This window comes from Carcharodon carcharias, chromosome 7, assembly GCF_017639515.1.
Source record: "Carcharodon carcharias isolate sCarCar2 chromosome 7, sCarCar2.pri, whole genome shotgun sequence".
NCBI lineage: Eukaryota > Metazoa > Chordata > Chondrichthyes > Lamniformes > Lamnidae > Carcharodon > Carcharodon carcharias.
Window position 1 is genome coordinate 21014214 of NC_054473.1, and position 51044 is coordinate 21065257.

At 43.3% G+C, this 51044-nt stretch overlaps 1 protein-coding gene across 2 annotated transcripts; it reads left to right on the forward strand.

The window, feature by feature from the left end:
• Nucleotides 1-4891: 4891 nt before the first annotated feature.
• Nucleotides 4892-50153, forward strand: LOC121280225 (deoxyribonuclease gamma-like). Of its 2 annotated transcripts, none has more exons than XM_041191990.1 (9): nucleotides 4892-5139; nucleotides 13946-14014; nucleotides 20257-20345; nucleotides 25052-25135; nucleotides 38749-38861; nucleotides 40652-40764; nucleotides 45115-45272; nucleotides 49709-49805; nucleotides 49902-50153. In XM_041191990.1, the coding sequence occupies exons 3-9, from the start codon at nucleotides 20287-20289 to the stop codon at nucleotides 49986-49988; spliced, it is 711 nt and encodes a 236-aa protein (XP_041047924.1). In that variant the 5' UTR covers nucleotides 4892-5139; nucleotides 13946-14014; nucleotides 20257-20286; the 3' UTR covers nucleotides 49989-50153. The 2 variants fall into 2 exon arrangements, with proteins under 2 accessions (XP_041047924.1, XP_041047923.1); XM_041191989.1 differs by having other exon boundaries at nucleotides 4893-5139; nucleotides 13946-14055.
• The last annotated feature ends 891 nt before the right edge of the window (nucleotides 50154-51044 follow it).

Sequence of the window (51044 nt, forward strand, 5' to 3'; positions counted from 1 at the left end):
TCAATGGCCTCCTTGATCACCTGCTCCTGGTTCTGGTTTCTCCTTCCATTAATTCAGTGTGGAGTCTCTCAGGCAATCTTTTCAAGAAAAGAATTACACTATCCTTTCCCCAAAGAATAAATCTGAATACCCTGCGAGTTTAATATTTATGCAATATTTTATTTCTCGTGCTTGATGCAAGCTCACCAAGCCATTACAGATAAGGGATCAGGCATATTAATTTGGGATGTAACCTTACTTAACAGTCTTTATTAATTATCAGTGCTTAAGAAATAATTTACTGTAGAACTTAATTTACAGGTTGCTATTAATCCATTTAGTCGGGTGCTCAGAGGAACTTAATTATTAGTTGTTACCAATTTATTAAATTGGAAGTTGAGGGGAACATAATTTATTCATCACAATTAATTTATGGTATAGAAGCAAGAAAAGGGTCAGTGGGAGCAGTGATAGGATGAGCAGCAAGCAAAGCAATGTTACAGTCAAAATTAAAGGGCAACATTAATTCCTGAAGGCTTACTTCAAGCAATTAATTTATTTATTTATGGGCACTATTCACCTACTAATTGATTAAGAATCTCAAAATCAGGTTACCATCATGTGCAATATCCCCTCCAAGTTGCGCACTATGCTGACTTGGAACTATATTGCCATTTCTTCATTGGCATTGGTTCAAATTCCTGGAACTCCCTAGCACTCTGGGAATCCTTTCATCACAAGGACTGCAGGGGTTCAAGAAGGTGGCTCACCACCACTTTTTCAGGGGCAATTAGAGATAGGCAGTAAATGCTGGTCTCTCCAGTGATATCCTCACCCCACAATTGAATTTTAAAAACGATACGTGCCAGAAGAAATTTCACAGGGAGCAAGTTAATTAAAATAATTAGTTTCTCTTACATACTTGGTAATGAATGTGAGGTAGATCTGAGGGCCCTGACAGGAACGCAGTTAGCTGTATTTATGTTGGCTGATATTCATTAAAAGGTGTGAAGTGCCTCAGGGAAAAGTACATATTATGAGTCCTGATGTAAAAGGAGCTGTCTGCTGTGGAGCTAATCTGCAAATAAGATCCAATGAAACCCAAGGCACAGCAGCATAATGAACACAAACTACAGGTAGTCTACCTTCTCCTAAGGTATAGCTGCATACCAGAGGTAACACCCATAAATCGGGCCCAATGAGATATGACACACAACAGAAAGCAAAATATCAATGCAAGGGCCAAATGTCCTGAAGTAAGTCATTGCATCAGATCAGGCAAACACCATCAAGAAACATTTGACCTGGATGGTACTTTTGCTAATCTTGCTTGCAAGGGAGCCAGGTTCCAGAAATTGAACAAGTAGGCTTTAAAGCATTTTGTACAGGGCCAAAGCAATTTGAAGAGCCATTTGTTCATCAGATATGCTTCTTATCAGAAGAATTTGAGAGCCATCACTAGCTACCTCCTCAAAGTGTTTCAATTACCTGTCAGACAGAAGCAAGTGCATCAAAAGAGAGCACCTATTCCCTACAGCCTCTGTGCTTGTTTTAAATGAACATCGATTAGAGGAGCATTCACCACTGATGATAGTTCAACTGGTTTGTAATTTGTTAATTAATATCTGATTACTTTTTTGAAAATTGAAAATAAGACACCTTCCAGTTCTCGAGTATAGCGCCTGCATTTGAGGAGCTTCTGGACATCTTAAAATAACTTATTGCGTGGAAGTTTCTGTAGTGCAGCCCTATTTTGTAGGAATTGATACTGTGAAAATCCAAGTCTCAAAGTTCAACAGCATACTTCCACCTGCCTAATGGCTCAGTCACTTACCCTACTGGAAATCCCAGCACTCAGCACATTAGGGTATTGCTGGGTAGGACTTAGGCATGAATGGCAGGGGTGGGGGGTGTAGTGGGTGCCAGGGGAACATAGTTGAAGGGTGATGCACTGGTTTGAGAAAGGTGAAAACATGGCTTAAAGAAGAATAAGTAGCAAATTTGTAGCTGCAACAGAATAGAAATAGAATAATCTCTCAATCTGGGCAGGAGTAATTACTACAGTCAATCATATGAAAGGTCTTTCCTTTAACAGCATCCCGTTATTACACTGCCTGATGCACACGTACAAAATTTAATCAATCGGAGTGAGCCAGAGGAGCAGAATATTATTTCCTCACTTTATGTTACAGATGGAACAGTGACATTAGGACTGCAACAGACAAAAAGTGCAGCAGGCGGAGAATGACCCAACCCTGACTTTTAGGAGTCCCCACTGGTTATGCTGAGTTGTATCTACTGAGCAGATGGATGAATTGTTGCACTTCAAAATGCAGTCACGAAATTAGTACCACAGGATTTTTGTTGTTAGCAGATGGTATCTCCAGAACACCACAGAAAGTGTGTTCCTTTCCTTTGCAGACCACACAGTCAGTCAGATGACTTTGTGCAGTCACGCAGAAACCAGCTTGATGTTGAGAAAAGACCTTCTTCCTTTATTTTTTAATGTATTGCCATGAAGGACACTTGATGCGCCCCCATGAATCTCATCTTTGATGACCTCACAAAACTTAGACCTCAATCTCAGGTGGTATGAAAGGGAAGTTAAACAGATCCTCAAATTTAAAGCATTGCTTCATGGAAGTGTGAAAGTACACACAAATGGAGGACAAATATTTCCTGTGTTTGACAGCTAAGAGTAGGCTTAAGGGACTGAGCTTGTGCCAAAAACAACACTTTGATCAGATCACGACATTCCATAAGAGTTTTTTTTTTCAAGAAAACCAGAAACCAAAGATTTTAAAATCAGCCCCAAGAAGACACAATACCAATTGCCATGTCCTAATTTATATTGTTACCTGTTCAACTCATTACTGTCTGCTGTCTTCAAAGTGAGGAACAGTTTGGAAAAGCAGGAATGAATTTTCACTGCTTATAACAATTTGATCAAATTCAAGATTGATCAAATTTATGATGCTCTTGGTTGGAGCCAGATCCAAGATAATTTATGTTTTGATATAAAGATAATATGCTATATATGATACACAACATAATTATCTCTCTTCTTTGTACATCAGAAGCACAAATGAGGTCAAACTAGATAGGGGTGAATGCACAATTATGTTTTAATATAAACACTTCTTAAATCAAGTCTGAGCAAGCCCAGTCATTGAACTGAAATTATTAGCTGTTAATAGACTGGAATTACTCCACATCCCTTTCTAGCTATTAGACCACCTATTGGATGTAATCTCACACAGACTGGTTTTGGATTCAATTTCAATGGGAGCAGGACTAACACTTTTGCATCAACATGCACCTAAAGAAACCTTGCATTAATGTAAAAATTGTAAAATAACTGCAGCCTAAGAGAATACAAGAAAATGCAAAGGGTGCAGACTGAAAGCAAGTGTATTCGGCTTTTGACAATAATTAAGAGCAAGGCCTAGATGTTGTTGGATTAACAAGGTTAAAAGGAGCATGAAAAATAAGCAAAAATACAAGAAAATGATGAGTGGAATGAGATTCACAAAAGGTAACTGAGGAAACCTAAAAAGAAAAATAAGTAAAGGAAGAAAATCACTAAGGGTAGCAAAGGACAAAAACAAGCATTAGTAACAAAAGGGAAGTCAAAGAACTGCTGAGGTAGTTAAAAGATAAAGTGGGTTAAACTATTACAGATGATCAGGATCTGGAATCTACCCGATTCCAAGCTGTTCCAGTACAGTTACAACATTGGTATCTGCACAACAAGTGGAAAATATCCCAGTTATGTCTTATCAACAAAAAGCAGGATAAATCCAATCTGGCTAATTATCGCCCTATCAGTCTACTCTCAATTATCAGCAAAGTGATGGAAAGTCTTGTCCACAATGCTATCAAGCGACATTTACTCACAAATAACCTGCTCACTGATGCTCAGCTTGGTTCTACCAGGGCCACTCAGCTCCAGACCTTCATCCAAACATGGACAAAAGAGTTGAATTCTAGAGGTGATGTGAGCGTGACTACACTTGTTATCATGGCAGCATTTGACTGAGTGTGGTGTCAAGGATCCCTAGTAAAACTGAAGTCAATGGGAATGGGGGCCATAATTCTCCTTTGGTTGAAGTTATATCCAGCACAAAGGAAAATGGTTATGTTTTGTTGGAGACCAAGCATCTCAGCCCCATGGCATCACTGCAGGATTTTTTCAGGGCAGCGACCTAGGCCCAACAATCTTCAGCTACTTCATTAATGACCTTCCCTCCATCATAAGGTCAGAAATAGGGCAGTTCGTTGATGATTGCACAGTGTTCAGCTTCTTTTGCAACTCCTCAGATACTGATGCAGTCCGTGCCTAAATTCAGCAAGACATGGACAACATTCAGTCTTGGGCTGATAAGCCCACTTTATCTGTTCAACAATAAATGCTGGTCTTGCTGTTAACGCTATTACCTGAAACAGTTTGTCTTAGGAAAAATTAGGAAATTGAGCATTTACATTCAGTGCTACACCGCTGTGTCACATGAGGTGATTAGGCAGTTGTCCATAATTTTAATTTATTTACGATTCCTCTGAATTGGAATTACTTTTCAGATACCTTTTTCTTTCCAAAACTTCAAAGGCTGAGGGGTTAGCTTTCTTTTGTTGTTTTGCATGAAAGCAACTTTGTGCATTTAAGATTCTATAATTTTACATATAGCATGTTCAGAAACAAGGGGTGAGCTCTAACAGAAGAAGGGGACTGCATGTGAAGCTCTACTAAAGTTACATCTGAAATACCATTTCTTAGCTGGGATATTCATATCATTCCAGGAGGCATTAGTCTGTAGTTAATTTACATGATAGTGAGTGAGTGCGTGGGTGTCTCTATGCGTGAGTAAAGACAATAAAGACATACCGAAGGCTCTTTGAACAACGTGTGGCTGGGGTTTCTAGTCTTAGATCAAGAGGAAGTGGTTATTGCAGAAAATATACTGGGACGCATGCAAATTGCTCCGGCATACCCATACTGAATTCAAACACAGGCTGTAACCCCTGTAAGATAGGTTGCTTTTTTTCACTTCTAGCGGCACAGCTCATCTATCAGGTTCTGCCACATTTTAGCTGTTGCTCAAAATCTCCACAGGCTAAAATTGTTCATCCAAAGAAACACAGAGCAGATCCTGCTGGTGACAGGTAAGGAACTCTTTCATTTGTTCATTTGCTTAATGCATTAGTACTAGTAGGGAGGTTTAAGTTGAAAAATGGGACATTACTTATTTTTCTCCATGGCTAACTACTTTTGAGAATGTGAAGCTTTGTAAAATAATGATTTCTGAGAATGCAACCTTTTCAGGAGAATGTTGACTCTCAATCACTCTCATTGTTCTTGTTAAAGGAACAATTTTGTCTCGACATTATTATGAGAGGACAGCGTTGCTGCTCTTTGTAAATTAGATGAAAATTAGTCTGCAGTCTAGGCGAAATGTTGGTTATCAGCATTATAGAGAAACCTAACAATGCAATGCTATTACAGTGATCTCAGCTTGAAACGACTTCCCCTTTTTGACACATGGATCTTAGATTTTGAGGTCATTTTCTTCAAGACGGAGAGGAAATGTATGAACCTGTACAAGTGAACCTGATTTTCTCATAGCTAGATGGTGGAACTGGTGGGAAAAAAAAATAACCATTCAAAACTGGCTTACGTGATAATTTACAGAACTGGAGAAAGTTTTAATAAGGAGATGGCCAGCTTCTGCCTATGAGATGGTGATAATAAAGAGATGATTTTTCCTCTTGATGAAAGCTCAGGCAATTAGATTCTCCAAAGAATGGGAAACATACAAAACGTAGTCCAGAGTGTATTGCTTAGTTTGATGATCCATGTCCTTTTTCTGCTAAACACGCACCAGTTCAAATTGCAGTTTGCAAAATACTCCTGACTGTATTCCACGATGTGTGGATTTTTTTTGAAAACCTTTGTGCGAATTTAAGAACAAACCGTGCTAACACTAACTGCAGCAAAGCAAAGATGGCAGTATGTGGTGGGGACAGGAAGAGGGACACAAACATAAATGCCTCAACACTGAGGACTGTGCCCATATCCCATGAAAGAACAAAACAAAAATCAAAAAGAAATAGTCTGGTCATTATCACGTGTTGGAATTAGCTGCTAAGTTTCCTACATTACAACGTTGTAAGCTTGTATGTTGACTCACGAAGAGGTCCAGAGGCTTGTTTGAATGCCAATAACTGTTTATTAATAATATATAACTATATACTTATATACAAGATAGAGTTCTGACCAGGTGCTATCTTCATGCCGACTTCTACCAGACTCACCACTACACACCACTACACCCATGTGACTCTCTACATCATAATGTGAGTGATACTGTTTCCCCAGTCCCACCTTAACCTTTACAGTCCCAAACACCCTAAATTACACCTGCCCTCCAAGTCTTTACCCAAATGTATTTACAATTATATTGACATGCTAACCCTTCTCCCTCCAAGTCTCTGACTTTATAGATTCAGATGGTCTAGAGTCTTTATGACTCTACCAGGTCTCATTCTTTTCAAGTATGGAGGAGTGGTAATCTCAAATGCTTTGGGCTGATCTTGTTGGTCTGGAGTTGAAGTTCTAGTACTTGGTATTTCACATACTTGGGTGTCAACATCTGGTTCACTACGTCAGCTCCTTAGAGTTGCATTTTTCTTTGTTGACAATCTGCCTCCTTTGTCTGATATCATGGGCTTAACCTTCTCCTTCTAGGGGGAATGTTCTCTCTGTTCATTCATAGAGTGGATTCGGGTTTTCTTTCTCAATGGGGTCCACCATGTTCTTCTTGAAAGTTGAAGGTTTACCTTATTCATGTTTTTATGTTCCTCATCCTTGAGCTCAACCTGCAGTTTGGCTTCTAAAGTTGCTCTCTGTTTCTTCATGTGCACTTGTGCCTCCCTGAGTTTTATCTTGTTGAGTTGGTGGTTGCTTCTCTCCTGCTCCTGGATCAACTTCACGTTGAGCGTGTGAGCTTGAAGTTCCAGCTTTGTTGCTGTAGATTTCCTGGTTCTGTGGCAGCAACTGTTTGACTCGGAAGTTCGGGCTCAACCTTCCGCTGCTGCTCCATCTCTTCTGTGTCTTCTGTTTTAACTGTGTTGGTGCCCATCAGGAAGTTTGGCTGATTTGATTGAAGAAGAGTGTTTTCTGTCATTTGGAAAAGAGCTGGAATAACTGCCTCTGCAAAAGGTGAGGATAATTCCAAACTGACATCCCAGTTGAGATCATCAGCACTGGTGGTCCTCCTGGGAGTCTCCAATTCAGTGTAGTTGACTACAATTGTTATTTTGAGGAGGATGAGGGCAACACAGGCCTCTCTGCTCAGGAGATAAAAGGGCTGATTGCAGATGACATACAGAATTTCAATTATTTGCTTATTGCCATTATGGAACAGCTTTTGAATGATGCCCATGACTGGCAGTTGGATTCCTCCGGGACCTTACAGTGGTGGGTCTGTCATCCGTAGCCAGGGGTCTTTTAGCCATGGTTCCTGACAGGACCATCACACTGGCTCCTGTGTCTAACTTGAAATTCATGAGGTGACCATTTACAGATATGTCAGAGTTCCAAAATGTGAATCCGGGGGGGCTTGATTTCTATCAAGAAGCATTGTTGGACTTCATCGTGGTGTGGCTCATCTTTCTCATGGACTCATTTGAAATCCTCCACACATCTTGAGGTTTTGAGCTTGCACATCTTTCCAAAGTGTCCCAGGTGGTTGCAGTGAAAGCACTGCACAGTGATTGATGGACATTGCTCACACCTGAGAGGTCTTTTGGTGCCATAGCGCTGACATGGTGTGCCATCATTTTGTGTTTTGCTTGGGTATTGCTTTCCTTGCCCTAGAGATTCCTTGCCCTTTTGTTGCTTTATGAGGTTGGAGTTGCTCTATACCACGGTTTAACTTTGCCACACAAAATGGTGGTGGACTTTTGATTGTCTGATGATTTGGATGGCTTTTTCCAAAGTCAGATCTTCTTTAGATTGGTGTACATCTGAAAGAGTATCATCTGCCACTCCCACTATTCTTATGAGGCCTCTTAATGTGTTCTAGCTTAAGGTCACCATAGTCAAAGCCTTCAGCCAATCTATATTGCACTCTCTTGATAAATTTTTGCTCACCCCAATGTTTTGTTGCTTCTTAGGTTAAAATTGATGTCTAAGGATAGAATGACTTCTTCAAAGTTATTGGGAAAATTCATTTATTCTTTGAACGGTAATTATGTAATTGGCAATTGGACCTACTGAATATAATAGCATATTCACTTATTCAGCCTCTGTCCAATTTTGTGCCTGGTCTGGCCCTTCCATCTGCCTTAATTGTCTGGCACTGTTGATTTATCATCCATGACTGTTTTCAGACCAGGGGAGTACAGCTTTAATTTTTTTTAAATGGTGCTGCAGTAATTTTTTTTTCTTCCTGTGCTTGTGGGGATTTGGTGGGTTCCCATTGCAGTTGTGAAGCCATTTTAAATTTCAGCGATTCTGTAGAAAATATTTTGAACTAATTGTTTTTGGCCAGCTGGTTGTGAGATAGCAACTGTGAAGGAATGGCAATATAACTTCAAGTCTGGATGGTGTGTAGCTTTGAGGGGAACTTGCAGGTGCTGCTGTTCCCAAACGTCTGCTGCCCTTGTGCTTCTAGGTGGTAGTGATCGCGGATTTGGAAGCTGCTGTTGAAGGAGCCTTGCTGAGTTGCTGCAGTGCAAGATGTAGATGGAACACACTACAGCCATGGTGTGCCAATGGCGGAGGGACTGAATGTTGAAGTTGGTAGATGGGGTGCAAATCAAGGGGACTGTTTTGTCCTGAATGCTGTCAGGTTTCTTGCGTGTTTCTTGAGTCCAACAATGCACTCATCCAGGCAAGTGAAGAGTATTGCATCACACTCCTGACTTGTGCCTTGTAGATGGTGGACAGGCTTTGAGGAGTTAGGAGATGAGTCACTCTCTGCAGAATTCCTAGCCTCTGACCTGCTGTTGTAGCTATAGTATTTATGTGGCTGGTCCAGTTCAGTTTTTGTTCAATGGTAATCCCCAGGATGCTGATTGTGGAGGGTTCAGCAATGGTAATGCCATTGAATATCAGGAGGAAATGGTTGCTTTCTCTTTTGTTGGAGATGGTCATTGCTGACGCTTGTGCGATGCACATGTAACTTGCCACTTATTAGCCCCAGCTTGAATGTTGTCCAGGTCTTGCTGGATACGGACATGCACTGCTTCAGTATCTGAAGAGTTGTGAATGGTACCGAGATGCAATCATCTGCAAACATTGCCACTTCTGACCTTGTGATGGAGGGAAGGTCATTGATGAGGCAGCAGAAGATGGTTAGACAGTGAAGTCCTGGGACTAAGATGATTGACCTGCAACAACCACATCCATCTTCCTTTGTGTTAGGTATGATTCCAAACATTGGAGATACCCATTGACATCTCTTTTGCTAGAACCCATTGATGTCACACTTATTTAAAATACTGTTTTGATATCAAGGGCAGTCACACTCACCTAACCTCCTGAGTTCAGCTCTTTTGTCCATGTTTGGACCAAAGTTGTAATGATGTAGATTGGGGGATAAGTATCAGCCAGGATACCTGCCCTTGAAATAGTGCCATCGGGTCCACTTGAAAAGGCTCTGGTTAATGTCAAATCTGAAAGACCCTTATGTGGTACTGTTAATACCCTTATCAGTACCGCACTGAAGTGTCAGCCTTGAATTTGTGCTCAAGTTCTGGAACGGGACTTGAACCCACAACCTTCTAAGTCAAAAGCAAATGTCCTCCCCATTCACCCACAGCTGAACACTGTTAGAAGGATGAAGCAAAATTAGAGATTAGAAAATCCCACCCTCCCTCTCCCTCCTAGATGAAGATACAGAGAGTAATGTATCAAAGTTTACTGTTGATAACAGGCTAGGTGGAAAGGTGTGCTGTGGGGAGGATATAGAGAGGCTGCAAAGAGATATAGAAAGGTTAAATGAGTAGGCAACAAAATGGCAGATGGAGTATAATGTAGGGAAATGTGAAGTTATTCGCTTTGTTCGTAAGAATAGAAAAGCAGAATAACTTTTAAAAGGTGTGAAACTTGTAAGAGTTGCTGTTCAAAGAAGCTTGGGTGTGCTTGTACAAAGAATGCAGAAAGTTAGCATGCAGGTACAACAAGCAATTAGGAAGGCAAACGGTATTTTGGCCTTTATTGCAAGGGGATTGAAGTACAAGAATAAAGAAATCTTGCTACAGTTGTACAGGGTTTTGGTGAGACCGCATGTGGAGTACTGTGGGCAGTTTTGGTCTCCACATTTAAGAAAGGCTTTATTTGCATTGGAGGTGGTACAGCAAAGGTTCACTAGATTGGTCCCTGGGATGAGAGGATTGACCTATGATGAAAGGTAAGTAAACTGGGTTTATATTCTCTGGAGTTTGGAAGAAAGAGTGACAATCTCATTGAAACTTACAAAATTCTGAGGGGGCTTGATAGGATGGATATTGAGAGATTGTTTCCGCTGGATGGGGAGTCTAAAACATGGGGGCACAGTCTCAGGATTTAGAACTGAGTCGAGGAGAAATTATTTCACTCAAAGGGTTTTGAATCTTTTGAATTCTCTACCCCAGAGGGTTGTGGATGCTCCATCGTTGAATACATTTAAGGCTGGGATAGACAGATTTTTGGTCTCTCGGGGGGATTAAAGGGACATGGGGAGCAGGCAAGAAAATAGAGTTGAAGCCCAAGATCAGCCATGATTGTATTGAATGGCAGACAGGCTCGATGAGCCATGTGGCTTACTCCTGTTCCTATTTCTTTTTGTCTTCCCTCAGGACGTTTTAGATAAGCTAAGATGAGCAGAAAAGGTAAATAATTCTGTGGTAATTGATATTGTTAAAGTAGTTATTTTTCCTACCAGTTGGCAATGAGTTATAAAGGTATTAGTCAAGGATTTCTTCAGATTGGTAACTTCAGTGGAAACCCTGGATAAAAGGAGTTATGGCAGCTGATCAGAAGGCCACTGCCTCAACCACATCCCCTCCCACAGAAATTAGGAATGGGTTAATGGAGCAGTTGATTCACATTGGGGAAATGATGACACACTGGTAATGTCACTGGACTAGTAATCCAGGGGCTGGGAACATGGGTTCAAATCCCACCATGGCAGCTTATAGAATTTAAATTTATCAATTGTTGTAAAAACTCATCTAGTTTACTGATAATATGCCACCCTTACCTGGCCTAAATATGACGCCAATCCCACAACAACGTGGTTGACTTTGAACTGCCCTGCAGTATGCCACACAGTTCAAGGGCTATTGGGAATGGGCAATAAATACGCAAATACTAGTTGCCCACATCTCATGAAAGAATGAAAAAACACAAAGAGGCTAGGAAGATCAGGGGAATATTTGTATTCCCTATGCCTGTTTTACACCTTATTTTCATTCCAGGTAAATAAATCTGAATCTCTTTACAAAAAAAACATAACGCAATTCAGATTAATACACATTCCCTTTAATATTCCTGTAGAAAATCATTTTTGGACATAAATTAAAATCCCCTTGCCTTTGCTTGTATACTTAATTGAGGTGCCGTGTGACTGGAAAATGAAAAGTGGCAAATAAATACCCAAGCAGCTCTCAGCTTGCTCTCATACACAGAAAACAAAGGAAAACATGCCTATTGGGCACAGAGAGATACTATTACAGCCAACGTTGTAAAGGCAAGAGCAAAAGTGAAGAAAGATCCTAAAACAAACTGGTTTGGAGTCAATTCAAGTGCCAGACTCTTGTGTGAAAAATAGTACAAAACATTTTACACAAGCAACAGCTTGTTCCTCATCCCACTATGTTGCTTCACACAATCAATCCTGCAAAATATCTCATTCTCTGCTTGTTTTCATTACCTCAACCCTTTTCATGTCCTCAACCCTTGCACTAAGTAGGCAGCATAGCCTTCTGGACTCTCAGTCCTGGCTGCAAAGAACAGTATCTATCCTCCTAACTATACAGTATACTACTACTACATTCCTTCTTATTCTCTGAACTTGAATGTACCTCGTACCATGGTGCTATGGTCAGTTTGCTCATCCTTCCTCCAGTACCTGCTTTGGTCCACACAGGCTGTAAGAACCTTGTACCTGTTAGACAAGTGCAAGGGCTGATGCCCCTTCATCCTGTGCTACTATCTGGATCCCCATAACTGCCTCACTCATAGTCATACCCAAGTCTGAGGTACTTAACCTAAGGGGTGTAAACGCCTCCTGGAATTAAGTGCCCAGGTAACTTTCTTCCTCCCTGATGCATCACAGTGTCCAAAGTTTGGACTCCAGTTCATTAATTCTGAGCCCGAGTTCCTCGAGTTGTAGGCACTGGTATTCATCAGCTCCCACACGCTACAGCCTGCCCTGCCATCTTTATTTCATTTAATCCAACTAATTAGGGTTTTTAGTTTGAAATATTGCTCAACAATTATTTGTGGTTGTATTAAGTAGTTTAACTAGTTAAGCTACAAATTCAATATCTCCCCGTATATCTCCCCAGTCCTAGTTTAAACTACAGCCCTAGTTTAGAGAGAAAAAAGGACAAAAGCATAAAAGTCGACATCCAGTCAATTACCTGCCCACTTAAATGATGCATTTAGATGTTGGCTCTCAGGTCTTACTGTCTTTCTCTGCTGCTCTTGGACCATTCCTTGTCTTGTAAAAGTCCGGAACAGCACCTCTTCTCTCATTACACCGAATTCCCTCACTCAGCAAATTCCTTCCTTCAAAGCTGTATTCTGTCGAGCTGGCCTCCATGCCACTTATTTAAAAAGGGCCTCACCTGAGTGAACATTATTTGTGAGGCCCCCACAGTGTCAGGGTTTATTCAATTTTAACTTTCACCTGTTGTTCACATACATGTACTTTCCAGAGAGGTCACTGGACATTGAGCAGAAGCTCAAAAAAAACTTTTGGCCGATCTTTCTCTTGCATCACCTAGAGGCAATTGTACCCAATTATAATGTCCCAATAATCATCCTAGCTGAGACTAGCTATGTCTGCACAGGTGACAGTTTGAATCTAAGACCTGCTTGGTCTGTGTTTCTTTGTACTTGCTGCAAAAATTGAGCACCAGGGAAGCTTAAATGGCATGCACAACAAATCCAGTATTTGGTAGGTGTCTCCTTTTCATGGAAAAGTACCAGTGAGGATGTATCTGACCTCTGCTTAACAATGAAAGGAAGAATAATGGATATGTTTTGTTTAATTGAAGTTGCTATGCATTATGACAACCATTATTCTCGGGCTTCACAAAAACCAGGTGTTACGGTTTTCAAAGTTGAGGGAGGGAGAGAACAAATAGAATCAGACAGAATATAAGTTAAAAGCAAAAAACTGCAGATGCTGAAATCCAAAACAAAAATAAAAATACAGGGAGGTCTGGCAGCATCTGCGGAGAGGAACACAGTTAACGTTTCGAGTCCGTATGACTCTTCAACAGAACTAAGTAAAAATAGAAGAGAGGTGAAATATAAGCTGGTTTAAGGAGGGGTGGGGGTGGGACAAGTAGAGCTGGATAGAGGGCCAGTGATAGGTGGAGATAGCCAAAATATGTCAGACAAAAGGATAAAGAGGTGTTGAATGTGGTGATATTATCTAAGGAATGTGCTACTTAAGGGTAGAAAGCAGGACAAGCAAGGTACAGATAGCCCTAGTGGGGTGGGGTGAAGGAATCAAAATAGGCTAAAAGATAGAGATAAAACAATGGATGGAAATACATTTAAAAATAATGGAAATAGGTGGGAAAAGAAAAATCTACATAAATTATTGGAAAAAAAAGTGGAGGATTATAAGTATAAGTATAAGTTAAGTTGCCTTTAGAATTAAGCAATGCAATTCACTTGAACAATCCATTTTGTGCCAACAAAAGTTCCATGTGTTAATATGGCTTGCGTTCTTTTTTCCGTTACTAGAATCCTAAATCAAAGACTTGAGTGTGAAGATGAAGATTGCTGCGTTTAACATTCAGCGCCTTGGGATAAGTAAAATCTCCAAACCTGAAGTTGTCTCAACAATTGTCAATGTGTGTATCATCATAATTTTAACGGTGCAAATTGTGCATTAATCGCCACTCAAGACTTCAAAGCCATTTAACAATGTAGATAAGATAACAACTCAAGCCCCCCGCATCCCCCGATCCATGAAGACCATGATCAAACCCCCCCAAAAAAACTAATCATTTAAAAAGAAGCATAGCAGAGATTATTAATTGAGCAGAGGTGGCACAGTTATTATTGTCTACTGTACCTTGATATTCAGGCCCCAACATGCATTCTGTGGAAAAATAACATGTCCATTTGTGAACAGTTAACCCACCTGAACCATTAACAGTAATGATAATTGTATAAAAGTAATTCAAAATACTACAGTGAAGAGATTATAATAAATTGTCAGATTATTAGTGTTTTTTTCCAGAGAAATTCAGTCCTCTTTGAGAATTGGTTTGCCTCACCATGTGGGTGGTATTAATGGATGCAACAGCGGTTTCACCTGTCAGCTAGAGAGCTGGCGACAGCCATGTCACCTCTTTTTGGGAAGGTCCATTGAATTAAGTGCCAATTAGGCACTTAACTGGCCAGTGATGGGCCTTCCCCAGGATCAAGGACTCCGGGGGCAAAAGTCCTACCTGCCGAGCACTGCCGGCCAATTGGAGGCCATCAGCTCTTCATTGCTCAGCAGCACCACCTGGGAGGCAGTAGCTGCTACCAGTATTACACCTACCTGAGGCCTCGACTCACCACGGGGCACAGGCATGTGATGGCTGGACAAGGTTGTGGGGGAGGAGGGGAGTTGGCACCCAAGGAAGGGAAATGGCTCTGAGCAGGCTCACCATTTCCTGAAGACGGGTACCTCAATCAGGTGTCTTTGAATGATGGAACCCTCTGGAAGCCTGCAAGCAACACAGCAGAGTTTGCTTTTCAGGCTCCCCTCATAATGAGTCCACTGCCCGCTGCTGGGTGAACACCTTCAAAGGTGGAATGAGGCCCTTAAGTGGGCCTCAACTGGTGGTGGGCAGGAAGGCTGTGCATGAGCCTTCCCACCATGGACTTAATTGGGGCAGAGACAGGAAACCAGCAGGGTCCCCATCTGCTCCCCACCTACCTGATTAAATGCCCTCGCCACCAAACTAGCCATTGTGGAAGACATTAAATCCCGCTCTCTTTTTCTCCTTGTCTCTCTTTGAGTTTTGTTTCGTGCATGTGTCAATGTTCATTTCTGTGTCTACATGTGTCCAGCTCCTTGTCTTGCTCTCTCGGCATGTCAGATAATAGGCGGAATTTTCCCAGATTTGCACTAAGTGCGGTAGCGGGTGGGTAAAACACGTTATACCCACCGGCCATGATGGCGGGTTTTATGCTGTATCGTCCTAAACCCGCCTCATTATTTATGCGCTCCTGGGAAACACGCCGTTTCCATGGCTGGCTCTCATTCACCTGCCAGCCATCACCCCATCACCGCATCATGCCGGATGCCATGTTTAAAGACCAGCTGCAAGCACAGCACTCATTGCTTCCAGCTCACTACCGCTGCACAGAAGGCATGGCCAGCAAAGGAAAAAAGACTGCAGTACCCCCGCTTCAATGTCGGGTCCCTCGAGCGACTGCTGGGCGCTGTGGAGGGCCACCACCATGTCCTGTACCCCTGTTCCGGCCGCACGATGGGCAGCAACATGACCAATCCAGCTTGGGAGGTGGTGGCAGCGGTGGTCAGTGCCAACACCCTTCAGAAGAGGACAGCCGCCCAGTGCCACATGAGGCTGAATGATACCCTCCATTCCACCAGGGTAAGTCACTCTTCTCATCACTCTCAATTCACACACTCACAAACACATCACACATCCACAGGTCCCTCACTCACTGCCAGTGCAAGGGGCATCACCATTCACTCTCTCACACACACCATCATTGTCCTTATCCCGTCCATGAGACCACTCACCACACACCCAGGCCAGGTATACTTATCATCTGGCCTGGCAGGTGTCTTGCTTACTCTTTCTCCATCTCTATCTATGCAGGACAAGCTAGCACACAACAAGAGAGAGAGGTCGCAGACTTGTGGCAGCAAGCCTGAAATCAAGGTCCTCATGGACTTTGAAAACAGGGCCATCCAGCTGGCTGGCCACGCTATGGACTGGTCCTGTGCTGATGGTGAGGTTGACGCTGCTCTACAAAGTGAGGATCTGGCAGTGCAACATCCATCAGATAACCATGCCGTGAGTGATGTGTCCTGTTTCACAGGCCACTGCCATGCATTAATTATCTCCCCTTGCTTCCACAGGCATATTTGCCAAACAGCCAACAGAGTCCATGACCCAGGGTCTCCAATCAAGCCCCGAAGAAACCTCTGGAGAGGAATCTGAAGGCACCCTCCCTGAAGTCCTGTCACAGCGCTCACCCACACCCACCACCAACACAGAGACACACACCTCGGTGGGACCTAGCTTTAGAGTAGCCCCGGGATCACAGTCTGGTGAGCACATTGCACTGTCTGATCCACAGCAGGCGGCGGTAGGGACCTCCCTGGCACTTGGAGGACTGTTGGAGGCCAGAAATTTGCTGAGTCCAAGTCAGATGATGAGAGTCTGGACTCAGTCATGTCACAGCAAAGGTAAACTCGGGAACAACAGGAGGGGATGTCCGCTGCATTCCTCAGATTGCAAGGGACGAAGGAGGATTCCATCTGCCTTCAGGCTTAGATGATAGCGCCAGCATGCCAACGCACCAAGGTCAACACTGGCAGGATGGCAGCCGCCATGGAGACCTTGGTCCAGGACTTCGTTCCTGCACTGCTGCATGGGCTCAATTCCATCACTGATGTCATTGTTGGCCTCCAACAGTGTGTACGCAAAGTGGGTGCCGGGCAGCTTGATCTCACTCCAGCTACCCCTGCTCCTCAAGGAGTCAGCCTGGGACCCCCGAGCATCCATAGGGAGGAGGATCAGCAGGTGTACCCCCTGAGGTCATCCATCTAGGTGACTTGGAGAGTGTCCAGCCGATCTGACTCCCCTCTTCCCGTGACCTCAGCAGCTCCAGCTCCACAGGTCAAGGAGGGTGCTACTGCCACACAGCAGGACCCTGAAAGCAGTCCTGGGTCCTCCAAGTCTTGGTCCCCCAGAGGACGCCTGCCAAAATCATCACAGACAGGGCATCACAGTCAGCAGGCTGCCTCCATCTCAGCTGTGGATGTCCAGGGAGCAATAAGACGTAGCGGCAGGGTTAGGAATGTTAAGTGGAATTAGTTGCACAGCCTGGGCACAGTTGTTAATCACTTGTACATGCTGTTCATATTGACAATAAACTCCCAACAATGCCTCCCTGCCTATGGCTCCTTGTTCTGATGATCAGTGTTCGTGTCACTCAGATGTGAAACCTTTCTGCACAAGATACAGGCAGGTGTCTCAATCCAGGGCCTGTTCCCTGTGCTCTGTGCAGCCTTCTGACTAAAGTAATGGTCCAGCCTCACACTCCCTAGAAACATTACTGATGCCTGCATCTCGGCAGTGCTGGTCATTGCTGCTGCCAGAATGTAGTGGGCAGGTTCCAGAGAGTTCTCTCATTCTCTCGATGTGCTCTCAGCACCTTGAAGGAGGGGCTGGCCCCCATCTCTTCAGCATCTGTGACCACTGATGCTGTGCTCCAGCTTCTGAATGGCTCAGGTGCTGAAGGCAGACAAAGCATCAGAACTTCTAAAGTGTCATGGCTGCGTCTCTGTGATATGACACTGATCACGGAGCACAAGTGAGCTGCCCTCAACCATACAGGGGTCAGGCATTCTCAGAGGCTATGTGAAGATTTATGGAGTGTCCTTACTACATGTCGTCATCATCCTCCTGCAATCGAGTGACTATTAGGGCCTCCACGGCATCTCCATGACAGGAACATTCTCACAGAGGGTATTCACGCTGCAATAAGCCAGACGGGAGTCAAACGTTCACAAATGCGATGTGAGGAACTATGGGATCACCTCTCTGTATGCCGTCATCATCCTCCACAAATCTGGCAGCTATGAGGGCCTCTCGAGCAGTCCGGCCTCATCTAGCCAGTGCGAGGGCCTCATCCCCATCATCGTCGCTTCCAAGGACCTCCTAAGCCTCACCCCTATTGGCGTCCTCCTCATCGGAGGAGACATGCAGCTCCTCCATCTCCTCCTCAGCCAGCTCATCTCCCCGTTGCAGTTGTAAAGGGCGCAGCAGACGAAGACGATGTGTAATACCCTCTGCGGACTGTATTGCAGGGCACCACCAAACTGGTCCAGGCACCGGATCTTCATCTTCAGCATCTAGATGGTCTGCTTCACCAAGTTGTGAGCTGCTATATGAGCCTTATTATAGCGTCGCTCTGCAGCAGTCTGAGGCCGCCGCATGGGTGTCATCAGCCACAGCCTCTGCAGGTAGCCCTTGTCCCTGAGGAGCCACTCCTGCAGCTTCTGTGGACCCTGGGAGACTGCAGGGATCTGTGACCAACTCAGGATATAGGCGTAGTGCACATTCCATGGAAACCATGCGCATACCTGCAGGATGCATTTCTGGTGGTCACACACCAGGTGCACATTCAGTGAGTGGAATCCCCTGTGATTGATGTAGTCCACTGACTGTAGCGATGGAGACCTGAGCACCAAATGAGTGCAGTCAATCGCATCCTGCACCTGTGGGAATCCCAAGATCCGGGAGAATCCAATGGCCCTGCAGCCTGGCTGTCCCTGTCCCAGACGAAAAGCACAAAATTGTGTGCCATGGAGAAGATGGCATCCGTGACCTCATCGATGCATTTGTGGGTGGCGGATTGTGAAATCCCACAGAGGTCACCTGAGGAGCCCTGAAAGGAGCCACTGACATAGAAATTGAGTGCTGCGATCATTTTCATAACCACTGGCAGTGGATGCCCTCCATGTCCCCTTGGCGCTGTGTCCTGCAGTAAGGGGCAGATGTGAGCAACCATGACTGGGGGGAGACTGCTCCTAACTGGGATGCTGAGATTGCAAGGGGCTGTGAGTGCCTCCAGCAGTGACTGCTACATGGCCAGCATTGGCAAGGAGATTGTACAACTTCTGCTGTCCAACTGCTCTGCGGTCCAATAAGGTAGCCGTGGACTTGCAGTCTGTGCCGGAGAGGTTGGGGGGGAGGTGGGAAGCTCCGGAGCACTTGGTGGCACTTTTGTCCCTCCATGTTGCTTGCGTGGGTGGGCAGTCTAGGAGACCAACTCCAATCATATCACTATGGCTGTGCCTGAATTGGCTCAGTTGCAGTTGAATGGTCAGTTTATACAGGGGACCCTACTGCGTGGCCACTTCCCTCACCTACCCTGCCCCCACCTCGATTTCTTGTGTGCGATCCAATGCCAGGGCCCACCTCCTCACCCTGACAACAATCGCCTCCATGGCAGGGTGGTGCTTCACCTCGACCCCCGGCGCCCCTGAAGGCTGCCAAGCCACAGGCAACCCTGGCGAGCTATGCAGAACGATGCTGGTCACTCACCTCCAGTTCCCCCTGAGTGAAGGCCGCCAAGTGCACAACCCCTGTGCGCTGACGTGAAACACGTCGCCGACGTGGATGGACAATCCGGCTGGGGTGCAAGCGCCTGGTGGATGGCCTTGTAATGATATGCCGATGTATTACAATGAGCTTCCTGAAGATCATTGGCGGGAAACGCGGCCTGCTGTCAGCAGGCTGAGCGGACAATCGCCACCAGTCTTCCCCCGGTCGTGAAACCAATTGTGCCATATTGTCCGCGTGTGCCACCTACCACGCCTGCTGCCACCAGGCACGGAAGATTTAGCCCAATATGTGCAGGAGCTACATGTACATATATTAGCGTCTTTGAAATTCATGAACATAACTCTTCCACCATTTGTATACTGATCTACTATTGTCTCTCATGTGCAGGTACTTACAAGTGTGCATATATATTTGTGGCGGTTTATATATGTGTCTCCTTCCAAGCTCATGACCAAGCACCAAAACACATTCCAAGTAGATGAAAAATCATTAGCACACTTTATGAGACAAGCAAGTTACAACACAGAAAGGGCTAGAGGGACCGAAATTAATAGATTACTGGCTATAAATGAAAGGATTTTAGATTTGGAACATATTTCATCGAAATATCAAGAACATATTTAATTGAAATGGCCAAAAAGCTTTATAAAAAAAATAGATCTAAAGATTTGTTTCAACTTGTTAGGCTGTGCTGCATGAAAATATTGTATAATTGTTACTTTCACTTAGATTCTGTTGCGTTATGACATCACCCTGATAATGGAAGTCACTGACAGGAAAGGAGAAGCCGTTGCAAAGCTGCTTGAGGAGCTGAATAAGTAAGTATAGTCACTTACCAAAACTTTTTTATTTGTTCATGGGATGTGGGCTTCGCTGGCTGGGCCAGTATTTATTGCTCCTCCCTAATTGCCCTCGAGAAGGTGTTGGACGTTTGGACACGGGCTGCCTTCTTGAACCGCTGCAGTCCCTGTGGTCTAGGTACACCCACAGTGCTATTAGAAAGGTAGTCCCAGGATTTTGACCAAGCAACAGTGAAGGAATGGCGATATTGTTCCTAGTCAGGATTGTGAGTGGCTTGGAGGGGAACTTCCAGGTGGTGGTGTTCCCATGTATCTGTTGCCCTTGTCCTTCTAGATGGTAGTGCATATGGGTTTGGAAGATGCTGTCTAAAGAGGCTTGGTGAGTTCCTGCAGTGCATCTTGTAGATGGGACATACTGCTGCCACTGTGCAGTGGTGGAGGGAGTGAATGTTTGTGGATGTGGTGCCAGTCAAGTAGACTGCTTTGTCCTGGACCGTGTCAAGCTTCTTCAGTGTTGTTGGAGCTGCACTCATCCAGGCAAGCTAGGAGTATTCCATCACACTCCTGACTTGAGCCTAGTAGATGGTGGACAGACTTTGGAGAGTCAGGAGGTAAGTTATTTGCCACAGGATTCCTAGCCTCTGACCTGCTCTTGTAGCCAAAGTATTTATAAGGCTAGTCCAGTTCAGTTTCTGGTCAGTGGTAACCCCCCAGGATGTTGATAGTGGGGGATTCAGTGATGGTAATGTCATTGAATGTCGAGTGGTAATGGTTAGATTCTTTCTTGTTGGAGATGGTCATTGCCTGACACTTGTGTGGCACCAATGTTACTTATCACTTGTCAGCCCAAGCCTAGATATAGTCTAGTTCTTGCTGCATTTGGACATGGACTGCTTCAGTATCTGAGGAGTCGCTAATGGTGCTGAACATTGTGCAATCATCAGCAAACATCTCCACTTCTGACCTTATGATGGAAGGAAGGTCATTGCTGAAGCAGCTGAAGATGGTTGGGCCTAGGGCATCACCCTGAAGAACTCCTGCAGTGATGTCCTGTAACTGAGATGATTGACCTCCAACAACCACAACCATCTTCCTTTGTGCTAGCTATGACCCCAACCAATTGAGAGTTTTCCCCCAATTCCCATTGGCTTCAGTTTTGCTGGGGCTCCTTGATGCCACACTCGGTCAAATGGTACCTTGATATCAACAGCAGTCACTCTCACCTCACCTCTGAAGTTCAGCTCCTTTCTCCATGTTTGAACTGAGGATATAATGAGGTCAGGAGCTAAGTGGCCCTTGCGGAACCCAAACTGGGTGTCAATGAGCAGGTTATTGCTAAGCAAGTGCTGTTTGATAGCACTGTTGATGACCCTTCCATCACTTTACTGATGATCAAGATTAGACTGATGGGGCAGTAATTGGTGGTGGTGGTGGTGGTGGTGGGGGGTGGGGGGGGGGGGGGGCGGTTGCTGGGCATTGGATTTGTCCTGTGTTTCGTGGAGAGGACATACCTGGGCAATTTTCCACATAGCCAGGTAGATGCCAGTGTTGTAGCTGTACTGGAACAGCTTGGCTAGGGGTGTGACAAGCTCTGGAGCACAAGTCTTCATTACTTTTCCTGGAACATTGTCAGGACCCATAGACTTTGCAGTGCCTTTAGCCGTTTCTTGATATCATGTGGAGTGAATCATATAGGCTGATGCTGGGGACCTCCAGAGGCAGCCAAGGTGGATCATCCACTCGCCACTTCTGGTTGAAGTTTGTTGCAAATGTTTCAGCCTTATCTTTTGCACTGATGTGCTGGGCTGCCCAATCATTGAGGACATGAATATTTGTGAATTGTTTAATTGTCCACCTCCATTCACAACTGGATGTGACAGGAATGCAGAGCTTAGATCTGATCCATTGGTTGTGGAATCGCTTAGTTCTATTTATCATTTGCAGCTTATGCTATTTGGCACACAAGTAGTCCTGTGTTATAGCTTCACCAGGATGACAGCTCATTTTTAGGTATGCCTGGTACCCTCCTGCACTCTTCATTGAACCAGGGTTGATCCCCTTGATGGTAGTGGTTGAGTGGGGGATATGCTGGGCCATGAGGGTACAGATTGTGGTTGTGTTCAATTCTGCTGCTGCTGATGGCCCACAGTGCCTCACGGATGCCCAGTCTTGAGTTGCTAGATCCGTTTGAAATCTATCCCATTTAGCACAGTGATAATGCCACACAACACGATGGAAGGCATCTTCAATATAAAGATGGGACTTTGTCTCCACAAGAACTGTGCAGTGGTCACTCCTACCGACACTGTCATGGACAAATGCATCTGCAGCAGGCAGACTGGTGAGGATGAGGTCAAGTATGTTTTTCCCTCTTGTTGGTTCCCTCACCACCTGCTGCAAATCCAGTCTAGCAGCTGTGTCCTTTAGGCCTCAGCCAGCTTGGTCAGTAGTAGTGCTACTAAGTCACTCCTGGTGATGGGCATTGAGGTCCCCGCCCAGAGTACATTCTGTGTCCTTGTCATCCTCAGTGCTTCCTCCAAGTGGTGTTCAATTTGAAGAAGAACTGATTCATGAGCTGAGGGCGCGATGCAGTACGTGGTCATCAGCAGGAGGTTTCCTTGCCCATGTTTGACCTGTTGCCATGAGACTTCATGGGATCCGGAGTTGATGTTGAGGACTCCCAGGGCAACTTCCTCCCAACTGTACACCACTGTGCCGCCACTTCTGCTGGGTCTGTCCTGCCGGTGGGACAGGACATACCCAAGGATCACGATGGTGATGCCTGGGGACATTGTCTGTAAGGTATGATTACGTGAATATGACTATGTCAGGCTGTTGCTTGACTATTCTGTGGGACAGCTCTCCCAATTTTGGCACTAACCCCCAGGTGTTATTAAGGAGGACTTTGCAGGGTTGACAGGGCTGAATTTGCCATTGTCATTTCTGGCACCAGGTGGTCTGTCCGGTTCCATTCTTTTCACACTTTGTAGCAGTTTGACACAACTGAGTGGCTTGCTAGGCCATTTCAGAGGGCATTTAAAGGTCAACCACATTGCTGTGGACCTGGAGTCACAAATAGGCCAACCAAGTAAGGATGGCAGTTAATAGCTATTAGCTATTAATGCTTTATACTACAGTCTGAATACGAGGCGAACTTTTTGCTTCTCTCCAAATATTGCCATAGGACTTTTAATGTTCACCTGTCTTGCAGGTGGGGCTTTGGATTAATGCCTCATCCAAAGGAAATTGCACAGTGCAATACCCCCAGTTTGGGCATAAGTGTTAGGTTTAGGTTATGTGTTTAAGGCTTGGAATGGGGCTTAAACCCTATATCCATGGACAGGGAAGAGTGTTGCAAAGTATGTCAAGCAGAACCAAAAGGCTGGGTAAACACCAGGCTGGTGTTATACCAGTTATACGCATTGGTGGTGATTCCAATAGCAATAATCTTACATCAAACTAGAAGGCTGTTTTTTTTTTCTTTTTAAAAAGGCTTTCTTCTTTACCTCTATCTCTTCCCATTCTCTAAATCCCCTCATGAAATGTTTCTTTCCTAGTCACTTCCAAGCTCCCAATTTTTGTGATACTGTGGCACTATTTGAAGAAAAGCAGAAATGTTCTTTCAATGTCTTGGCCAATATCTATGGCTCAACCATCGCCACTAAAATAGATTGTCTGCTCGTTTATCTCATTGCTGCTTGTGGGACCTAGCTATATGTAAATCAGCTGCTGCATTTGCCTATATTGCAGCAGTGACTACACTTCAAAAATAAATGATTGGCTGTGAAATGCTTTGGGAAATCCTAAGATGTGAAAATGCAAGTTCTTTCTTTCTTTCATTTCTTCAATGTGAGTTTTATTTATGTTTAGGTGCCAGAAAAAAGGATAATATTCTATCACATGTCTCATCCAGCCTGTGCCAACGTGTATATTTTTAAATGATACCAGCTAGTGAATATTTCCTGGTCTTCCTCCTGGTGGGGACAGAATTGAAGTGCCAGAAGTGCCCCAAAGATAGCAGAAGCTATTTGGACTTGGCAGAAACTGAAGCTGACTTAAGTAAGTCATTGGCTTAATGGGAGTGCAAGGAAGCCTATAGAAGACATTCTCCCGTAGTGGGGACATTTCAGACCAGTTACTACTGCTTCCCAGCACTTATCTCACCTTCCCCATGGACGTTGTGATAACACAGGTTGATACAGTGAAAACTCATTGCTGTCGTTTGCACAGGGTGCACTGGGAAGAACTGGTCAATGACACTCCTGCAACAAAGTGGGAGTAAAATTCGGGTTGGGGCAGTAAGGCAGCAGTTGGCTTCACTACGTGAGTTTTCTGTCATTCTACTCAGTGACCTTCCCCAATTTTGAGCAGGATCATGGAGAAGAGTTCCCGCTGTGTTGTTGCAACAGGCTGAGAGGGGTTACACTACCACCTATAAAAAAGTTAGTGTTTATATAGAGATTTTTACATCTTTTAAATGTCCCAAAGCACTTCACAGCCACTGAAGTACTTTTGAAGTATTGAAGTGGAGGAATGCTGGAATTCCTACTATAGACCGAGTAAGAATAATAAGTGTAATTGTTACAGCATTATTTATTGATTATGAGGTACTGGCAGTATAACATGGTTACTAACTCAAGGGTTTCAATATATAGGTTGGAGATGTCTGACTGCTATTTTCTGATACTCTGCATTTAATTTTTTTATTTTTTCTATGTCTGCAGACAAGCTCAAAGCCATTACTCATCCAAACTAAGCAAACCCCTGGGACGAGGGACTTATAAGGAACAGTACCTCTTTATTTATCGGTGAGTGAAGTAACAATGGAAAAGAAAGCAAACCAAACAAGGCACCCAAATGTCCAATACACTAAAACTAATTAGAAATGGTTGCCAATATTGTTTATAAATAGGTCAAATGCAGTTAGGAATTTTAACTAATCTGATGATCAGGAAACACCTGGGATCTGGTGGAAATTTGATGGGGAATAAAATCAGAGGCATATGAAACCAGCATTGTACTTACTAATAAAGTAGGTTAGTGAGGCCAAAATCAAGTTATTATTTCTTTCATATTGATTCACTCCTACCAGCAAACCCAGTGTTATGGACGTGGGAGGGAGGCAAACTGAACTCTTTTATTTTTTTGCCATCTATCCGTAAGAGGAGGCGTTTTCATTTTTTGAAACAGGCTGTGGCGTGTTTTCCCAAACCGTCTGTTTGTGAGGTCAATTTTTAAAGTAGCTCACAACAAACTATCTTTAGAGTTAAATCAGAAGTATAGTTTATTTACACATTCAATCTGGGGAATGGTGCAACTTCATACACACGCACAAGCACGCAAGAAAAAGGAGGAAAGAGAAGTTTTGCAACTTCAAATAACTTAAAGATAAAGCATCACAGATAAGGATATCCGTTCACGTGATTGCCAGGGTGCAGAAAGTCCAGTGAGGGTTCCTTCTCGAAGGAGCCACACATCAGGTGGGTTCAGCTAGCTGAAGCAGAATTTGCAGAATTCCTTTACAGTTGATGGGGACGTATTGAGATGAGGATGGTATACAAAGACTTGGTCTGCTCAGCAGGTGATGGCAGGAATCTTCTGGAGAAACAGGGTCCAAGGAGAGTTAGACTTGATGCAGGCTGGCTGTTGGTCAGCCTGGAGTCCTGCTTTGATGTTTGCAGGCTAGAGTTTAGATAGCAGACTGAATTGTGAGCCTAGAAATGTAATTTCAAAACTTTCCACAGACCAGAAGTTTAGGCCATGTGTTGTTGCCCATTAATGAGTCAGTTTCAGGCTAACAAGCAGTTTCTATGCTTCTGGTTAAAATCCATTTTTCACCTGAGGAGATGGAGACACTAAAAGCCACCACCTACAGGTATAACAGGGTCAGAATTTTTAGGTCAGCGGGCGGGCACGATCGGTGGGCCTGGGACCGGCTGGGGAACGGACCCCCGACTGCAATCAGCCCCCGACCATGATTTCATGCTGGCTGGCTAATTAACGGCGCAGGCGAGTGCTGACAGAAAGCTCCCTGAAGGCAGAGAGCTGTCTCAAGGTTCTAAAAACCTGAAAAGCATTAAATAAAGTTTTTAAAATCAGGAAAAAAAAATGTGCAAGCATCACAATCACCAGAACATCTACATGATAAAAATGCTGTCCACAGGTTTTTCTTTTTCTTTCGTTTAATAACGGAAACCTCACCCCGCCCTTGGATGAGGTTTCATGAAAAATGCAAAGTCTGCCTGGCCGGTTCACCCATCCGCCAACCGTAAGGTTAGATGGACCATGAAAAATTGGAGACAATTGTATCTTTAAACACCTTAACTGACGGCGGGCACGCTTCCGACTTTTGCGTGCGCCCGATGACCAAAATATCGCACCAGCGCGGGATGACGTTGGGTCACTCATCCGAAGTCACCTTGCGTGATTTCATGTCTGATTGGGTCGGGCAGGCGCCCGCCCACCACTGAGCTAAAAATTCTGCCCCAAGTTTCGATGGCCTTCCCTTTGTTATAGGACCAGGCTGGGGAGACAGATAATCTGCTGGTCTCTGGTCTCATTGATTGTAAAGTGACCTCATAATGAAAGGTATGAGATTCCACAAGGGTTGAGGGTTGAGCTTTTGTCCTGTTACTGCTGTTCGAAATTTCCAGAAACTGTAGCCAACTTGTGAAACATGTAACCTGTAGCAGCTATCTTTTGGTTCAGCAAAGTCCACTTTTTAAATAAGCAACTAGGTAAGGTAGCTTATGATCTCTTTCAAGTCCTAGAGACATGACACCAGTCTGTCGATTAAATCTTTCAAAACTTGGCCAGCTTGGTCAATGGTGGCACATCACTATCAAGCCACTCATTCTGGTGGAAATTGAAGTTCTCCCTAACAAGAATAGATTATGTTCTTGCTTCCCTCAGAGCTTCCTCCAAATAATGTTCAATATGGAAGGGTGCATAAGTGGCGATCAGCACAAACTTGACTGTGCTTGATCAGATGCCATGAAATTTAATGCAAAGGAATGTTAGAGCCATTCCCCATGTCCCCATCTCTGATGGATCTATCCAGCCGGTGGGACAGAATATACCCAGGGATAGTGGTGGTGGCTAGGCTGCTGACTGTGAGTATGATTAGATCAGGCTGTTGCTTGGCTAGTCTGTGGGACAAGTCTTCCAATTTGGGATGTGCCCCAGATAATGAGTAAGACCCCTCAGGTTCAACTGGATTGAGATTCCATTAGTTTTATCCTGCTATGATTGTTGATGTCAAAGGATCCATGCAGTTTTATTATTATTGAACATTTCTCAGAAACATCTGAAAAAATTTCTTGTCCAATACATTTAAAACTTAATGGAGTAATGCAAGTGGAAAAAAATATCCAGTGGGCTCTGCTTCAGACACATAATCCTTACTCAATTTTCCTCTCTATATTTTGCCTGAACAATAATTTACACCCACATTTTAGAGATGAAATTTCATTCCAGCTGCTTTGTAGGCAAACAAATCAGCCAAATTTTGCACTTATAGAATTAATAATAATTAGGCAATCATTATCTTGGTTGGTGCTGGTTGAGGAGAGTATGCTGGCCGGGAAAACATTCTCCAATCGGTTCAAAGCAGTTTGGAACCTCAAAGACAGGCCTGATTTGGGAAGGTGTTCAACAAAATGCCACACAAGAGGCTTATGAAGAAGAGGGGAAACCTGTGCAATTAAAGGGAAAGTTGTGGCATCAATACAGAATGGGATCAATTACAGAAAGCAGAGAGTGTTGGTGGATAGATATTTTTCAGCCTGGGAGGTGGTTTGCAGTGATGTTTTGGGTCCATTGCTCTGCAATTTTTATAAGTGACCTAGATTCAGGTGTGGGAAACAACGTTATAAAGTTTACAGATGATATGAAACTTGGCAGCTTAGTGATAAAGGATTATTGTAGATTTCAGGATGACACAGTTAAGATGATGGAATGGGCATGGCAGATAGAGTTCAATGCAGCAAGTGTGAAATTATGCACTTTGAGAGGGCTAATATGGGAAAACAATAATATGGATGAGCAGAGACCTTGTCATCCATTTACACAAATCCTTAAAAAAGTGGCAGGGCAAGTTGATAAGATGGTGAAAAAAAAGCATACGGGTTGCTTGGGCTTATAAATAAATAAAAGCAAAGAGGTCATGCTAGAACTTTATAAGTAACTGGCTAGACCTTAGCTGGAGCATTGTTAGCCATTCTAAGTGCCACATTTCAGGAAAGATATGAAGTCCTTAGAAAAGTTACAGAAAAGTTACTGAGGAGGTTTACCATGGGTGGGGGACTTTAGTAATGAGGAGAGATTGGAAAAGTTAGCATTATTTTCCTTGGAACAGAGGAGAAGAGGACCTACTAGAGGTTTAAGAGGGCGAGAGGTTCTTTTCTGCAGTTGGTCATAGATTTAAAGTTATTGGTAAAAGGTCTAGGTGAGAAATGATGAGAAATTCTTTTCAGAGTTGTTGGGATCTGGAATACTCTATCTGAAAAGGTATTGGAAGCTGTTTTCATTAATAATTTTACAAGGGAGTTGGATAAATATGCATGGATGAGGAATTTAAGAATTCGAGACAAAATGCGAGGGTATGGGTCGAAGCGTAAATGCTCGTTCAAAAAGTCAGCACAGGCCAAATGGCACCCTTTTGTGCTGCAAATTTCAATAATTCTGGGAAGCCCTTCTCCCACCATATTTATTTTTGAGCAATGGATAGTTGTAGGATTTCTATGTTAGACACTGCACAATAGATTCTTCCAAACAGAAGAGCTAAGCACAGGCAAAGGTGGCAAAATGTTTGCTGGCAACTGAATCCAAGTGAGTGTCCATGAGTGGTTGTAACAAATATGAGGAGGATATCTTGTTTCACAGGCATTTTGTTTTGGAATGCAATATGTTCTGTCCTAATAGGATGGGAATGGATGAGATATTTTTAAGGAGCCTTGAAAGCCAGTCAAAACCTGCTTATACATTGCTCCTCAAATGCTGCTTCACACTTCCTGGCTGTCGCTGGGATTATTAGGAAAGGTAAACACTTCACTGTGATGGTCTTGAGTGTGCATTTCATTGGTGATACCACAAAATTGTTATAACATCACTGCATGCAAACTTTTCTATTATCTTCGTTATGACACAAGAACACAAAGACATCACTAATCCGTGCAGATAGACTGGACAGAAGTGCACTGGTCAGCTCTCTACATGGAACATTGGGCTCTGCAGGAAAACCAGCTGCACATTATTCATGACAACAGCATCTCAATAGGTTTGTTCACTTGAGCCTGGGCTGCAGTGTAAAAAGAAGCTAAAGTCGCATATTCTCATGGTAGCTTAGAACAAAATGACTGATTACGCTGCAACATCTCCAGCCCAGAAATCTATGGTTCAGGAAATGCCAGTTGCCTGTAAATTTTTTGAGAACACCCAAGCAGCTCACGGACTTGCCACTCAACTGTTCTTGTGCTGCAACAAATGGAGGAGGCATGGGCTTAGTAAAGACAATGAACGTTTAACTCCTTACTGTGGGCACAGTATTTTTGGAGGAGCAAATGGAAAAAGTATCAAGTACAGTATTAAAATGTTAAATGTTTCAGGTACATATTTATATCTATGGTGTTTTCCAGTTCATATGCATGTGGTTAGGTATTCTAATGTTATTTTATAATCCAGAAACATTTTAGAAATCCAGAACTGACTTGGTCTCAAGCATTCCAGACTGAAGTGGATGATACATGTAAATGTATATTTATTAACAGTATTATAAAATAGGATGATGTGTGAACACTGGAATTCTAGGTGAACACATAATTAGGAATATATTGCTTTACTGCTGGAACTGGCTTTGTCCAGGATTACACTTCTCTACTGCTGGAGCCAACTAAGTGCTTGGAAAGGAACCCAGCGCTCAACTGTTGGAGCCACTGGGGTTTCTCTGGCTAAGACTGCGCTTCTGGTGGAGACAGTGGAACTCTCCAAAAAGGACTGCTGCTCTCCACTGCTGGAGCCGATTAAGATCTCCAGATGTTGAAGCTTTGCTGCTGAAGATGCTATATCTTTTCAATGTGAGTCAAGCTTTCAATCTCTTGAGCTACCATACTTCATTCAGAATGCAATGGCCTGAATTTTTCACTCGGCGTGCAGGGGTGGTGGGAGCGGGTGGGGGCGGTGGCGGAGCTGACCGCCGTCCTTGATTGACTCCTCGCTGCCATTTTATGCGGGCGGGCCAATTAAGGAGCGCCCAGTGCAAGATGTGAGCCGCAGCGCTCAGCGTTACCTGTGCGGGCAGAGGGGAGGAGAGAGAGTCGGGGCCACAAATCTCAGGGAGATTGAAACACTTTTGAAATAAATAAAGGGTTCGAAAATTTAATTAAACAAGTCCCCTCATGTGACTGTGTCACATGAGATGGGACACGTTTTTAAATTTCAGAATTTTTTTTTATATTTAAGTGGTAATAGCTTTAGGAAACCCCATCCTGCTCGTGGATGAGGTTTCCTTAAAAACAAGAAAGCCGCTTGGCCTTTTCGCCTGCCTGCCAACCTTAAGGTTGGACGGGCAGTATAAACAATGGCATTAATTAATTTGTTAATCACCTTAATAGGCCTATCAGTTATCGGCAGGCGCACAGCCAACTCTGGCACGCGCCTGCCGAATGAAACATCGTGAGGCAGCGCAATGACGTTGGGACACATCAACAATTTCCAGTTCCCTGGCCCCAACCGCTTCCTCTCCACCATGGACGTCCAATCCCTCTACACCTCCATCCCCCACCGGGATGGTCTGAGGGCCCTTAGCTTCTTCCTCGAACAGAGGCCCGAACAATCCCCATCCACCACTACTCTCCTCCGTCTGGCTGAACTTGTTCTCACACTGAACAATTTCTCCTTCAACTCCTCTCACTTCCTCCAAATAAAAGGTGTGGCTATGGGTACCCGCATGGGCCCCAGCTATGCCTGTCTCTTTATGGTGGAACATTCCTTGTTCCAGTCCTACTCCGGCCCCCTTCCACAACTCTTTCTCCGGTACGTCGATGATTACTTCGGTGCCGCTTCATGCTCTCGTCGGGACTTGGAAAAATTTATTAATTATGCTTCCAATCTCCACCCCTCCACCATTTTCACGTGGTCCATCTCTGACACTTCCCTTCCCTTCCTTGACTTCTCTGTCTCAATCTCTGGTGATAGACTGTCCACCAATATCCATTACAAACCCACCGACTCCCACAGCTACCTTGACTACAGCTCCTCACACCCCGCTTCCTGTAAGGACTCCATCCCATTCTCTCAGTTCCTTCGCCTCCGTTGCATCTGTTCCGATGATGCCACCTTCAAAAACAGTTCCTCTGACATGTCCTCCTTCTTCCTTAACCGAGGTTTTCCACCCACGGTCGTTGACAGGGCCCTCAACCGTGTCCGGCCCATCTCCCGCGCATCCGCCCTCACGCCTTCTCCTCCCTCCCAGAAACATGATAGGGTCCCCCTTGTCCTCACTTATCACCCCACCAGCCTCCGCATTCAAAGGATCATCCTCCGCCATTTCTGCCAACTCCAGCATGATGCCACCACCAAACACATCTTCCCTTCACCCCCCCACTATCGGCATTCCGTAGGGATCGCTCCCTCCGGGACACCCTGGTCCACTCCTCCATCACCCCATACTCCTCAACCCCCTCCTATGGCACCACCCCATGCCCATGCAAAAGATGCAACACCTGCCCCTTCACTTCCTCTCTCCTCACCGTCCAAGGGCCCAAACACTCCTTTCAAGTGAAGCAGCATTTCACTTGCATTTCCCCCAACTTAGTCTACTGCATTCGTTGCTCCCAATGTGGTCTCCTCTACATTGGAGAGACCAAACGTAAACTGGGCGACCGCTTTGCAGAACACCTACGGTCTGTCCGCAAAAATGACCCAAACCTCCCTGTCGCTTGCCATTTTAACACTCCACCCTGCTCTCTTGCCCACATGTCTGTCCTTGGCTTGCTGCATTGTTCCAGTGAAGCCCAACGCAAACTGGAGGAACAACACCTCATCTTCCGACTAGGGACTTTACAGCCTTCCGGACTGAATATTGAATTCAACAACTTTAGGTCGTGAACTCCCTCCCCCATCCCCACCCCCTTTCTGTTTCCCCCTTCCTTTTTTTTCCAATAAATTATATAGATTTTTCTTTTCCCACCTTTTTCCATTATTTTTAAATATCTTAAGATCTTTTATGCTCTCCCCACCCCCACTAGAGCTATACCTTGAGTGCCCTACCATCCATTCTTAATTAGCACATTCGTTTAGATAATATCACCAACTTTAACACCTATGTGTTCTTTTGTTCTATTGTTGTTGACATCTTTTGATGATCTGCTTCTATCACTGCTTGTTTGTCCCTACAACCACCCCCCCCTCCACTTCTCTCCCCCCCCCCCCCCCAACACACCTTAAACCAGCTTATATTTCAACTCTTTCTTGGACTCGAACTCAAGTTCTGTCGAAGGGTCATGAGGACTCGAAACGTCAACTCTTTTTTTCTCCGCCGATGCTGCCAGACCTGCTGAGTTTTTCCAGGTAATTCTGTTTTTGTTTTGGGACACATACCTGACGTCATTGTGCATCATTTTACACACTGGCATGTCATGCCCACTCCTGCACACCAACTGAAAAATTCAGGCCAATGAGTCATATAGCAAACTAAAAATCAATCACTTGGAGCAGTTTCCAAATAGATGAGAGTAGTTACCAGACCCTGAAGAGTAATTCGCATCTGATGACCAAGGTTATGACTCACAGACAGATGCATGGGCTTTTATCAAGATTACATAATTGAGATGTCCTAATTGGATTAAATTGCCTGCATTAGCTGCATTAAAATGCCAATGCGGACTCGAGCAGAATTAGAACTAGTGTAGATGTAACATTATGCTGAATTCAATGCTGACACTAGTATGTATGTTCATGATTTAGTCCAAAGTGTCCAAGTATTTGTCTTTGGCTGTTTTTTGCAGCCTTGGAGTAATAACATTAAAATTAATATTGCAAATCATTTGCACATACCTCAAACTTTTACCGATGAAAGATACAGAGCGTCCTTCTTGAACCGCTGCAGTCCATGTGGTGTAGGTACACCCACAGTGCTGTTAAGAAGGAAGTTTCATGATTTTGACTCAGCGACAGTGAAGGAACGGTGTTTTATTTCCAAGTCAGGATGATGAATAGCTTGGAGGGGAACTTCCAGGTGGTGTTCCCATCTATCTGCTGCCCTTGTCCTTCTAGCTGTTAGTGGCCGTGGGTTTGGAAGGTGCTATCTAAGGAGCCTTGGTGAATTCCTGCAGTGCATTTTGTAGATTGTACACACTGCTGCTACTGTGCATCGGTGGTGGAGGGAGTGAATGTTTGTGGATAGGGTGCCAATCAAGCAGGCTGCTTTGTCCTGGATGATGTCAAGCTTCTTGAGTGCTGTGGGAGCTGCACTCATCCAGGCAAGCAGAGCGTATTCCATCACACTCCTGATTTGTGCCTTGTAGATGGTGGACAGGCTTTGGGGAGTCAGGAGGTGAGTTACTCGTCACAGGATTCCTAGTCTCTGACCTGCTCTTGTAGCCACAGTATTTATATGGTAGTCCAGTTCAGTTTCTGGTCAACATAAACCACCAGGATGTTGATAGTGGAGGATTCAGTGGTGGTAATGCCATTGAACGTCAAGGGGTGATGGTTGGATTCTCTTTAGTTGGAGATGGTCATTGCCTAGCACTTGTGTGGCACGAGTGTTACTTGCCACCGGTCAGCCCAAGCCTGCATATTGTCCAGGTCTTGCTGCATTTGGACATGGACTGCTTCAGTACCTGAGGAGTCGCAAATGATGCTGAACATTGTGCAACCATCAGCGAACATCCCCACTTCTGACCTTACGATGAAAGGAGCATCATTGATGAAGCAGCTGAAGATGGTTGGGCCGATGACACTACCCTGAGGAACTCCAGCAGTGATGTCCTGGAGCTGAGATGACTGACCTCCAACAACCACCATCAACTTCCTTTGTGCTAGGTGTGACTCCAACCAGTGGAGAGTTTTCCCCCTGATTCCCATTGACTCCAGGTTGTGTTAGGGCTCCTTGATGCCATTCTCAAATGCTGCCTTGATGTCAAGGGCAGTTACTCTCACCTCATCTCTGGAGTTCAGCTCTTTTACCATGTTTGAACTAAGGCTGTAATGAGGTCAGGAGCTGATTGGCCCCGGTAGGACCCAAACTGGGTGTCAGTGAGCAGGTTATTGCTAAGCAAGTGCCGCTTGATAGCACTGTTGACGACCCCTTCCAATACTTTATTGATGATGGAGTTTAGACTGATGTGGCAGTAATTGGCTAGGTTGGATTTGCCCTGCTTTTTGTATACAGGACATCCCTGGGCAATTTTCCACATAGCCAGGTAGATGCCAGTGTTGTAGCTGTACTGGAACAGCTTGGCTAGGGGTGCAGCAAGTTCTGAAGCACAAGTCTTCAGTACTATTGTTGGATCATTGTCAGGGCCCATAGGCTTTGCAGCATCTAATGCCTTTAGACGTTTCTTGATATCACGTGAATCAAACCGGCTGAAGACTGGCATGTGGGATATTGGGACCTCCAGAGGAGACTGAGATGGATCATCCACTTGGCATTTCTGGCTGAAGATTGTTGCAAATGCTTCAGCCTTATCTTTTGCACTGATGTGCTGGGCTCCTCCATCATTGAGGATGGGGATATTTGTGGAGCCTCCCCCTCCAGTGAGTTGTTTAATTGTCCGCCACCATTCAAATCTGGATGTGACAGGACTGCAGAGCTTAGATCTGATCCTTTGGTTGTGGGATAGCTTAGCTTTGTCTATCACTTCCTGCTTATGCTGTTTGGCACGCAAGTAATCCTGTGTTATAGCTTCACCAGGTTGACACCTCATTTTTAGGTGTACCTTGTGCTGCTCCTGGCATGCCCTCCTGCACTCTTCATTGAACCAGGGTTGATCCCTTGGGTATCCGAATTACTCATCTAGTGACAATACCACTGCGCCATCGCCTCCCCAGTTGGCTGTAAAGAGTTTTGGGACGTTGTGACTATAAATGTGAATATAAATATATAAATGCGAGTTCTTTCTTTTAAGCGCCAGATTGCCAGGAGTCTCAGGCAGCCCTAAGGCAGCAGATTGGACACCCTTGACTTCTGCTACATGTGATAGTTTCCAACAATGTGTTTACGGATTTCATGAAACTGCTCAAACTACTTCAGGACATGCAGTTGTCCTGTGCCCCCCACGAACTCCTTTACTCCCACAAAAAGTGAACCCCTCTAATTATAAGCATCAAATACCATGTCACTAAATGAATTCAAATACAAGAGGTGTCCTGAAACCAACCAGGCAAATGTTATCATTCCATCTCTTTGTAGACTCACCTAGTTAAAGCTCGAATCTCATTCAGCTTGGCAGGTCCTTGTTGCAGCTGTACCTGCTGTTCTTGGGAACTTTACTTCCAAAATACAGCTGATAGTATCAGTTACCTTCTTCTGTGGCAAGTCTTTGTGAATACTTGCTGTAAACATCATTAGAAAGTCAATGTTCCCACTGCCCTCAAAAGGCGGGTAGGCGTTGCCTGAGTGACTTGTCCTATCTGGAAACCTTAATTTATTCAATGCACACAGTCTTATGAGCCACAGCTAGAGACATTGTTGAGAAAGCTTGAAATGTGATAAATGTTTTTTTTTTATGTACAGTACACTGATAGTGGTGATTGCACATGAAACATTAATTACTGCCTTTTAAAAATTATATCAGTTGAACTCTTGTAGCATTGCACAAGGGGAATTAAAACTCTGTCATCTTCAGGTGAAGTGGAGTTGGGAGGAAGAGTTAATTGGCTTCTAATTTAAAGTTGTAGATTGTCATTATTCTTTAATTTCCATCCTTAATTTATGTGGCACTTCCACTGGTAATTAATGTGTAATTACAGTATAACAAATTTAACATTGACCATTTCCATTATAAATGGGAGGATAGGAATTTATAATGGAACACATTGATTAGGGAACACATGCAGATGCAAGGTACTTAATATAGATGCTCCAATTTTTCTTTAAAAAAAATTTACATTATTTCCTAAGACTTCCTCACACCCACTCCTCCATCCAGAAATAGTTAAAATTTTCCTTCCTTGTGCACAAGGCACAGCCTCTACCTAATACAGTCAAATCACACCCTCACTGCACATTTCTGCTTCATCCACAGTATTGCTGCACTATTCACCAATGGGCTTTTTTCTACATACATTGAGATACACCCCTAAAAATCATTTTCAGCTTTTGGGTCTGCATTTGTGCCTGCAGCAGCTGAGAATGAAATGGCCAACTTAATGTCCTCTATATCACTGATACATGATGATACTTGCGCTCAGAAAATAAAGATTTATGGCCGAAATGAACTTGCAATTGCTTACTTTGAAATCCTATTACTGCCACATATTTTACATTACAGATACTTTACCAAGAACATTGGCAGGAGAAAGGTGAAATCTGAGAGCTAAGTAATGTTGATAGCCATTATGACTTCTGGAATATAAAGCAACCATAGGCATATATCACCTTTTGTCTAAAAAGTATCTTAACACGTCTTCCCTTGTTGACAATTTTTTCCCTTCCCTCTCAAGACAACTGACTCCTATTGCAGCATGGTTCCATGGATGCTGGGAGCTCCTCTTGTCACTGCCATTTGTCACCCATGAGTGTGTGCATTATTTATACAAGTTATATTGTTAGAATCAGAATGTGGTTTCCAGATGGAGAGGGTAAGGTAGGAGGAGCCATTAGTCGATGTCCAACTGTAAGGTGATATCTTTTAAACACCAGACAGCGTCAGCTACAAAGTAATTTCTATCCAATAGCCATGGTAGGTAATGTGTTGACTTTGTGCACCTTCAGGAGATCTTTGTGGGGGGGTGGAGGGCAGTGGGGATTAGGGGCTGTGGTTTTCACTTTTGGCCATGGCGCAAAACTTTGACTTCACATCCTCCACCCGCTGTATACCCCAATGGTTTTCCTTTCCATCGACCAAGAGGAAAGAAAGCCAGGCAAGGAGTATAACGGACGGTTGATCGGCTAGCACCAGTTTTCCCATAGCGCCAAATCTGAAAAATTACCCCTGTTGCCATATTGCCCCTTGGTCGATCATTTTAGCCAATTCCCTGTAGCTTTGTTACCCAAATTTCCAGTGGTTAGAGTCACTGGCTGGAATTTTCCAGACCCCCATGGCGGGGCCAGTGAGCGACTGAAATCTCCGTTCACATCGGCGGGACTGGAAGATCCCGCAGGCGTGAGGGGCTGGAAAATTCCAGCCTTAGTCATGATTTTTGAAGCACATGAAACTTCTGGGATGCTAAGATCAGTTAATGGTTCTCCATCCCCAAGTTTAGAATGGCCAATCACAAATTCTGAAACTTAAAAGTTTTTGTGAACCAATGTTATCCAAGTCTGCTCATTGCTCGACTTATCTCAGCTTCAAGAACTTTGAGATAAAAGCAAAACATTGCAGATGCTGGAAATCTAAAACAAAAACAGAAAATGCTAGAAAAGCTCAGCAGGTCTAGCAGCATTTGTGGAGAGAGAAACAGAGTAAATGTTTTGAGTCCATATGACCCTTCTTCAGAACATTGAGCATTGCTGCCATTTGACACATCACTCCAGTGCAGGTGAAGCAATGCTAACTTATTCCATTACAGTGCCCCATGATATCACTTCCAAGCAGAATAATCAGATTTATTAAGGAAGGTTAGAATGCTAAGGCAGCCATGAAGGAGTATGTCAATTGAAAATGTCGAGCCCAAATCTAATAAAATTAATGCTGATGCTCACATCTTAGAGTGGAATAAATGAGCAAGAGAAACTAATACTTTCATTCAAGCCATTCATCTGAATTGTGATTCAGAGACTCCATGTAACTGCTCAAATATATTTCTAAAATTAAATATTAAATTGATGTTAGTGGTTATGAACCAGATGATGTCGCAATTCAGATTTAGGCACTTCTGATACGTTCTTTGCAGGACAAGGAGGATACTCCTTCACTCCAATAGCAATATGCCCTTTAGAAGCTTGTACATTATGTGCTAGAAAGGCCAATTATTTGCTTAAAAATAAATGAAGTGGGTTCCAGACACTAGAGGGGAAACTCAAAGCTGTTAGATCAAAAAATAATCTGTTAATTGTATCACTGTAACAACTAAGGGCTTGACCTACAAGTGAATAAAGACAAGACCCTAATAAGAGGTAAGCCAAATTGTAGCACATCTACCACTGCATCAGCTGAGATCCCCTAACCCAGTGATCAAAACTGGGATCTTCCCAGTCTGTATGGCTTGGTTTTGTACTCCTTAATCTGACTAACCAATTCATATATTCTCCATGCAGCGATGATATTGTGCAAGTGGAAAGACTCTTTCAATATGATGATATGCAGCCAGGTGACGAAGATGCTTTCTCCAGGGAACCATTCGTGGTTCAGTTCAAATGTCAAACCACAGGTATAGTTCCTCATTGTTCCACAGCCAGAGATGGGAAACTGTCACATTAAACCATTCCTGCGGCTCTTCCATATGCAAGTAAGCAATCTCAGCAATATAATCAGAAAGGCTATGAAGTCCACTAAAATGAAATGGGTGTGGGGGGGAGAAAAAAGGCAAATTAATAAAGAAGGCAGGTCATCCTTTATTACTCTCATGTGCCTCCTTGCATTTATATTAAGAGCAGCATTTGGGAATGACGTGAAAGTCACATTCCCGAGGGAATGGGAAAGTGAACAAGGTAAAAGAGAGTGACCTAAAAATTTAAGTGATTTATTTAAAAATAAATTTGCCTAAAACTTTCTCAAACAGGTCAGGTGTTGCAAAGTGCTTCCTCTTTAACCAGAGTTGTCTCAAAACAGTGGGTCCATCAGAACCCAGCCAGGTTGGTGGGTGGAGTTCAGTAATGAGGGAAGGAGTGGATGGTGACATCTACTTGCCCCTTTATATACAAGAACATAGAAATTTGTGCTGCTGCCCCCCAAAAACACAATTAGGAAAACGTTTCCTTTTTAAAACGTTAGGTGTCCTAGCCGAATTTTTCACTGTAGGGATCCCATAATGCAGAGAGTAGTTAACCCGGGGCTTTTAACTGACTTTTCTCTGAATTATACAGACCCAACATGCTATTGTCTCATGTAAACATGCAGACAATGTGGTTTTATAGTTTCCCAAATTCCCTTCTGTACAAAATAAGGGATCTACTGTACAGGACTGTGCCAATAGAAACATTGGGAATGTTTCAAAAGATATTTGGATACCAAGAGAATCAGGTGCCTACAGAGAAATGAGCTTTGTTGGACTAGAATGGTCATACCACCATTTTGAGTTTTGATCTGAAGACCTAGTTCATTTCCAACTGCATGGGAACCATTGAAAGCTGCACTGAGTATTATTATTTGCAGTTATCATGATACTTGGGGACTTGATCAGCTTTCTGCTTGAAGCATATCCTTTACTTTCAGATATTACTACATAAGAGGCAATGGGTGGGTGCAGCAGTCTATGTCTACACTGCTGCATGTCTAACTATGAATGCAGTGCGGTGAAACCTTTAAAATATAGTTCACTTCTATATCATTAATATGCAAGTTGTCATTTATGTGTCAAATTGTACACTATAAAGGTAATGTTTCAGGTGCCAAAGCATTTTTACACTTGAGGAATGTAGCTGACAATGGATTTTCAGCTTTCTGACCACTGATTAATAACACCATATAATAATGGCCCCACCTGCAGGAAATTGGTATGTCATTGGCTTAAAGGATTGCCACACAATTATGCAGACCTGACAATCAGGTTTCTATATTAAATGTTAAAGGCACTTAGTTGTACACAATGACAAAAATAAAAAGGAGGAAAAGAAAGATAAGACAAGAAAGTGCCGTGAACTAAAATCTCCTGTTAACTGCATTAACAAAGGATCCAGTGTTTGCTGATCAGCAAAACCATAAACATGAACAATGGCTGTAAGCTTGTATTACACTTTACACTGGAGATTGTAATTCAGCAGCAGATTTGTAATTTGCCTGGATTTATTTGTGTAGTATTTAAATAGCTTGCTTGCCATTTTCTGGCAAATACATTGGGCAAATTTGGTACAGTGTAATGCAAGTGAGAGGATAACAAAAAGGAAATGGGGTATTGGAACTTAAGGTCTACAGAATCATTTGCTGAAATTGAGAGCTTTATTAAGCACTGGATAATAACTATGTTATACTGACTTTAGCTTGGGCTTTTACATACTCTAGCTGTGCAGGACTTTGTGCTCATTCCTCAGCACACATGCCCTGAAGATTCAGTCAAGGAAATTGACGAACTCTATGATGTCTTCCTGAAGATCAAAAAGGAGTGGAACATTGAGGTGCATTTTCAGATTTATTCATATTTGTATGTTTTGAAAGCAATACCATGCAGGAAGGTGCCACATATGTATTACATTTTACAGCATAAGTCATGGAATGAAATGATACATGTTGCTTGCCATCATTTATCATTTTACTTACCCTGTTCCCAGTCATCAAAAAACAGCCACTACAATAGTCACCAGCAGTTACACAGCAGTCACATGCCCACTTTATTTAATATGGTGAGTATATTAATCCTTTTATTACAAACAGGCATTCTGAAAAATAAACTCATTCTAATCTAGTGTCCCATTTAGCCCCTATCTCAGAATGATATTTTGCCTCTGGAACTAAATCCTATTGTTCAAGTTTATGCATGATACCTGAGATGGTGACAAAGTGGGCCGGAGCCATGACAGTCTTTTTGCTTCCAAGTCCTGAGTTTGAATCCAGCCAACTCTGAAGGGTGGAGGTCTCCTCTCACTCTGAACTCTAAAGTGGAGGAAGTTCTGGACAATACACATTAACAATACAAAGCCCTTATAATGATCTATCTAATGATAGATTCAAAACTACAGTCACCCCATATACAGTTCATAGAAATAAAGGCAAAACACACCATATCGGAATTGTTCTTGTTTCAAATTCTGTTGCATGCACATTCTCTGGCCATTCTTGTGATAGAATTTTCTTTATTCCAATCTGACGTGTAAACATCCTACTCATTTTTCCCAATCTCTCGATAACTCCTCCTCATGGAAGCTCCTTCCTATCTCATTTGCCTTTCTGCTTTTTGTTTGTAGTTTGTTTTCTTTGTCTTGGAATTGCACTCCCCCTACCCTCTGTCTAATTCTGAATTTCTTCTATGTCCCACATCACTTTTCCCCGCAGCCTTTCTAAAGATACTTTCTTCAGTTTTTGCTTCTTTCTCTTGACCTTGTTAGTGCTGCCTCTTTTCAAACTCCTTGCAAAGACTGACAGCTCCCTGCTAATTGACAAGCTGTCAAACCTGGTTCCAATTAGCCACCTGTAGTTTACAAGATCACAAGGCAATTATGATTTGGGAACCACTGAGATTTCATTGGTTTATGCATCCCGACGCACATTATAACTTCTCTCTATTGGAGCCACACAGCGTGAAGAAAATATTCCTGATTTGCCTGAAAGTTACCCTTTACTAGTTTAAATTCTAGATTTAGTCTTTCCGGATCATTTACCATCCCATAAACCCTTCCCTCGGAGTTGAAAATTTGTTCAAGTATTCCTTCACAGCTGAGCTCATGATACTCGGGAGCAGCCTTCAGCACTTGAGTGTTTCCCTTGTGTCTGGGTCCTCAGAATGGACATAGTACTCAAGGTTTGGTCTGACCAGAACATTGCATGCTTTCCATCCCCAGACTATCCCACTTAGAGTAATCACCTACAGAATAGAGGTCTGGCTGCAGGTGACCATGATATTTTGTTGTGAAGAATCAGTGCCAGAGCCCCAGCGATGACTGCAGCTCTGCCCTGACCTTCACTCACTGATCAACAATTCTGTCAAAGAAGTAAATCAGGCCAAGGAGGTGGAAGAAAATTCAGGCTGACTGACCAATCAGATCACACAAAATGGATGAATGGACACAGATGGGTGCAATTTTGAAAAAACAAGAAGGTGGAACTAGAAAAAGGGAATGAGGAAAGCTAATGGAAGGCAAAATTAGACTGGAGTGGAAATGGCAGATGGAGGCAGAAGGTTCAGTCTAAGATCAGGGAAATCAATAAGGGGAATATGAAAGATAAGGATGATAGAAACTGTTGATTGTTAGGGAAATCTGTGAAAAGAAGGGAACAAGGGACAGATTTGGTGTGGGGCAGGGAATTCACAAATAAGAAAGACAGAAGTAGTAAAATGAAATTCACTTGTATCAGAATTAGTCTTAGAGTGAGAATTACACTTGAGGCAGCACTCACTGACATTGCTGTTGATTGAGAACTCAAAATGGAAATTGGAAAATAGGGACCAAAAATCTTATACCTACTCTCGTCTCCTTTTACATAGAATTGCATAGAATATATAGCACAGAAACAGGCCATTCAGCCCAACCTGACCACTCAAGAGTACTCCCAATGTTCCTCATCTAACTGTCTCAACATAACCCTCTATTACCTTCTCCCTCAAGTGTTTCTATCCTCTCCTCAAATGCATCCAGATTATTTGCCTCAACTATTGTACAACAGCACTTCAACCCTGTCATAGCAGGTTCCACATTCGCACCTCTCTCTGGGTATAGACATTTCTTCTGAATTCCCTATTTGATTTCTTGGTAACTACCTTATATTGATGGCAAGTGAGAGTTCTAGCGACCACATTTATTTCCTTCATTGGCACTGTGAGCAATAAAATTACAGCAATCATACCACAAACAATCAGACTTAATAAACTAATTAAATGAATTTCAAGAGTAATTCTCTTGCTATCCTAAAGGGTAGCCATTTAAGATGACCTCACCTCCATTTATATCCTCCAACTGTTTTCCAACCTGAGTCATGTCTGCCATGGATACCTTCCAGGTTCCCATCCAATACTATTCTTCATGTATGAGTGTGAGGGGCGAATGCCAACAGGCTGCCTGATAGCTTGAAGGGATCATCAGAAATGAGTGCCACACATGTGCATTTCCCTGGAGGCATCATTGGCTGACAGATGGCTAAACCCAGGCTTGATTTGCCCTTGCCTAAATCTGAAGCATCAAAGCTTATTGTAGCACCTCTAATGTTTCTCCAAGCTGAGATTGACAAACTCACATATTTTTCAGATGGTAGACAGTAGTGTTCCCCAAGGTTCTAGGACCAATGCTTTGTTTTTTGACATATATAAATCTGAGTATTGGAATACACAGTAATATTTCAAAATTTGCAAATGATATGAAACTTAGCAAGCAGTGAGGATACCAATTGCCTGCAACAGGACATGGATAGGCTAACAGAATGGGCAGTCAAGTGGCCGATGGAATTTAATGCAGAGATGTGAGAGGCAATGCATTTTGACAGAAAGGATAGGGAAAAGCAATATAGACATTATGCACGGTTCTAAAGAGTGTGTAGGGACAGTCAGACCTGAGAATGTATGTGCATAGATCTTTGAAGGTGGCAAGACATATTGATAGAGTGTTTAGCAAAGCATATGGGTTCTTGGCTTTCACAGAGACATTGAGCACAAAAGCAGTTATACTGAACCTTTATAAAGCTCTGGTTGGGCCACAAGTAGAGGATTGCATCCAGCTCTGGTGACCACACTGTAAAAGGGATGTGAGGGTCCTTGAGACAGTGCAGAGGAGATTTACTGGAGTGGCTCCAAGGATGAAGTATTTTAGCCACAAGGTTAGGTTGGAGAAGCTGGGGTTGTTTCCTTTGGAATAAAGAAAGTTGAGGGGAGATTTGATATGTGGTACAAGATTATGACAGGTTTGGATAAGGTAGACAAGGAAAAACTGTTCCCATTAGCTGATGATACAAGGACTAAGGGGAAACAGATTGAAGGTTTTGGGCAAAAGATGCAGGAGGAGTTTTTTTACACAGTGAGTGGTAATGACCTGGAATTCGCTGTCCATAAGGCTGGTGGAATCAGAGATGATCAAAAGGAATTTGGATGGATACTTGAAGAAAAGAAATATGCAGGGCTATGGGGATACAGCGAGGGAATGGGACTGACTTGATTGTCCCATGGAGAGCTGGCATACACATGATGGGCCAAATGGTCTCCTTCTGTGCTGTAAATGATTCTATGACTCACCACTGACCCAGTATCGAACCTGCTACCTTTCCGATCTATATGGCTCAGTACTACACAAGGTGGTGCATTTAAGGACAAGGTGGCCACCAGGACAGTTCCATTTTCTTTACCTTGGTGGATTTGCAATCTGTCTAACTTTGAAATCTTAAATCTTACTCCTCAATGTTGGCATCACGGCATATAGGACACTGTCAAGCATGGCAGTGAGTTAGGACAGGCTGCTTTAGAGGTCAAATAAAGTAACTACTTAAAACATTAAAAGAATTTATGTAGGGTAAAAAACAATCATCTGGGAGAATGAAAAGCATTACAATTATCATAAGGCACTTCAGCCTGGAAATGACTGTGAATGTATTAGTAACCACATGCTTAATGATATTTCTTTTTAGAAGGGAATTAACCAATTTAAAGTAAATGTGTTTATGTGTTAAAATAGTGAGCAGAGGAATGTTATACAACCACATTTAAGCAACATCTGTTAATATCACTTAAAAGTTATTTCTAAGGTTAACTAGCTTAATTTAATCAGACGCTGCACAGGAGGGGGTTTAATCATGTCATACCTCACCTGACAGATTCCCCCTTTCCACAGAACATAATGCTACTTGGGGACTTTAATGCTGATGGCAGGTATGTATCAAAGAAGAAAATGGAAACAATCCGACTCAGAAAGGATAAAAATTTCCACTGGCTCATTGAAGATGAAGAGGACACTTCCGCTAGGCTAAACACGGACCAGGCCTATGACAGGTAAAACACAGATCACAAGCATGAGAACAGAATTTTTTTCATATTCATTCATGGGCTGTGGGTATCGCTGGCTAGGCCAGCATTTATTGCCCTTCCCTAATTGCCCTGGAGAAGCTGGCGGTGAGCTGCCTTCTTAAACCACCGCAGTCCATGTGGTATAGGTACACCCACAGTGCTGTTAGGAAGGGAGTTCCAGGATTTTGACCCAGCAACAGTGAAGGAATGGTGATATATTTCCAAGTCAGGATGGTGTGTGGCTTGAAGGGGATCTTCCAGGTGGTGGTGTTCCTATTTGTCAGCTGCCCTTGTCCTTTTGGATGGTAGTGGTCGTGGGTTTGGAAGGTGCTGTCTAAGGAGCCTTGGTGAGTTTCTGTAGTGCAACTTGTAGATGGTACACACTGCTGCTACTGTGCATTGGTGGTGGAGGGAGTGAATGTTTATGGATGGGGTGCCATTCAGGCAGGCTGCTTTGTCCTGGATGGTATCAAGTTTCTTGAATGTTGTGGGAGCTGCACTCATCCAGGCAAGTGGGGAATATTCCATCACACTCCTGACTTGTGCCTTGTAGATGGTGGACAGGCTTTGGGGAGTCAGGAGGTGAGTTACTTGCCGCAAGATTCCTAACCTCTGACTTGCTCTCGTTGCTACATTATTTATATGGCTAGTCCAGTTCAGTTTCTGGTCAATGGTAACCCCTAGGTTGTTGATAGTGGGGGACTCAGTGATGGTAATGCTATTGAATGTCAAGGGACAATGGTTAGATTCTCTCTTGTTGGAAATGGTCATTGCTTGGCACTTGTGTGGCACAAATGTTACTTGCCACTTGTCAGCCAAGCCTGGATATTGTCCTGGTCTTGGTGTATTTGGGCATGGACTGCTTCAGTATCTGAGGAGTCTCGAATGGTACTGAACATTGCAATCATCAGCGAACATCCCCACTTCTGACCTTATGATGGAAGGAATGATGAAGCAGCTGAAGATGGATGGGCCTAGGACACTACCCTGAGAAACTCCTGCAGTGATGTCCTGGAGCTGAGATGATTGACCTCCAACAACCACAACCATCTTCCTTTGTGCTAGGTATGACTCCAGCCATTGGAGAATTTTCCCCTGATTCCCATTGACTCCAGTTTTGCTAGGGGTCCTTGATGCCACACTCGGTCAAATGCTGCCTTGATGACAAGGGTGGTCATTATCACCTCACCTCCAGAGTTCAGCTCTTTCGTCCATGTTTGAACCAAGGCTGCAATGACGTCAGGGGCTGAGAGACCATGGTGGAACACACTGAGCATCAGTGAGCAGATTATTGCTAAGCAAGTGCTGCTTGATAGCACTGTTGATGACCCCTCCATTACTTTACTGATGATGAAGAGTAGACTGATGAGGCGGTAATTGGCTGAGTTGGATTTGTCCTGCTTTTTGTGTACAAGATGTACCTGGGAAATTTTCCACATAGCTGGGTAATGTCAATGTTGTAGCTGTACTAGAACAGCTTGGCTAGTGGTGTGGCTAGTTCTGGAGCACAAGTCTTCGATACTATTGCTGGAATATTGTCAGGGCCCATAGCCTTTGCAGTATCCAGTGTCTTCAGCCATTTCTTGATGTCATGTGGAGTGAATTGAATTGGCTGGAGACTGGCAACTGTAATACTGGGGGCCTCCAGAGGAAGCCGAGATAGATCATCCATTTGGCACTTCTGGCTGAAGATTGTTGCAAATGCTTCAGCTTTATCTTTTGCACTGATGTGCTGGGCTCCCCCATCATTGAAGATGGGATATTTGTGAAGCCTCCCCCTCCAATGAGTTGTTTAATTGTCCACCACCATTTATGATTAGATGTGACAGGACTGCAGAGCTTAGATCTGATCCATGGGTTGTGGAATTGCTTAGATCTGTCTATCACTTGATGTGGTCACCCTCAATGCTTCCCACAACTGTTGTGCAACATGGAGGAGTACTGAGGAGCTGAGGAGAGGGGAGGTGGTCAGATTTGGGGTGGTGGTACATGGTAATCAGCAAAATGTCAGTTCCATGTCTTTGCTTAATTACCTGGTTCCCTTCTCACCCCCAACCTACCCTACCAACTTTTAAACTCATTTGCTCCCCCATTTCTTTAAGGAGACCCCTCCCATCCACAACACATCATTTTTCAGTCAAGAGGACAAGCGGGATTTCTGACTGCCCATACAAAGCTGTGAAACTGGCCCTGGGTGACTCCAGCCCCACCTATTTTCCAGTCACTCACCAAAATTGCCAGGATTGCAGTTGTCATCTCTTTCTGATAACCTGGCCGAAGTAGGTGCACTCATGGGTGAGGTGAATATACCTCCAGTCACCTCTTCAGCCTGTTTCCTGGTTGCTTTGTATATCTAACATCACTGCCTGATTAAAAGGTGATTGAATGGTTACTGCCAGCAACAAGTTGATAAATTATTCATGCCACCTTTTCTCCATGGATTGCTTTTAAAAAAATTCTAAGGCTAGAACTCTGCGATATTATTACCTTCATTCAGGCTTCAGTTCCCAAAGGCACATTTAATAAAACTTACTGCCAGTATGCGATATTCTTTACCTATCTCATTGCTGGCCATCTGTTATGCTGTATGCAATATTAATCCTTAATTAATGTAACTCATTGAATCATGATATTTTACATACAGCAGGAAGCTATGTACCCCTTTGTACCTTAAAGACCTTTTCACTTAGTCCCATTTCTCCCTTTATAGCCAAATCCATTAAAAATTTTCTCTTTCAGATTCCGCTTCTGCATCGGATTCAGATTCCACATTCTGTTCATCCACTTCTGTCTTACTAGCTGTTACATATTTTGCTTCCACTGTTTCTGCCAGGAGATACTAGCTAAAGTAGGTACACTCATGGTGCACCTCTGCTCTCTGAACTGTGTCATGAGATTTTTTTACATTCACCTGAAGAGGGAGAGTTTAAATCTCTCGCCTAAAAACAGAATCTCCAGCAATCCAGCACTCTCTCAGTACAGCACTCTCAATACAGCATTGAAGTGTCATTTAAAACATCATGCTCAAGTTCTAATTGGACTTGAGCCTTCAATGTTCTGGCTCGAAGATGAGAATGCAAACTAACATTTATGGCTTTTATATCTCATTCCTGACATGAGGATGCAATCAACATCTCTCCCCCCTTCACCCTCCCCAGACATGTGACGTTCCCAATCAGTTGTTAGATGTGCAAGAGCAGCTTACTAAATCTCTCTCGCTCTTTTGTGGAACTCTTCATCTCTACCTCTTCCACTGGGACAGCAATACCTCACCCTGCCAGGAACTCTGCACCAAGATATCAGCTATGTCAAATGGTTTAATTAACTATAGGATGAAAGTCCTATCTGCTTTCATTATATAAGGGGAGAGAGTGCAAATCAGAAGAGCCAATCACCAGTTCACTCTGAGGGAAAACACATTTAAAGCCATCTTCAAGTGGGAAAACTTTGAACTAGCCGTGGGACACAAGAGATGACAGAGTTGTCAACACTGTGGAAAAATAGGAATGAGCTTTTTACTCTGCTTACAGTGCAGGTCTATTTAACTAACACTTACCTTGGCTATCTTCTCTCAGTGAGCCGCAAACCACACAAAGTTCAAACTGCAACTAAAAAAACTCAGCAAAAAAACACCAGATAATTGAAACTAGAGAATCTTGCTAAGCTCCACCCATCCCCATAATAACGTATCCTGCTCTGGGATGTCCTCAAACTGACCTTTAGATTAATTATCCCTCATTTACAGATCAAAGAAGAAATTGATGAAGTAAATGGGTTTTCACAACCTTTCAGCATTCACTGAATGCTATTAAATTAATTTAGCTCTAACTCCCAAGACAAAAATATATCTCCAGAATGCCATTACCGCAAGAACTGTCTCCAGTTCTTTAGCTAAGTAAACCTACTTGCTGTTTTGTGGCTTTATCTCTCTAGCTGTTAACCTCTTAAGGCAACATGGCGCCAAGCTTTTTAAGCGTAATAGGTTCTAAGCTTGCTTTAATTGCATTTATCCCATTTTCTACAGTTAAACTTTTATTCCTAAAACTAAAAAAATGCCTCAAATATTATTATAAACCACAAACCAGTTTTTTTTGCAACAATTATGGAAACACAAGGAATGAGATGATGAACAAAGAGAATAATACGGATCACAAATTCATTAAAAAAACGAAGCCGTGTTTGGTTTGAAGAGTGAAATACATACAGCATGTCAGTTTTAAATCTAAATGAGTGCTTCTCACTCTGAATGTGTCAAGCTTGGATAAGATTACATCCATTAACATTATGTTTTTTGTTTCCCTGTATAAAGCATCTCGTTGCAATGCAATATTTCTCTTGATGTTTGCAAGTCCACAGTGAATTCTCTGTTTACACTGTTGCTAGCACTGTGTCTGATTTATGACTGTTGCTGTTGTTGACAGGATTGTTGTTTATGGTGATAAATTTTATCAGGGGATTGTCCCAAATTCAGCAAAGCCCTTCAACTTCCAGGAAGCAATGAAACTGACTGAACAGCAGGTGGGTCAGATAGTAACTCAGATTGTGATATTTTTACTTAAATGATAATGAATGAAGTACCAAAATAATAAAAAAAACTTGTCTCTTTATGATCAGGCTTTGGATGTGAGTGATCACTACCCCATTGAGGTAGAACTCAAATTAACTGAGGAGGAGAGAAATAAACCCGGACAGAATCAGTGAACACAAGAGCATTGAGTAGAATCTGGACAACACGAACACAGCACCAATCATGATTTAATAGTTGAATCTTGATGAAATCTGATGTCATCTTAATAAATGTATCAATTACATTTCAGTAGATTAAAAATTCCCACTTTTGCCATCAGGTGCAGTGGTAAATATAAATGTCTTGCTTATTTTAATAGCAGCAACCCACTGGATAATGCTGGAGAGGCTTTAGAGGATGATGGTGTGATCAACTGGATCAAAGACTATAGCAGGTCAAGAGGGTGTGTGTGTGTGTGGGGGGGCGGGGGGGGTGGTGTAATTTATCACAGTTAGTCGCAATATCATTTTTGACTTTGATAACAAGGTATAATGGGATAAATTTCCTGTGTTCACCATATGTAATGAAATCAAACACATTCTTTACCAACATATTTATGAATTCACTAGCGTAGAAGAAACCTTCACTTATTTTGGTGCCGAGTAGGAAGTTGTTGGATTTCTTTCTTGTTCGCATTAGCTAGTCTCACTAGCTTTAACACAAGAGTACACACACCCAGTTGTAAAAATGAAGTATCAGGTCTTTATTGAGACTCCATACTTCACAATTCCACAATGAATGCTCCAAGATAGTGGTTCACTCATTCATATACCACTTTTACCTTTGATCTCTACACTCGTGCAAAGTGCTAATAAATTGTAGCATTAAAGTACATACAAAATCACAACGGTGTAACGAATACTTCAGAAATTCACTTCCAATCATTTTATGACCTTAGTTATACTGCCCTCAAACTCTTCTGATCATATTATTACCATAAATACAAGTGACCAAGCTAGCATATTCCAGACCTTCACAGAATTGCCTGAGTGAAGCTACTACATTCCATCAACAACAACCCCAGCCCTTGCAATTTGTCAGCGAGATCGATAAGCACAACGATGTGGGAAAACCACCTCAAAGTCAACATCATCCATACTTGGATATTTTTTGCCATTCCCTCATCTTTCTTGAGCCAATATTCTGACATCATCATCAGTACAAGATCTGCAGTGTTGAAAGCAAAGACA

Bases quoted from the DNA above. Each gene is read 5' to 3' on its own strand.
- LOC121280225 (XM_041191989.1), top strand. From the start codon at position 13,975: ATGAAGATTGCTGCGTTTAACATTCAGCGCCTTGGGATAAGTAAAATC. The intron at 25,136-38,748 runs GTGAGTGAAGTA...TTCTCCATGCAG, and splicing joins CAGTACCTCTTTATTTATCG to CGATGATATTGTGCAAGTGG. The intron at 49,806-49,901 runs GTGGGTCAGATA...CTTTATGATCAG, and splicing joins TGAAACTGACTGAACAGCAG to GCTTTGGATGTGAGTGATCA.